This window comes from Rhagoletis zephyria, unplaced genomic scaffold (assembly GCF_001687245.7).
Source record: "Rhagoletis zephyria isolate East Lansing unplaced genomic scaffold, Rhagoletis_zephyria_1.1 Rzeph_scaffold_02379, whole genome shotgun sequence".
In the NCBI taxonomy this organism is placed as follows: Eukaryota; Metazoa; Arthropoda; class Insecta; order Diptera; family Tephritidae; genus Rhagoletis; species Rhagoletis zephyria.
In genome coordinates this window covers 1-72,089 of record NW_016159463.1, presented here as the reverse complement: position 1 = coordinate 72,089, position 72,089 = coordinate 1, and the positions used below count along the sequence as shown (strand labels likewise).

General features: G+C 34.9%; 5 protein-coding genes across 7 annotated transcripts in view; 1 reads left to right on the top strand and 4 right to left on the bottom strand.

The window, feature by feature from the left end:
- The window catches only part of Vps13D (vacuolar protein sorting 13D), a 38,510-nt gene extending 8,773 nt beyond the window's left edge, over positions 1–29,737 (bottom strand). Inside the window, exons 1-13 of the mRNA XM_017621146.1 lie at positions 29,530–29,737; positions 28,185–28,975; positions 26,997–28,115; positions 25,865–26,856; positions 25,650–25,789; positions 25,441–25,575; positions 24,509–25,136; positions 24,304–24,420; positions 23,830–24,217; positions 22,813–23,626; positions 20,868–21,120; positions 15,502–15,649; positions 8,603–12,073 (exon numbers count right to left, since the gene is read on the bottom strand). Of these exons, the coding sequence (XP_017476635.1) occupies positions 8,603–12,073; positions 15,502–15,649; positions 20,868–21,120; positions 22,813–23,626; positions 23,830–24,217; positions 24,304–24,420; positions 24,509–25,136; positions 25,441–25,575; positions 25,650–25,789; positions 25,865–26,856; positions 26,997–28,115; positions 28,185–28,975; positions 29,530–29,626 (9,093 nt within the window). The 5' untranslated portion in view covers positions 29,627–29,737. The remainder of the gene's footprint in view (positions 1–8,602; positions 12,074–15,501; positions 15,650–20,867; positions 21,121–22,812; positions 23,627–23,829; positions 24,218–24,303; positions 24,421–24,508; positions 25,137–25,440; positions 25,576–25,649; positions 25,790–25,864; positions 26,857–26,996; positions 28,116–28,184; positions 28,976–29,529) is intronic.
- Positions 29,738–37,701: 7,964 nt separating this feature from the next.
- LOC108366685 (armadillo repeat-containing protein 8-like) lies at positions 37,702–40,634 on the bottom strand. Its single transcript, XM_017621147.1, has 8 exons — positions 40,406–40,634; positions 39,784–39,993; positions 39,487–39,718; positions 39,187–39,424; positions 38,911–39,126; positions 38,753–38,824; positions 38,126–38,680; positions 37,702–38,059 (listed from the first exon to the last, which is right to left on the bottom strand). Exons 1-8 carry the CDS (start codon positions 40,632–40,634, stop codon positions 37,817–37,819), a joined length of 1,995 nt encoding a protein of 664 aa, XP_017476636.1. The 3' UTR covers positions 37,702–37,816.
- Positions 40,635–47,788: 7,154 nt separating this feature from the next.
- On the top strand, positions 47,789–54,756 carry Gabat (4-aminobutyrate aminotransferase). 3 transcript variants are annotated; one of them, XM_017621150.1, is made up of 6 exons: positions 47,789–47,912; positions 48,069–48,128; positions 48,295–48,413; positions 50,238–50,409; positions 52,301–52,463; positions 53,390–54,756. In XM_017621150.1, exons 2-6 carry the CDS (start codon positions 48,077–48,079, stop codon positions 54,357–54,359), a joined length of 1,476 nt encoding a protein of 491 aa, XP_017476639.1. In that variant the 5' UTR covers positions 47,789–47,912; positions 48,069–48,076; the 3' UTR covers positions 54,360–54,756. The 3 variants fall into 3 exon arrangements, with proteins under 3 accessions (XP_017476639.1, XP_017476638.1, XP_017476637.1); XM_017621149.1 differs by having other exon boundaries at positions 47,789–47,932; XM_017621148.1 differs by having other exon boundaries at positions 47,790–48,128.
- An 825-nt stretch (positions 54,757–55,581) lies between these two features.
- LOC108366689 (uncharacterized) lies at positions 55,582–62,229 on the bottom strand. Its single transcript, XM_017621153.1, has 6 exons — positions 62,127–62,229; positions 56,898–57,011; positions 56,641–56,777; positions 56,489–56,566; positions 56,143–56,396; positions 55,582–55,916 (listed from the first exon to the last, which is right to left on the bottom strand). The coding sequence occupies exons 2-6, from the start codon at positions 57,008–57,010 to the stop codon at positions 55,674–55,676; spliced, it is 825 nt and encodes a 274-aa protein (XP_017476642.1). The 5' UTR covers position 57,011; positions 62,127–62,229; the 3' UTR covers positions 55,582–55,673.
- An 8,425-nt stretch (positions 62,230–70,654) lies between these two features.
- fln (flightin) lies at positions 70,655–71,697 on the bottom strand. The gene is made up of 3 exons (XM_017621152.1): positions 71,410–71,697; positions 71,142–71,300; positions 70,655–70,980 (listed from the first exon to the last, which is right to left on the bottom strand). The coding sequence occupies exons 1-3, from the start codon at positions 71,667–71,669 to the stop codon at positions 70,845–70,847; spliced, it is 555 nt and encodes a 184-aa protein (XP_017476641.1). The 5' UTR covers positions 71,670–71,697; the 3' UTR covers positions 70,655–70,844.
- Positions 71,698–72,089: the final 392 nt, after the last annotated feature.

Sequence of the window (72,089 nt, the reverse complement as noted above, 5' to 3'; positions counted from 1 at the left end):
TATTTTGTAAATTTACTTCATTTGTATTAAATCACGATTACTTTAAAAAAAAAAAAAATCTAGCTACTAACGATGAAAATCGATGGATATTTAAATAAACTAGTTGTGTATCTTCAAATGAAAATAGGCAATAATAATACCTTTCATGAACATGAAATGGTATTATAACTACCAAAGGTCCGATATGTGTAAGTACCAGAATAAGAAGACATAGACCCATTAAAATGTATACTGAAATGAACAGAACGTCGAGCTGAGTCGATTTGGCCATGTCCTTCTGTTTGTATGCAATCAAATATCTCAGTTTTCGAGATATCCGGATGAAATTTGGTAGATGGGTGCATTTTTATAATGTATTAATCATTTGTCGGAACTGGAAGAATCGGACCACTATAACATATATGTAGCTCTCATACAACTGTTTGTTCAGATATAAGATTTTTCGTTATAACTCCTCTATTTATACAACTAGGAACATGAAATTTAACAATACTTCCACCTATTATCAACAGAATACTCGCTGTGAAAATTACAAAGATCGGATCACTACAACCTATAGCTCCTCTACCACTGATTGTTCAGATANTGTAGCTCTCATACAACTGTTTGTTCAGATATAAGATTTTTCGTTATAACTCCTCTATTTATACAACTAGGAACATGAAATTTAACAATACTTCCACCTATTATCAACAGATCGGATCACTACAACCTATAGCTCCTCTACCACTGATTGTTCAGATATGAGATTTTTTGTTATAACTTCTCCATTTATGAAGCTAAGAACATGAAATTTCGCACTGTTGTCACTCATTATTAACAGAATAATTACGATGAAAATAACAAAGAGCGAGTCACTATAACATATATCTTCCATACAACTGATTGTTCAGTTATGAGAATTTTCGTTACAATTCCTCCGTTTATACAGCTACTGTTTTCACTCATTATTAAAAAAATACCTACTGTGAAATTTACAAAGATTGGTTCACAATTACATAGCGCTCCCATACAACTGATTGTTCAGATATAGGGGGTTTACTGTAAAACTCATTTACTTGGGCAGCTAAAACCGATACATTTCGGAAGCTATTTTACAAAGTCTACTGAGAAAATCGTCAAAATCTATGCTGTATAAGCTTTATCTCCTATATCACTGATGATCGATTACCAGTTTTTGCGATATATCTCCTTTATGTAGGAAGCTAAACCCATTATATTGTGTTACCGGTTTACATACCGATCACACAGCAGTGAAAATCACTTAGATTGGTGCTATATAAGGTATATCCCCCATACCTCTGGTTGTTTAGATATGATTTTTTATATCTATCTATGTTTGTATGCTGTGAATATATACATTTTTTGAAATGCAGTAACTGTTAAAGTAAAATTTTTAGATGCTCATGAAACGCTGATTTTACTTGTTTTTTTATATGAAATAGGGGCAGGAAATAATGTAACTCATACGCCACGTCGTCCATGATAAAGTTTAAATTTTTTTCATTCGCAATGCAAACTTAAAATGAAAATATCTTGAGGAAATCACCTATCTAGAAAATTGGTGCACAGATCAGCAATCGACGACCCAAAATTAAGTTTACGTGTATCAACGTTTTTTTTTTTGTTTTTTTTGGCATATTAGCGTTACTACAGTGTTATTAAACGTGCGATATGTAGATTATTAATAACTAGTGCTCGGAATTTCATGCAATAAAAAATCGATAGTATGCGCATTTAATATGCGCTTCAAATTCAAAAATATGACCTATAAACAAGTAAAATATGCCATTAAAAATATTTTCTAATATTTTATTGCTGGTAGAAAAATAAATAGCACATATTTTATCAAGAGAACAACGAAAACAATTCACTTTAAAATACAATACATATATATGTATAAAATTAGTTTATAATCAAGCAGACTGTCTGCTGTAAACAGAAACATTCACAGTTTAATAGTAGTTCAGATGAATGTTTGGTTGCTTTAAGTGGGTTGTCCCACTGGTGACAAACAGTCAGCAAGTTTGCCATTTTGGTTCCACAACTTGTATAACCTACAGTCATTTGACGGCTTTAATGAATTTCAGTACATCATGCAGAGAGAGGCGAACTGGACTCTAAAGAGCGAAATACACCACACAAGCGGCTTGTCAAACATTCTTCAAACCTACTTTTCCCATTTCGCCATACACCATGCAAACATGACTCGTTCAAGCAAAGAATTTTAGTTTTCTTTCAGTTCGCAATGCTAAATATTATGGTTTTCTTTCATTTTCCTCTCTTACGTCCTTACTCGGTGAAAATTTCGTTGCGAATGAGGCGATTTTGCTATACACAACGCAAGCGGTTTGATCAAACATCAACATGGCGGCCAGAAAATCAAAAAATTTTGATTTTTGCTCAAATTTCCCTCAAGCGGTTTGTCAAACCTTCAAACACCCCCATACACAGCACAAATGGCTTGAAGCAAAGGGAAATTTCGCTTGGTTTGTCAAACCGCTTGTGTGGTGTATTTCGCTCTTAAAACATTCGGCAGTAATGGCTTGCCGAGTGTCTTAAGAGTCATCCTTGCGAGGTTTGGACACTCGCTCAGGAAATCTTCGACTGTTTCTTTTGAGCCAGGGTCCTCGCAACTGGGACTGAAACTGTTGAAGGGCAATTCAATCCTTTCGGCATGTACCCCAACGGGCCAGCACATTGTGCACACTGCAATAAGTTTGTAGGTATCTTCTTTGCTCCTTCCTAGGGCAGGTTTGGTTTTAAGTGAGTCGTAGAACGCCCATAACTGTCGGGAAATTCTCTACGATCCTGTACGGTCCCGCCTCTGCTTGGCCTTCAAGTGACACATTTCGGTAACTTTTGCGTGGGACACATTCAGTGCCGCACTTTACTAGTTCGTCCGCTGCCGCGTTTCCATAAATGTCTCTTTGCCTCGGCACCCATATTAGGGTAAATTCGTATTGATCAGAGATATAGACCAACTCTCTCCTACAGTCCTCCACAGAGGTACAAGAGAGTGCCTTAATGACCGTTTGGCTATCCGAGAAGATATTCGGATGAATAATAGGGAAAGATTATAGATAATTTTTTTGCCAAAAGAATTCGCACTAATATAATATGCAAAAGTATACACTAACGATTGAATGCCATTTTAAAGGAAATTTCACGATTCGTAAAGATAACTTAACCATTTCCATGTGAAAATGCCCAATAAAAAGATGTATTTGCATGAGATTCCGAGGCATATTAATAACTTTATTACGGCCATAATGTATTCCCAGCCAGCAAAAAATGCGTAAATTAATCCGGAAAAGGAAAAAAAGTGGATGATATGCAGATGTTTGTCCATTTACCGGTTCTATTTTCGGATATCTTGACGATTCGTTTTTGCACTAAACTGTGCGGCAGAAACGTATGTACCTACAGGCAAGCACTGAAAATTGTTGTTGTTTTTGGCTGTTTTTCGAAAATTTGTCTGATTGAGTTTTTCGTTGAATACGCTTTACATTTGCACTGCAGTTTCTTAAAAAAAAAAAAATAACGAAGCACCTGACGGAATTCGATCCCGGCACTTTCTGGAAGCTAACAAATAGTGGCATGCTCCTCTGCACGTTCGGCCACTGCCGACAACGTATACATGCTTACAAATGTTCAACTTGAACAAACAAAATACAATTATTGCTTTTAGATAACAGGTTTCACTGTCGTCAAAACTTGTGTGTGTTTTTTTTTTGCTGTCTGAGTTACTAGATCATTGCGATCGATGATGTGGTATTGTTTCACATTTATCGATATTGTTATTCATATCGTAATTTTTATCGATATATTTACTGTTACCGTTATCCCAATCGATATATCGGAGCCCTAACCGCCAAAAAGATGTAAGCGGCATTTGTTTTCAAAATTTTCTTTTTGATGCAGAAATGTTCCTAGAGCATCTAGATGCATTTCTGCAACAAAAATAAAGTTTTAAAAACAAAGTCGCTTATATACTTGTTTTTGTCGGTTAGAGCTCGAGCTAGATTTTTTTTTATCCATATGGGTGTTTAGTTCAGAATAAATTTATAATTTTATGTACTCGATATCGTGGTGACTTTTATATTATTTTCGAATTTTTAATCGTTACCTTCATTATCTCCGACAGTTTGAGGTATTGAACAACAGTAAACTCATCAATTTGTTTTATTGTTACATTTATCGATATACATATTTTATAATTCAATATCGATATGAATATTGGTATTATTATTATGAGATTTTTGTTTATATTGGCAGTGTTACCGCTATTATTCTCATCTTCGTTACTGAACTTTCTATAGATTTCACAACTCATGTCATAATTTTTATACATACCCTATAAACAATTTGGCGAACGTTCGAAAATGACATTGGATATCCAATATGCATATCGAACTGAGAACGAACTCATAACCCCAACCTTAGTTTTCCAATGCTCATGGTATGTGGGAAATACACTCGAGATAGGTTCGAAATAAATTAAAACCATAGTAACAAGAGAGGAAGTGAAATCCAGCTGGAAAAACACATTGGATAACGAATGTTCCGTTTTGCTGGAGAATGGCCTATTTCTCGAATCGAATATTAATCTATTCCAAATTAGTTAACGAAGGTGAGACTCGAAAAATAGATTGGTTTTCCAATCATTTTCGAATTGTTAACCAAGCCCAATATTTATTGGGTATGAATCAAGGCACATTAAACAGGTAGTATCAGTAGAGCAAAAACAACATTTGCGTGTATTTTGTTGTTGCTTCTGGTATCGAAAGTGTCAACAACTGTTCTGAATTTTTTCTTCTAAATCAAAGCGTGCCATGTGAAATACAAAAAAAATAAAAAAATTAAATTGGAAAAAATAAAAATTGTTGCAACTTTCTTTCCTAGTAAATTTGTTTGCTTCTCGAAGCATTGATCCATCCTTTACAAGGGCCAGTAATCAGCGGTTGTGCTGCTGAGTTTGGCGAACGTTCCAAAAGCTGCTATTCAATCGCTTGTTTTGTATGGAAAAAGGTTTCACATGCAAATGGATTTTAACAATTCAGAATTATTGTGAGAAAAAATTAAAAATATTTGACATTTTCGAGACCAAATAATTTGAAAATAAATCAAATCAGCTGCTCTACTGATACTACCTGTTCAATGTACCTTGGTATGAATGTATATTTTTATTGCTGGCATCCATAGTGTTGTAACAGCGTTAACGATAGTTATCGGTTTAGCTATTGATATTTTTTTTAAATGACACTGTGTTCGCTATTACTTTTTCAACGTTATTATGTTCTTTCTCTTTATTTATTAACATCTTATTTATTTATTTTTTTCATATCGATAGCGTTAGGCATATTGTTAATGCTTTCACTATATATATATTGTTATCGATTAAATACCGTTATTATAATTATTACTCTTTAGAAACACTATTGTAATCTTTATTATTTTGCCATCATTAAAATAATCGATTTACATACATATGTATGTATTAATATCTTTATCGTTGTTATATGTAATGCTATATTTTCAAATACTGGGATGTTAATCGATATCATTTTTATCACATTGGTTTTAACTATCTTTATTGATATCGATTTTGTTATCGACATATGCATATGTTATTATTTCGAAATCTTCGACTGTTTCTTTTGAGCCAGGGTCATCGCAACTGGGACTGAACCTGTTGAAGGGCAATTCAATCCTTTCGGTGTGTACCCCAACGGGCCAGCACATTGTGCACACTGCAATAAGTTTGTAGGTATCTTCTTTGCTCCTTCCTAGGGCAAGTTTGGTTTTAAGTGAGTCGTAGAACGCCCATAACTGCCGGGAAATTCTCTACGATCCTGTACGGTTCCGCCTCTGCTTGGCCTTCAAGGGATACTTTTGCGTGGGACACATTCAGTTCCGCACTTTGCTAGTTCGTCCGCTGCCTCGTTTCCATAAATGTCTATTTGCCTCGGGACCCATATTAGGGTAAATTCGTATTGATCAGAGATATAGACCAACTCTCTCCTACAGTCCTCCACAGAGGTACAAGAGAGTGCCTTAATGACCGTTTGGCTATCCGAGAAGATATTCGGATGAATAATAGGGAAAGATTATAGGTAATTTTTTTGCCAAAAGATTTCGCACTAAATTTTAATGGGTGTAAATCAAAAAAAGAAAAAATATGCGAAAAACATATGCATTTATTGTAAAATATATTAAAATATGCGCAATAAATATGCAAAAACATATATTTTCGCAAAATATGAAAAATCATGAATTTACTGCGAAATATGCAAAAGTATACACTAACGACTGAATGCCATTTTAAAGGAAATTTCACGATTCGTAAAGATAACTTAACCATTTCCATGTGAAAATGCCGAATAAAAACATTGTATTTGCATGAGAGATTCCGAGCCATATTAATAACTTTATTACGGCCATAATGTATTTCCAGCCAGCAAAAAATCCGTAAATTATTCCGAAAAAGGAAAAAAAGTGGATGAAATGCGGATTTTTGTCCATTTACCGATTCCATTTTCGGATATCTTGACGATCCGTTTTTCCACTAAACTGTGCGGCAGAAACGTATGTACCTACAGGCAAGCACTGATAATTGTTGTTGTTTTTGGCTGTTTTTCGAAAATTTGTCTGATTGAGTTTTTCGTTGAATACGCTTTACATTGGCACTGCAGTTTCTTAAAAAAAACAAAAATAACGAAGCACCTGACGGAATTCGATCCCGGCACTTTCTGGAAGCTAACAAATAGTGGCATGCTCCTCTGCACGTTCGGCCACTGCCGACAACGTATACATGCTTACAAATGTTCAACTTGAACAAACAAAATACAATTATTGCTTTTAGATAACAGGTTTCACTGTCGTCAAAACTTGTGTGTGTTTTTTTTTTTGCTGTCTGAGTTACTAGATCATTGCGATCGATGATGTGGTATTGTTTCACATTTATCGATATTGTTATTCATATCGTAATTTTTATCGATATATTTACTGTTACCGTTATCCCAATCGATATATCGGAGCCCTAACCGCCAAAAAGATGTAAGCGGCATTTGTTTTCAAAATTTTCTTTTTGATGCAGAAATGTTCCTAGAGCATCTAGATGCATTTCTGCAACAAAAATAAAGTTTTAAAAACAAAGTCGCTTGTATACATATTTTTATCGGTTAGAGCTCCAGCTCGATTTTTTTTTATCCATGTGGGTGTTTAGTTCAGAATAAATTTATAATTTTATGTACTCGATATCGTGGTGACTTTTATATTATTTTCGAATTTTTAATCGTTAGCTTCATTATCTCCGACAGTTTGAGGTATTGAACAACAGTAAACTTATCAATTTGTTTTATTGCTACCTTTATCGATATACATATTTTATAATTCAATATCGATATGAATATTGGTATTATTATTATGAGATTTTTGTTGATATTGGCACTGTTACCGCTATTATTCTCATCTTCGTTACTGAACTTTTTATAGATTTCACAACTCATGTCATAATTTTTATACATACCCTATAAACAATTTGGCGAACGTTCGAAAATGACATTGGATATCCAATATGCATATCGAACTGAGAACGAACTCATAATTCAAACCTTAGTTTTCCAATGCTCATGGTATGTGGGAAATACACTCGAGATAGGTTCGAAAAAAAATTAAAACCATAGTAACAAGAGAGGAAGTGAAATCCAGCTCATTCTCGAAAGGAAATATAAGACAATCACTCTCCTTCATTAAAATTTCAATTTCGATAATGGGCTGGATTTCGAATTCATAAAGATGGAAAAACACATTGGATAACGAAGGTTCCGTTTTGTTGGAGAATGGCCAATTTCTCGAATCGAATATTAATTAATCTATTCCAAATTAGATAACGAAGGTGAGACTCGAAAAATAGATTGGTTTTCCGATCATTTTCGAATTGTTAACCAAGCCCGATATTTATTGGGTATGAATGTATATTTTTATTGCTGGCATCCATAGTGTTGTAACAGCGTTAACGATAGTTAGCGGTTTAGCTATTGATATTTTTTTTAAATGACACTGTGTCCGTTATCACTTTTTCATCGTTATTATGTTCTTTCTCTTCATTTATTAACATCTTATTTTTTTTTTCATATCGATAGCGTTAGGCATATTGTTAATGCTTTCACTATATATGTATTGTTATCGATTAAATACCGTTATTATAATTATAACTCTTTAGAAACACTATTGTAATCTTTATTATTTTGCCATCATTAAAATAATCGATTTACATACATATGTCTGTATTAATATCTATCGTTGTTATATGTAATGCTATATTTTCAAATACTGGCATGTTAATCGATATCATTTTTATCACATTGGTTTTAACTATCTTTATTGATATCGATTTTGTTATCGACATATGCATATGTTATTATTTCGATATCGATAATTATATATATAAATATCTTTATCGAAGTCCTTATTATTATTGATAACATTACTAATGGCTTTCTCTTACCGAATTTTTATTACAAAAAATATTATAAATAGGTATCATTTTTGAAATCGCTATTATATATAAATATAAATTATTATTATTTTTTCTTACCGGATTATTATTCCCAAAACTACTGCCTAGTCGTATCTCCAGCGACGGCGAGCCTTCCTGATCGGAGAAGGAGAAAAGCAACGGTGATACAATACGCGCCTGTTCGTGCTCGTCAAACTGCCCGGAACCCAAGCGATTTGTGCCCTCTTGTCTATACACCAATGGCAGTCCGGTACGGTTGATAATCCAAATGGGCGCACTAATAAATATCTCCATGCCTTTGCCTTGAAATGATTGTATTGAGACGCGCAAGTAGAGCTCGCGATTTAAAATATCGATCAATTTCAATTTCGGCTCCACAATACCAGTATGACCCATTGGTATTTTCAGCTGCCCTGACAACTTGTAGTTATCCAACGTGATGCTTAGTACAAAGGAATCGCAGGCATTTATGGTGTGTATATTCACAACCTCTGAAGGATTAATTCTCCCCTGTATATGACCGGAAATTTTGAAAAGCAAATCACAGGAAAGCATATTTTTCAGCTTCAAAGGTGGCAAGAGTGTAATTATGTGGCCCGGCGTATTAACATCCCTGTTCGGATACTTGACTTTCCGTATTTCGACGAGCGTATAAAAGACAGCATTACTCTTGCCATAGCATGAGAAGAGTTCATCTACCGAATCTTTTGTGCAGGTGGTCCACGTTATGCCGCAGGTACTGTATTCAAGTTCATCGCAACGATTAGTGCGCATAAGAGAATTTTTCCTCACGAAAACTGTTTTGCCCTCGGTAGCGCTCTCCACCAGCGCATCCGGGGGCTTTGTAGGTGAATACGGTCTAAAATAGATGAGCGCATCTACCAAACGTAGGGGCACACTTAGCTGCTCGGTGGGTTCGAGTAACGACAACGCAACGCTCTCCTCATGCTTGCCCTCCATTTTGAGTAGTACACGCTCATTCAGCCGATTGACGACCGTCAATGCCGAGCGTATTGTTATTAGTTTCTGTGCTGAACCGAACATCGATATGTCGAATACTATGCGTGTGCGCTTCTTATATTGCATATCCAGCGTGGAGTAACGAAAAAATATGCCCACTTTATCAATGGATATGGGCCCAATCAAGGTCCAGCCTTGAATTTGTACCAATATCTGATGTGTATTCAATTTGTGCGAGTTCATGTGCCTCAGCTTGGTTTGTGGGCCAAAGTCGAATGGTAGAATTTCGTTGGGCTGCACGGCCAACCAATTGCACATGATGTCCGTCTGATTGACCTCGGTACGTGTAATGCCGCCGGGCGAGGAGTAGAGTGTCTTAAAGAGCAACGGCTCGCCGGTGAGATTCTTAAGCGCGAATGGAACAAACGGCGAACGGCGCCGAAAACCTGTTAGCGAATCAGCGCTACTGCCACTACTGCTGCTATTTCCTTGCGCATAATAATCTTTAATCCAATTGTTGCGCACAATATCGCAGAGTTCTATGAGCGTCGATGTGACATTCAATTTGAGCAGCTGCTTGCTACTTACTTGCATCACCAACATTTTCGGCACCATCAAGGTTGTGCGCGAATATTGCCAATGGGCTGAGCACTCCCACGGTTCAACTACCGGCTCCCAGCCGCTCAGCCGTCGATTATAGTAGTCACTAGCGAATATCGTTTCCAGACGGCCCTCCTGGTACAACGGTGTGCTGCGTCCTCCTTCCACTGGCGTCTTGCCACTGCCCAGGCGCTGCGCCAACGTCAGCTGTGATAGTGCAACCTCCAGCAGCGGCACATCCGCATCCATGCAGTCATCAATAACACAAATAGAAATGCAGTTGGCGCTTATGAGCAGATCGTGCACTTCCAGGCAGCCTTTGTCGGTGCTTTTCAAGTGCTTTTGCTGTGACAGCCAGAGCGCGGCTTCGTTCAAATTATAATTGTTGACTTCCATGGCCTCCCAGCAATCCTTTTGCTTGAAACCCAAAGCAATTAGCGGTGCGATCATTTCAAAGTTTGCGTAATTGCTGCGGCTCAGTTGCTTTTGTGATGTCTTCGTTTGATTGGGTATTGATTGAAGCATTTTCGAAAATAATTTTACATCGTTGTAGGAGAGGCGTATGGAGAGTTGTTTGTGTATGAATACGTGGAAGCAGTTGCTTTTCAATTCCATATTCAATGAGAATGGATCGATAATGGAGAGCGCGCTTGCCTCTTCGGCGCCCAGTATGCAGGAGAATACCTCTAAATGATTGACGTCAATCGAAATGGGGCAGACGGTGTTGTTGGGCCTGTATTGCAACACCGTGGTGTTTTTCAAAATGATTGCATTCGTATCGGTCAGTTCCACATTCTCAACAAAAATCAATTCGGAGTCAGTGATATTCAAAATGATTTCAGAATCTGTTTTTACATCAGCTTCGTGCGTGGTTGAAGTTTGTTTCATCAATTTATTGCGCCACGATGGTGTCACTGACGTTGATATTGTGGGTTCCTCTTCGAGAAACTTTTTTATGCTCTCCAGACAGTCCAATATGGCCATGATGCGCATATTATTTAATAAAATTTTATACTTTGATGAGTTGCCACGTTTGCGGCTATGAATTTCCGCTTGTACGACGGTTTTCGAGAGATTATCACGCTTGGGTTTCAAAATATGACGGAATACATTTCGCGATACATGTTCGGGGCGTGAGTCGAGCACTAGCACCTCGCTGGACACTAAATCAATATCTTGCGAACCATCGCTGAATGAGTCAATTTGCAAGAACGATTTTATGAAATTTACACAGGCTAATGGTTTGGTTTCATTATCGTAGCTCTGTTGCTCTACCAGGGAAACAGAAACATTTTCCAACTGTAAATTGATGGACATTGTATTCCATACATGCACATCTAATGTCTCTGCTGAGTTGCAAGACTCGCTAGCAGAATTCAATTTATCGGCAGATTCATAGAAATTCTTCGAATAATTAAAGTACACATCATCAATCATTTCACCCAAATTGTAGCTGAGAAAGCCACGTAACAATTTGTGCTGTTGCAAATTCACAATGCCATTTAATTTTGAGAGTACACCCTTCACCGTTATATCCGAACAATTGTGACTCACAGCCGCATCTATGTTACGTTCTACTTGCAATTTGAGGTGACACGTCTCCTTGAAGAGATTATTGCCCAATTTGAGTATGGTGAAGTTGCCAATATTCACACATTCACATGGATTGTAGTTGAGCGTTTTATTTGTTTTCCAAATTCGTTCGCCGGAGAATAAATTCATATTGACCAAATCGATATGCATAACGTCGAGTATCTCATCCATGCCTCGTTCATCTTGCCGTTTGCTTACAACGCTCGAATCACTTGCAAAGTGAAATGCGTTTTTCAATGTAAACTCGCCAAGATCGGCAACTATAACCTGTGTACTATTATAGCTGAGTGGCAGCAGTACTATGGGCGAGGCGGCATGAATGCGAAGGCCAATCTTGATTGGCTTGGAGTTTATATCGGCTTGGCTTTCGGTCATTTTAATGCGCCTAATGACGGGCTGTAAGGCAGGAGGAAAATAGAAAATATTACATGCAGTTGGTCTCTATAGGTTAAAATTGTAATTGGTCTATTTAGCGTTAATGAATAATAAAGAAAAGCTACAACATTCAGAAAACCAATCAAAAAAGATCAGAAATAAACTCCATTGAATTTTCTTGTGAGTACACTTAATCAATTGACTTAAGATGGCAGATAAAAAAATATCCTTAATTACTAAGCATGTAGTTATTAGAGCTGGGACTATCCGTATATTTGGATATTCGTGTATACGGATAAAATCCGGATATCCAGTTAGTATCCGTTCATTATGTTATCCGTATATTCGGATGTACGGTTAATAACCGTAATTCGTAAAATAAGTTCTTTCCGAAACTACTAACTATAGAGTTGCAAAGTTATTAACACAGAAACAAATACTATTTTATTGTTATTTTTTAGATTCGAATATCCGGATATATATACTCTTCTTAACCTGGATTAAACCAAATGGTAGCAATGAGACGATTAATCGACTTCCGAGTTAGTCGATTCAAAATCGACATCGACGGTTTGCTTCAATCGTCGAATACTTAAAAATACAAAAACATAATACAAATTTTTTCCTATACTAATAATGTGACCAACTATTTCATAGCTCAAAGAAGTATAGGTTAGGTTGGGTTAAGTTAACGCCGGGAGTCGATTACGAAATTCGAATTTAGAATGCGGCTAATTTCGAGCTCACTGTTTGTTCAGAAGTACGAGCCAAAATGCTACCATCTTAGCCTCGCGAAAGTTGGACAGTCTAAAAAAGTGTGGAGATGATTCCACTTCATATTCCTGTTGACAGCTGATACAAAAAGATCAGTCGAAATTCCTAGTCCCCTGCATGAACACCAATCGTAAAATGGCCTATCAGAACCCCCATCACTAACCCTTGAAAGATAACGTGTTTTAAAGCCAACCGACACTTTTCCTACCGTTTCCTAAATGCTAGGCTTCAACGACAGCCGCCTAGTTCAGGTAACATTGAGCCAGATTAAAAAGGGTGTATAGAAACCGTCCCATAACCAAAAGTTCCACATCATCGAGATAGGCGATCACTTGGCAGCCCACTTTTTCCAGTTCCTCTAGAAGGTTGTTTACAACCGCAATCAAGAGCAAGGGAGAGAAAAAACCATTTTGTGGAGTGCTCATATTGACTCTGTCCTGAGTGCAGATACCCTCCCACTCCGCCGAGACGGTTCTGTCACGAAATAAGCTTATTAGGTTGGTTTCTACTTCAAGACTATAAATATACTTGACTATTGCCTCTCGAGTAACATTGTTAAAGGCCTCCTCGATATCGAAGAAGGCTCCTACTGCATAATCTTCATGCGTGAAGGCTTCCTCTGACCACTTTACGAATGTGTACAGGGCGGTATTCACCGACCTTTTCTTGCAATAAGCATATTGAGCTCTTGAAATACAGTCACGAGGAATGGCGTTTCTTATGTACAGGTCTATCAGCCTTTCTAGCGTTTTTAGTAAAAGCGTTTTTATCAAAAACGAAGAGGCTAATAGGCCTAAAATCCCTAGGGGAAACATGAGAACCTTTTCCGGCCTTCGGGATGAACGCAACACTGACTACCCCCAAGCCATGGGGATGTACCCGGTCCTTACGCAGTTCGCATAAATAGGATCCAACCAATTATAGCAATAGTACGGGCCGTGATTCTAACTGATTTTTTCCTAAGCGAATTAGTTGATATCGCTGAATTTCCCTTCGGGTATTTATCATTATAAAGAAAGGCAACATGTATCAAGAACGTTGCATATTTTTAGGCCTACAACAATTCCGACAATCGCTACACTAAATTTTCGTCGCCGAAATTCTCTAAATGAAAATCAGTGGGACCTAAAAGAATACAACATGGAAAAGTACAGATGCAGCGCATAATCTGCCAAATGTTGGAATCCGAATGCTGCAGCTCCACACCAGATCTCTCAGGCATTGCGGCTAGGCCTGCTAACTTGGCTCAAGCTGTGGCATTTTTGGCCCTGTTTTTCTTCTAACGGCACCAAATCTTTCAAATTGACACAAGAAGTTGGCACTTTTGAAAAATATTTATATTTTATTAAATTACGTTGAAATCCTTCACGTGTTCTACTTTTTCATCAACTAAAATTTTCTAGTTTCTAAAGTTTATACAACTGATTTAGTTAATTTTAGTATTGCCATTTTTGTTTTAGATGTGTGGTTCTTATTCTATTGCTAAATGGAAAGGAAATACACAATCTTTTTCGATAAAAAACAATAGCACCTTATTTGACACTTTTATTTTTTATGAAAACTCATAGCGAATGATAGTTGGCAGCCCTGGTTGCGACTTTTCACGTTTTCAGCGTGTATCAGCGCTTTAATTTATAGATCATTGCAAAGTAGTTATTTTTTCATTTTTATTTTTTTGATCAAGAATAATCGTTAACTTTGGATTTCTATTTTATCGGACAAATGTAATCGTTATTTTGTGCTTTTTTTATTTTTTCGATCAAAACTAATCGTCATTTTGGATTTTTTTCCGATTTAAATCTTTTATGATAGTAAAAAATATAATCTGAAAATAACGGTTACAATATGATTAAAAACCGTTAAAAAATTGATAAAAAAAAAAAATAGAAATAAAAAAATATCGATTACACAGCCCCACATAAACAATGCCTGTGTACGGCTGTCCTCTGTCCATACAAAAAAGTGATGTCTTTTGACAGGAGGACCTCACCCGCATGTATTTTCATGCGCTAAGCACGAATCGGAAGTCCGTTTTACTTAAGTCAGGATTTTTGTCTAACCTCAAAAAAGTGTTGACAGGAGGACCTCACCCGCATGTATTTTCATGCGCTAAGCACGAATCGGAAGTCCGTTTTACTTAAGTCAGGATTTTTGTCTAACCTCAAAAAAGTGCTTGTTACATAATATCCGCCATGTTTTTTTTTTGGCTTAGGAAAAAAGCCTGACTTGATGAAGTAAAAAGGACTTCCGATTCGTGTTCAGCGCATCAAAATACATAAGGAAAGGGTATTCCTTTCAAAAGTATATGACGCCTTTTTTACAGAAAAAATAATAAAATAACGATTACATTTGACCGGACAAATTTAAATCCAATTGTATAGGTTGAATTATGATTTTCATTATTATTAAGATCACAACCGTTATGGTCCCACCCTGAAGCACCGGGTGTGGAGTCCTACTCTTAAGCTGCATTTAAAAAATATCAAAGCTCTTGCACGCTGCACGAATTGTACTGTTTGCAAAGCTGTACCATAGGAAAACCTGTTTTTACCGTGCAATCCGTGCACCGTGCCAGGTCTTGTAAGACTCCGAGAATACCTCTATGGGGATGGTGAGCCGAATTTGCCAACTAGAGCCTTACTATATTTTGATAATAAACAATTTAAAACGCTTACCGACTGCAACTCCAACAAATCTTTCAAAAATAAATGAATCTCCATAATAAATCTTTTGGTGTGTATATATCGCACAGATGACATTTGTATGCGCAATTTTGCATCCATATCCAGGGAACGTTCATTGGATTTTGTTTCCGGATTAAGTCTGAAAATAAATTTAGGTTAAGAATTAGTTTAGATTACTTTTGAAAGGATTGGAGAATAAGTAAAAAATTATATATTTCGTAAATATTGTTTCGTCCTTGATGAGAGATTGAGCAGCAAGTTTTGGCTCTTTTACTTCATAAAAAAATATTGAATAGAAGCGGCGATAAGGTTGACAACAAGTAAGGTATCGATAAGAATATACACAGATCACGCCCGATAACGATTTCGGTACCAAATCAAATTATAACTAGTGAACCCGCTTGGCGTTAAAACGCCCAAAATTTAATTTCAAAAACTTTAATAATATTTCACATGTTAGTAAGAGTTGCAGCCGTTCATCAAATTTCGAATCACCCTATACAGTTGAAAAAAGTACTTAATCAAAAAAAAAATATATATAAAACTTTATCACACATCTACAGGCTGAGGTCTTTAATTTGAGATCTAATTTTTGGAATTCCTTTTCAAAAGTATTCTCAAACTAAAATCTTCTTAAATCTTTTTCCTCTGATATTGTGATACACATGTATTTCAATAAACTGGTGAACTAATTTGAATTTGAATGTTCGAACAAATGGCAACCCTCATAAATAATGGTTAGAAATAAAGCGTTTTTAAACCCATTTCGACTTATTCCCATCTTTTGATAATTCATCCAACTTATTGAATAATTTGAATGTAACTTTTTAAACACTTAGCAACCCTCTTCAAGCATTCCAAAAGTTAAAACTAAAGATTTCTGAACATACTTTTGTTTGACTATTTTATTTTTTTTCATATAATTTTTTTATCAGTTAATTGACTTAGTGATTAGTTTAAAAAACGGGTGGCAGCCCCCTTCAAGCTTAATCCTTGTTAGCTCACCTTCGACATTGCGATACGTATTTTAATTAACTTATTAACTAGTGGAATTTGATTTTTCAAACATGTGGCAACTTGTTAAATAATTTGAATTTAACTTTTTAACATGTGGTAATCTTCTTCCAACACCTCAAAAATATTCATAGCGGTCAAACTAACGATTTCTTGTAACTCCTTCGTTTGACATTCATATTTCAATATTTCATAAAACTTGTCTATAAGTAAACTAAATTCGACAATTCAAGCATGTGGCTGTGACTCTTTGAAATATTTTCAAACTACTACTTTTTGAAACCCCTTTTGTTTGGCACCCATATGGTGATACATATTTCCCTTACCTAATTCACTTAATTCGAATTGAATTTGATTTTTTAAATAGGTGGCAACCCCCCTATAGTTCAGCTAAGAAACAAAGCTTTTTAAAGCCATTTCGATTGATAACAATTTTTTAATAATTGATTTAATTGTTAAATAATTTGAACTTAATTTTTTAAAAGGTGGCAATTCTTTTCGAAAAAGTTAAAGCTTATAGCATATCTACAGCCCAAGCTCTTTAATTTGACACCCCACTTTTGAAAATCGAATGAACGGTACGGATTTGATGGTATTGATTATTGAAAATTTTGATTCTAATTGGTCAACAGGTGGCAACTCTTTTCGAAAAAATAAAACAAGTTTGCACATCAACAGACCAAGCGCTTTAATTTGACATCCAACTTTTAAAAATCGAACGAACGGTGCAGATCTTTTATGCGGAACAAAAAATGCCTTCGCGTTATATATAGATGCCGATAAAGATAACTTTTAAAATAATGATATCGAGACCGATACCTTAGAAAAAAAAAAAGTAAGTGCGCCTGGGCCACACTGGAGAAGTGAAACTTACGTTACATACATATCTACTTTGTCTCATAACCAACATAATGTAAAACAGGTGTATTGTACTAAAAGTGGTCCGAATGGAATCATAAGGTATAAGTTTTGATCTAAAACTGGTTACAATGTCATGCAGTAGCGGACAACGGGTACAATTAACGACTTGCTGATATGTAGACTAAGTGGTCAACAAATTTTCATGTGCACATTGGCATGCCGAGAGAGTATCCGCTTAGAACTGAGAACCCCGGTGCAAATCGCAGCTGGGGCAAGTTTTTTTTCTGTTTTTTTCCCCCAAAATTGGTTACAATGTAACGCAGAAGCGGACAATTGGTCCGAGCCTAGGACACTTAATGTTAAATGTAAATAGAATTTTACATATTGTTGGACCAAACTTTGGACTAGTTACAATCACTTGCAGTCTAGTTTGTGGGGTGCTCTAAGTCTATTCCGAGATCCTACAGGGTACATCTGCTGTTGCTTAGGGTTATATTTTTTGCCTTTTTCTATCTAGATCAGTGGTGCACAGCGTCGACTGAGCTACCACTACCAGCGCAACATTTTTGTCTTAGGGCCGGTTTCTCTATCTCCGGTTAACACTAATCCCCCGGTAAACATCGTTACCGACCTTATCGACTCCCTGTTATATGCATGGAGTTAGAACGTCGATAACAATGTTTAACCGTACGCAACATAATTCGCTGCTAGCGTCGCAACAGTTCGCTAGCTGCGCACACACGACTTGTATGTGACAGCCGAGTAGCTCCCGGAGACTCCCGTGTGCATCACTGATCTAGATACCTACCTCTGCCCCTGTTCGTTCTAATTACATTTATGTTATTCTGTTTTCCTTTATGTTAATTTTTATCTTTATACAAAATCGGTAACAAAATCGATAAATATATCTATAACAAAATCGATAGAAGTATCGATAAATATCGAGATAACAAAATTTGGTAAAATATAGACAACAAAATCGATAACTGAATCAATAAATATCGATACCAAAATCGATAAAAATATCGATAGCAAAATCGATAAAAATATCGATTAAAAAATATCGATAGCAAAATCGATAAAAAATATCGATAGCAAAATCGATAAAAAAATATCGCTAACAAAATAGTTAAAAATATCGATTACAAAATCGAAAACAAATCGATAAAAATAGCAATAACAAAATCGACAAAAATATCGATTATCATATCGATAAGTCCCGAAAATATCGATAGCAAAAATTGATAAAAATATCGATACAAAATTTCGATAACAAAACCGCTAGAAATATCGATTATTTTATCGATAAGTACCGAAAATCTCTAAAATCCCAAAATAGTTCCCAGATTGAGTCTCTGTGTCTCTCTCTATATCCTTTTCTCTTAAATTACATTTATTTTAATCTTTCTTCCCCTATCTTCATCTTTACTTTTATCGGTATCCTCATCCTCATCTTTGTTTTCACTTTTATGTTTATCATTTTCTTCATCTACATATTCCCCTTCACCTTTGCCCTTATTTATATAAGTGTTTAAATTTGCCTTGGTCTTCATTTTTGCCTTTATCTTTACGCATCTTTTAAAATATCAAATATAGAAAACTTGCGTTTTTAGTTTTTCACTCTGACGTCAGTAATTCAAAAATGATTTAAAAAATTCAGAGAAATGTGCTTAGAGAAGAAGTATGGGTATAAAATTAATGAGGAAATCCTGTAGAATTTAAACAGATTGAAGTTTTTGGTGCAGAAGGGCTGGTAAATATTGAAAATGTAATTTTAAAAAATTATATCCTTTAAATTTCGCAATATTTGGTTTTGAAAAAAATATTATTATATAAACTCGACAACATCCTTGAATTTCGTTCTTCTAACTATTTCAGCTTAAAAATTACTTATTCGTCCTTGTGAATCCAAAAAACTAAATTTTTTTTAATTCTGAAGAAATTTCTTATTGCACATATTTTTATTCTACATTGCATTGAATTTTTTTTTTTAAATTTTGGAATTAATCATATCTTTCAAATTACAAAGTCCTTCAAAATAACTCCCGCGGTCAGAGAGAGAAAATAAAAACGCCACTTTAAATAAAAAGGTAGGTTTCAAACCCATTTATTTATTATTTATTTCATGGTAGGAGAGCTTCTCAAACAATATAAAAGCAATTTTTTCGACTCCAGTTGTTGAAAAGTAATGAATATCTAAATCCCGGGATCCCGGGATTGTGACCCTATAATAACAATTGGGGTATTCCCAGCATTACATTTATTTGAATTTGCGTTGTTTCTCTCATGATAAAAAGATAGTAAGGTAGAACCGCTGAGAGTTACTTTTAAAATTNCTCCAGTTGTTGAAAAGTAATGAATATCTAAATCCCGGGATCCCGGGATTGTGACCCTATAATAACAATTGGGGTATTCCCAGCATTACATTTATTTGAATTTGCGTTGTTTCTCTCATGATAAAAAGATAGTAAGGTAGAACCGCTGAGAGTTACTTTTAAAATTCTTGACGTTTCCAAACATTTTAATTTTTAAATTTACTCACAAACTCACACACACATTTTCATTTTCAATCTCAAGCAACAACAATCTCGAACAATTTCAATTTTTTATTTTCAATTTTATATGATTTTAAAATGCTGGAAAACTTCAAAAAAAAATAAAAATCATGGCCGACAAATTGAGAGAATCCAAGTATAATGTAGTTCTCTAACTTCGTCGTCGACTCGAGAACGATTAGAGAATTATCCTATTTATCTAATGTAGAAATCCAAATTTCTTTAACGTTAGAGACTGTGTTTGCTCATGTCGTTATCGATTGCGATAACAAAACTAATAATGGTATCTATAGCAAATGTTAATGAATAAACTGCATTACTTTGTTTGATCTGTTCAACATATAGATGGCAAATTCTGCACACCGCAAATAACCGTTAAATATTAAGATTTTACAAGCTTTTTTTCAACTTGCTATGTACGTACGTATGTATGTATGCTTGTTTGGGTCAAATCTTGGAATAAATTTTTAACTAACTTCCCGATAAGCTAGAGACTTGAAACTTTAAACCTAGCTCCGAACTCGATGACAATACAAAATGGAAGATGACTAAACCGGCTATGTGGCACAGTAGTCGAGATATTTGCGAAACCCGTGTTTATGGTCCAATTTAGTTCATATTTAGAAAGTTTAATATGGAGTATTATGTGACTGGAAAATTTAAAACTTAAATAAAAAATAACGATCAAAAATTTATCGAAAAATTAAAAATTCCAAAAAAAAGGGACTTAATCGTAAAACTAAAAATCATAAAATATTGGTTACATTTTATCGGAACAATAGAAATCCAATTTTAACGGTTAAATTATGATTTTTAATATAAAGACCATAACCGTTACAGTCCCTAGTTTAATATCAAAGCGCCTTGAATGCTTAGCAGACCGATATCGTCGAAATCAATGAAAAAATTATGAACGTATGTACTTACTTTTTATATGAAAAACTCATTGCTTCCGGTCCAGCAGTGGAAAATTTTTCACGATACAAATCGCCAAAATGCGTCAGATCATACAACGAAATAGATTTGAGGCGTCCCTCCACTGATTTCAGATCTTTATTACTGGTGATTTTGAAATGCGCATGTGATATGTTAGCCTTGGAAAGCTCAACTTCATTTCGTACCAATATCAAATTTAATGAACGCACTGACACCTTCAATTCGCCCAGTGAAATTGGTTCGTCTGTGAAAGGAGAAGTGGAACAAACACAGGAACGTCGTAATAGAAAGTGTTAAGATGAGCGCAAGTGTAACTACTTTTTTTTTTTAAGGCTTTGTGGATCTAATGTGTGCAAGTGCAAAGTATAACTACTTATTGTAGTTAGATAACACGGTTTAACTCAATTGGGTCGTATTTTATCTCAAAAACGGGGCCGACCTCATCTTATAGATTTTTTGATGCTGATTTAAGTGCGTTTACAAAATTTTTTTAGCACGTCCAGTTTTTGAGAAAAAAAAACTGTTGAAGTGTCGAACAATGGCAAATTTCAAAACTTTGATCATAAAATTTCGACGAATGTAGTTTTTCCGACGAAAAAAAAACACGTAATAATAATTAGAAATGAGTGAAAAATTAAAAAAAAAAAAACTCAGTTCTTCAATAATACGCACTTGTTTTCTCACAGATACGAAAATCTCAATCTATGAATTTATTTTAAAAACAAAGTGATTTCATGAACAAATCTACATTAAAAAATCAATGAGACAGGTTCTACAATTCACTTCCGAGTGAATTTCAACCCCTTTCAATATGAATTCAAAGTGGCTTCGGTTGGAATTCACTCGGAAGTGAATTACAGAACCGGCCTGAATATCCCAGAGTCATCATTAGCCAGTCTTTTGTCTCTTAACACTTTCCGCGTTCTGGATTGAAATCCTCAAACATTTTTTTTTGTGGATCGCATTATCATCGCTTTTCAAGGTCCAGCAATAGTCAGCAAGCATGTCGTATACGATCTTTAAAAGTGCCACAACTCAAAATTTGCCATTTTTGAAATAATGCGCTTATTTAAAGAATATTTATTTTAAATCAGTTTTTATTAACAAAAATTATTTAATTTTTATGTTGCTAGCAAGACGAGAAAGGTTTGAATAGTAATGAAAATGAAATGATTGACGAACCACAAAAATCACTTAAATCTAAAATTTCCAAAATTACGAAGATGAAATGAACACAGTCCAATAAAAGGTAATAACACAGGGCGTTCATTTACCTTTCAGTAAAGGCTGGATCAAAATTTAGTTAAAATTTGTTGAAAAAATTTAAGGTAAAGTCTCGCTTGGCCATATGATTAGCAAGCGCTACGAAATATTTTTTTTCGCATTTTCTAACGAACGTGTAATTTTGAGTTGTGTCACTTTTGCAGATCGTGTGCGATATGGAGGTTTGATTTCCTATCATAACACTTCCCCATAGGAGCTATGTCCGGTGGTCGTTTTTTCTTCGGAAAAACTACGTCCAAATTCAATTTTTAAATTTGCCATTTCTCCACACTCCAACAGTTTTTTCTCAAAAAATGGGCGCGCTAGAAAAATTTTGTAAATGCATTTCAAATCAGCATTAAAAAGTCTGTAAGATGAGATCGGCCTCGTTTTTGAGATAAAATACGACCAAATTTTATTGAACCGCGTAATTTATCAATGCCCAATGAATTGGAAATATACATAACGCGAAAACTTAAAACTTATTTTTCGTGAGAGGCGTTTAAAGTTTTCAATTTGCTCCCAAATGTAGGGAGATATATATTAAACATAATGTGAAGCAGCAACCTTTAAAATGTAGTTCTGCATCATCTGCTCAAAAATTTCGTGTTTGGAGTTATGACAGTATTTTAGTAATATATAAATATATATAAATATAGCACCTTACACTTACCCTCACTGTGTTCACTTCTCGTAGGTACCGTACTCTTTACTTCGTATGACGATACCATGCCAAAGAAATCGAAAATCGTAAACCATCTGCATACCGAAACCGTTAAATTAAGGCAATTGAAATCGATAGAACTCTTAGTTTCGCTAACAGGTTTACCATTCGCTTCCGTCACTATTTGTGTCCGTGACTTGTAGATTACTAACTTATCATCGGCGGCAGCTCTCGTTGTATTGCCACTGCTTAGAGCCTTCTTCACCGGCGTCTGTGCAGCGGACAAGAAGGATGGATGGTTCAGTTTACATGGCATGGAATGGGATAATTCATTTTGTTGTAAATGTATGTTTGTGAGATTTGGACACGATAAACATTTTTCAGTCTTGTAAATTATCTCCTTTTCAGTGGATGTTGAATCAACCATATTACGAAAACGTGAATCCATAGCACACTTCAAATCCTCCATAACGATAGAACGCAACAATACTTCTAAATTAGTAATATCATTCAGCTGATTGTATTGCAAACTAAAATCACGAAATGTAACATCGATCAATGAGTTATTGAGTTTATTTTTCAAGTGTATTTGAAATATCGGTACGGAAAATGTTAAATTTGTTTCAAAAGTTTCTTCGAAACCCACGAATTCGTTGATTTTGTCTTTAGGTGCACTATCTGGCTGATCGACAGATATTGCGGCGTTTGAATCGGGATAACCATTGCTGCGCCATTTGGAATAGGAGTTCAAGGTGTCGAGTACTTGTTCGTATTGACTACGCGACAATGAAACTTGCAAGCACTGTGTAATGCTGCCTTCCACCTATGGGTATGTGTAAAGGGGAGAAAGTATATTAATTATTTTTCTTAAAGTGAATCTTCTTTTGCGGGATTAAATCAGAAGCAATGCACAAATGACTGCCATATGAAAAGAACGAGCAATGAATCGAGCAAAGTTCCACATTCGTAGTGTAGCCGGCCACACTCATTATTCTTTGGATTTTTTCCAACTTTTCATCTACTTACATTTAATTTATTACGCAGCGTCCAGTAAATTTCCTTTTTGGTTTTTGTAATATACTTAGTCAACTTGAATAGCATTGCTGTATCGTGTAATATAGGCACAGCATCAGTATTACAAGCATACAATTCGTTTACCTTCGGCAATGCTGCCGAAAAGCCCAACTCTTTTCGCTTCGATGTATTCAATGAGAACAAATTTATGTTACGTATATCAATGAAGTAATTATCTTTGGCCCACATATTAAGATTCTCCGTCGACTTCGAAATTGATATCTCATTCTCTTCATGAGTATTGTAAGCGGTAATTTTGCCTAAATTAGCAACGAGTACATCTAAGCTATCTCCAGAACGTGGCAATACCAAAACGGGTGTGTTCAATACAATATCAATGCTGCAATGCGAAGAAATGCGCATCTTAATGGAAATTCTAAAATGTCGTAGCTAAAAAGGAAGGTAGTAGTCGCAAACATAACTTACGATATTCGACCGGCAGTGCGCAAGTTTTCAGTCTCTGTTTCAGTAGTTTTTTGTATGTGTTGCACAAGTTCCTTCGCCATGTCGCTTGCTTTGTTTCGTATAGAAGTGGCAAAATTTCTAAAAACCAAAAAAAAAATAAAAAAATTAGGTAGTCCCTTATAATATATATTATATGGTTTTAAAATTACAAAACGAAGCGACATACTTTAGGTAATGCTTAAATTGCGATATGCACATATTTATCTCCTGTATGAAACGTGGACAGTGCACATACCACACCGAAGCCATGCGTATTTTCAAATTCGGCGTTGAATCTTTTTGACAGTAAATTTGGAAAGACAAAGCATTCAATTGTGCATCACCATAGTTGTCATTGTACAGCTCATTGGTGAGCGTATTGAGTAGTTCATGTTTGTAAAACTCAGGCGTATCGTTGGTGAGTGGATCTTTGCCAACGGAGAAAATGCGCTGATGATTAATGCCCTCCGGCGTGATGTCGATAATTTGTACGCCACCCAATGAACCTATGACGCTTATATCTTCCCCGAATGTTGCGTGTATTTTAGCTTCGCTCATAGTTAGCGTACCAACTTTACGTCCCACAGAAAATTCTCCTTTATTTATGCTACGCAAAACTAAAATATTTAAACGATGAAAGTCAAAGCATATTTCTGTGCGTAAATTAGTTGAGGCGCTGGCACGCCTTTTGTTAGCGGTGTGCGTATTTGTGTCGGTAGCTGCAAGATTGTGTTGATTACGGCGAAATATCGCTTCGTGGGTATTGTGTAGGCGCTTTGCAAAGCCTAGTAGCTCTACAATCGTTTCTTGATTGGCTGCATAGAAGGAGAAAATTTTAGTTACAATAAAATCAAAGAGAATTGAAATATAGAAATTTAATTAACTCATTAACACTCAATATCGAAATATATGGAGGTGTATTATTTTGTGCTCTTTCAGTTTGGGTTATGATAAAAATATTTACGACGAATCGATTATTAGCTATTTTAAGGCAAATCTCCCCCTTTGCAGGGGAGTACTTACAAACTATTTACTTTTGATCTAGTGTTCATATTTGTACGGGGTAGAATGAACAGTAAGTTTTAATAGGAAGGGTTTTTTTTGTCAGTCATAACTCACCAATAATATCTAAATTGTTGAATGCGATATTTGCAATTTGTAGTGAATCATTTTGATCGTTAGAGTCAATTAAATTTAAGTCAATATTTATGAGTGCTTGCGTTTCATCATAATCCATATCAAAGTATTTTCGACCTGGAAATCAAATAAATAGAAAACGGTCAAATACTTAACTAAAAATTCAATATAGTCAAATGGACTTCACTCACCACTTTCCAGCGCACTGAGTGCTCTGTTTATCGTAAGCGGACTTGTGCAACGTTCCGCGCCCAACATAGGATCCGGCGAAGATGGTGATGTAGGCGAGCAGGGCTTACTCTGCTTCAAACTACCCGAAATGCTATCCATGCTGTGAAAAGCGAATTATTTATTGTATTTCATAGAATTATCTCTCTGTTTTGTAACATTTATTTGCCATACTCACCCCACGTGCCGATGACTTGCCACCAGTAGCTCAAAATCTGGGCCGAAAGACTGTATAGCATCAACCAATAGTAAACCATGTACAGACATACTAATGTGGGTATCCTCCGAACGCTTCGTAATACCTGCGCGCGCACCAACTACTTGCAACTCAGCTATGCTACGCTCCAAGGATTGCACTTCGAGTGTCATTTGTCCAATTACAAATTGTACTACCATCAGATTGGTATTGAGGAAATTAGGTGGCGCCTCTGGAACATGTCCATTTACAAACAAATTTTCTTCTTCTACACCTAAGCCACCGACCACTCCTATACCGACTGTTTCAACGTAGTTGTTTCCATTAACGTTTTCATTCATCGCAAAGCCAACTGTTATGATAGGATAAAGTATCTTAAAGAATTCATTTAATTTTTGTTCATTAAGATGTGCCACTATCTTGGGTAGCGTGCCATACAGCGTTAGTGAGGGATAATCAGGATCGATAGTGTAAATCACGCGACGCTCCAACTCCAAGCAAATGCTGAACCTTTCTAGCAAATGAAAATTTGATGTATGCTTTGTGCAAGCGTGATTTCGTTCACGATTTTTACAAACGATCACTTGCATATCAGTTAGGTTTATAGAGTATTTATCATAGATTTTCCTATGGAAGGCACTTTCTAGACCAGTATCCGCATTAACAATTGAGGTGGAATTTTGACACAGCGTAGGCGACTCAATCAAACTAATTTCCGATCCTGGTGGCGTCGAGCAAGGTGTCATGAAATCCTCATCTTCACTATCCAACTTTTCTAGTTTTGAAGTTATTTCACTTACAGCTGCACTATCGCGCCCAACTACAGTCTCTTTCTTGCGACATTCATTTTTGAGCATTTGAAAACGTCCAAAATCGACTACTACCACGCCAGTGTTTTTTTCCAAATGATTTTGAGCAAAAATTATACGTGGCGCAGAAATGTCGATTTCAAGTGACCAAGTCGAACGAAAATCCTAGGAAAGTATTAAAAAAATTTATATTTGTGTTTTTAAGCCACAACAAATATACTTAAGTGACAAAACAATTAGCGGGAGAAATAAGCTACTATGCCTTTATCTTTATATGCATACCTCTTTCGAGTCATAACACTCACCTCATTACCTACTAAATACTGCTGCCAGTTTTGTAGGAACTTCAGTCTATTGCGCTGACCCTTAGCCAACTTATGCTGCAAGTAAACTTCATTCACCGGCTTTACAAAGAATGACTTTAAGCAGTCAAATGCATTCTTATTGTATACAATATCTAAACTACGAGATTTGATAACCAACCGCATATCGGACTGTACATCCGGCGGCCCTTTTTCATAGCGTAGTTGAAACCAAGGCTCAGGTGCCGAGTCAACTTGTTGCTCCTTTGTAAAGAATCGTTTGAAATCTATAAGTTGGTAGCCTGTACTGGGCGGCGTTGGCTTGCTCGGCAGCTCATCGAATTGTGGTTTTACCAAAAATGGAAATTCGGTATTTTTAGTAAGCGTATCTTTAAGACAAACTGAGCCCAATGATATACCAATGGCATACGAGCTGAACTTCGGCTTCATTTCAAAAAATGATATAAGTTTTTGAAAATCCATTTCGAAATTAACTATTGTCTCTCTAGTAACCGCATCTACTGTGCTAACTATTAATTGTCCATCGACTAATATAAAGCTAAAGTAGCCAAAAATCGCATCCCTCCTTGAGAAGGGATCATTTTCCATTGTATCTTCCAGCGCGTTGAGTATATCATTTTCAATCTTCTTGTAGGCCTCATCCTGCGCTGGCACGACACTAGCTTCAGTATTGCCATACCAGCCCCACCAATTAGGAAACCAATGAAATAACATACTTTTTCCATGATCTATATTGCTCGCTTTTAAGTGCACATCATTTGTGAATATATTCGTTCGGCAAACAGTTCGTAACGTATGTAATTCATGTAGCTCTCGTGACTTTTCCATATGCGCCTTAAACTCTTTTTCCTCAACTGTGATATTTTCATTTGGATTGATTAATAGCCGCTTATAAATTCGCATATAACGGAGATTTTCTCTCAATTTCAGCCATTTACTTTCAGTACATTGGTGTTCGAAGCCATGGCATTTGGCAGCATATTTCCACCAGAGCACAGCATTTTCAAATACGGTACAACATGGACGCATTAGTTTGTACGTGCGCTTGCGATTAAGTTGTCGCAAGCCGTATACACAGTCCACAATTTGTTTATATTGAAGCTGTAAAGTAAACCAAATTATAATTACTTAAAAAATACCTGAACATGTTTAAAATATATATGTACATACATCACTAACAGCCACTTTCACCTCTTGCACCAAAAATTCGCAATTCAAACGTGGTTTCGATTTGGAGCGTAACGCTTGCTTGCAACACTCACGCTTGAAGTGTGCCCGCGCGCTTATTGGATGTAGTATATAATTATGCTTACTCGCGTCGCACACCTGATTCATGCGCTCCAACAGCTCCTTCGATAACAATTGTGAACACTTGTTATCCTTCGTCATGCGATCCCAATACAATGACAAATCTTTCAATTCAATTAATTTATATGAAACATTTTGATCATTAGGTGTGCTCGAACGCGCTTGCCAATTGGCGTCACAGCTTTGTGCGGTGAGTGAATTAATTTTAATGCCAGCGGCAAATTGCACTCCAGAAACAGTTAATGCATCTTCATATCGTATATGTACATCGTTGATTTTCAATTCAAGATTCTCTAAAATATTCGTGGCCAAGGTGGTCCCGTAATTCAGCCAACTTGTGTAGGATTTCGAGTAATAGCTATCGATTTGATAGCCATTCTCCACGCGCCACTTTGCTTCTTTGGCATCAAGTTCAGCAACTTTAAATTCATACTCGGCAAATTTCTCTTTATCATCATCCCAGTCATCGATGTCTTTTGGGCCGAATACGCCATAAACTCGTTCGATGATTATGCACCATGGCGCAGTGCGGAATTGACGCACTGGTATCTGTAATTTTATTTTGCCAATATTGCCCGAGTGGGCTTGCAGTGGAATACCGAATGAGCGTAGTGCATCTTTACGAATTGGTACATTTTCTAATTCGACTTCGCCTGGAAATGTAAATAAATAAAAGGTTAAATGACATGTACCTATAGAAGCCAATGAGTTTTCTTACTATTTCTTATCCTAATAAATGGGTATAAAACAGGATGACATAAATGCAACATAAACAATTCGATTTTGTTGTGAAAAGTATGGCAATCAGCACACACAAAATGATCTATTGATCATATGAAGAAACATGCAGGATGTATTGCATGCAACCCCTCAAAGAGGGTCAGATGACTAATTGTTTTTAATTGCTACAAAAAGGAAGGTACCGGCATGCAATGAATAAATTAAAAACGCAATTAATACCAAAGAACTGAAATGAATATTTATGTATATACATATGTAGATACAAGTGATGTTTTTCAATATGCACTAAATATAAATTTGGATCTTTTTTTTTAGTCTTGCAATCACAACTGCCCCACCTCCAACCATACCGTTTTTTGCACTTAATATGCACAATTTTGCGCGTTAAAATTTTATCAAGGAAAAACAACTGCACACCATCCAATTTTAACTGAGACAGAACTCACAAACCTTTTTATAAACTCACCTGAGAGCAGTGCCACCGACAATTGTTGTGGATTGAAATCTTCCAAATATTTGCCAAGATATGTATTTAATACCCAAGATATTAATTCGTTCAACATTGTTTGTCTTTTTTTGCACTATTATTAGAAATCCTAGTAAGCAAAAGCGAAACGCTTTGTTTACCAGAGATCACGATTTCATAATGAAAATGACAGCATTGACCAAGAATTAGGGATGGGCAAATCGTTGCCTTGAAAATCGTATAAAATATTAAAAACACGAAAACGACCGTCTTGTTTAACAAACCAATGGTGATTTTTGAGTCGATTTGTAGCACATTTATTGTGCAAGGAAATATTGGCTTTGATTATTGGAAAACATAAGTAATCACTGGTATAAAATAAATTTTGGTTCGCTTAATTGTGTAAACCATATTTTAAATTATTACGCGCTGTAATGTCTGCAGCAAGGCGTATTTAACAAGGTGGTGTTGGCTGTATATAAGTAAAAAATTACACTAACAAATTATACGCTGATGTCCATACTGTCATTGGTATCACTTACAACAAACACATCATTTTGACGTAATGGCCTCCACGTCGAAAAACCCAGCTGTCGCCCCAACACCACCTAGTTTAATACACCTTGGTGTGCAGCATTCATAAATTCCAAGGCGAATTTATACAAGGTGGTGTTAATGGCGAATTTAGATTTTCGCCGAGGTACATACGTCTTAATGTCAAATCGATGTGTTTGTTGTAAAATGAATTCGCCTTGTTTACAACAAACACATCATTTTGACATTCAGAACCACCACGGCGAAAATTTAATTCGCCATCAACACCACCTTGTATAAATTCGCCTTGATAAATTCTGATTAATCCCATTCATACCGTTCCAAAAAAGCGAAATACACCACACAAGCGGCTGCTCCAAGACGAATTTATACATACTTCAAACCAAGGCGAATTTATACATACTTCAAACCAAGGCGAATTTATACAAGGTGGTGTTACTGGCGAATTTAGATTTTCGCCGAGGTACTTATTAATGTCAAAATAGTGTCTTTGTTGTAATATGAATTCGCCCTGTTTACAACAAACACATCATTTTGACATTAACAAGTACCGCGGTGAAAATCTAAATTCGCCAGTAACACCACCTTGTATAAATTCACCTTGCCACCTTGTATAAATTCGCCTTGCTTCAAACCTACTTTTCCCATTTCGCCATACACCATGCAAACATGACTCGTCGAACCAAAGAATGCTAAAAATTATTCCTCCTTATCATAAGTTTCATTTTTCCCCAACCGGTTCACTTTTCACTCTTGGTTTCCATGGTTTTACAATGGACGGATGACAAATTCTCGGGTAAACTTTTTTTCAGGCAAAACACAGGATAAGGCAGATTATTTTCTTCCATTTTCCTTTCTTACGTCCTCACACGGTGAAAATTCCATTGCAAAAATGCATACACAACACAAATAGATTGAAGCAAAGAGATATTTCGCTTGGTTTGTAAACCCGCTTGTGTTGTGTAATTCGTTCTTTACAGCTATAAAATAAATATCGATTATTTAGTCGAATTATATTCATGCGCTGCTACACAAACATCTCGAATTGTTTTGCTTTCTGTTCTTCTATAAACAGATGTTTTCTGTTTTGTTTTGTTTATGGTTTCTTTTTTTTTTTTTTTTGTTAGAGATGCCACATGCATCAAAAAGAATAGCAAGATTTCTTTTAGAATCTTACAAACGCCAGGTTATACTTTCTGAATTGTTGGTCTTGTCGTATATTTTTGTGAGCGGTGGAACCAGGACTCGAACTCCAGGTAAACTGATCCCTCGAAGCACAAGTTGGTGGCTCACATAATTATTGAGTTAAATATTTACATAGTACAAATAAAAAACCAGCAAAAAAGTGAAAATTATCCAATTCATTTTATGAGGACCCATATTGAGAGGACCTCTTCTTATACCTATATACTATATACCTAGTCTACAATATAAACATAGAAAAATTATTTTTAATAATGACAATAAGAACCAAATTGTGCTATGAACTTTGTAGTTTTACAACTATGTCATTGAATTGGTAACATTTTTGTAAAATGCACACATGTACTATACATGTTAAAGCCTTTGTATATCTGTATGTGTTTGTGAATAGATATTATTTATAAAATGAATTACCAGAAATTCAGTCTCATAAGCTTTAATTTGTACCCTAATTGACAAAAATGTCAAGACATATAAATAAATTTAGTTTCAGTATCTTTCAATTAAAAGTAAAATACAACATCTTTCTTCTCAATTGTTATAAATACAATGTTTTCTTTTTTTTCCTTCCACATATTTTTAAAATATTATTATTATTATTATTATTATTATTTTTTTTTTTTTTTTTTTTTTTTTTTTTTCCCCACCTTTATTTTGTTTTTATTTTGTATTTCTTTTCCTTTTTTATTTTTTAATGTTTTGATTTTTTTTTTTTTTTTTTCCATTTAATTTTATTATAATATTTTATTTCCCCCTTTATTTTTATAACCTACAGGACTTTGTCCAACTTGACCTTGTGCAGAAATAGAATCAACTCTCTTAGAACACCAAAATTTGACGAGGCAAAAAGTTGTTTTAGATTATTAAATTTCTGAAAAATTTTGAAGGTAAGTCTGGCAGCTGAAAATTTAGGACAGTCAAAAATTAAGTGATCATTTGTTTCCTTGTTGTTTATGGTTTCGTTTCCCTGTCGCTATTTCCTTGTTGTTGCTTCAGTGTTGCATCTTTTTTAATTATGTCTTTATTATCACATGTTAGCAAATTTTAAAATTATATTGCTAGCAAGCGTCAGACTGCCTCAATGATTTTACATTGTAATGTTCTTATCATGGTCCACTACGGTTTGAGGTTTATAATACCAGCCCACGTAGTTATGGCTGTTGAGTTGGTTATCCTGATAACCCGTATTAGCTACAAACATGCGCTCAAAAATTGCTTTAATATTTTTCTTTATGCTTCGTCTTCATATTCTTTGTTTACTTTTGGTTCATTTCAAAGAAAATAACATGGCGCCGAAATTACAAACGCCAGCCGGAAAATTACTTTGTTCTTTGTAGTTGGATCATGATTAGGAATGTTCGATATCGTATCGATTATTCGGAATATCGATATTTTATGTTACGATAACTTATAATTATTGGCCCGTAGTCATAGTCAAAATAAAGTCGACTTTAAAGTTAGTTGCAGCTTTTTTGACAGATATCCCATTGAAAATTATGTCAAAAAGCTGCAATTAACTTTAAAGTCGCCTTTATTTTGACTATGACTACGGGCCATTGTTTATTTATTTATATTTAATTATTATTTATAAACTTTCAAAAGTATCCCTCTTCGGATGAACTTAGAAAACTGCTTTAGGTCGTGTCGACTTTCAATGTTATGTTACAAATTTATAAGGCTCTTCTTTATCCAAATGTTCAGGTAATAATAAAAAAGATTAAATTTAAATGTTACATTTAATAGTTTTATTTTCTTTAATTTCATCATAAATTATTTCAAATCAATTGAAATATACATACATACATTCATATGAACATACATGCATACATATGTATTATATATTCTTCCTTTTTTTGTGATTAAATATTCGTCCATTCTCAGAAAACTGCTCAATTCACACACGGCATGGATATTAAGTTGTTTGACCTTCAACGTAGCAGTTACAATTACCAATTTTCAATTACCCACTTTTTTTAAACAGTTGTAAATCGATACTATCGATAGTTTTCCAGTTCTAGTGTCGACTGCTTTCGGATTAAGGGTGGGTAACTCAGCAAATTTATTGCAGTTGACTCAATGCCTCCAACTCACTTTAAGAAGTCACTCATTCCACTAGCTCATTTGACTCTTTGCATGTTACACTCATTCGTATCGTAGACTCGTTTTGAGGCATAAATGCGGTATAGCGGCCGTTGAGATAAACCAAAACTTAAAAGTGGGCGTGGTCAGCTCCTTTCTACAGATTTGAAAGGTGTAAATTTTTTTTTTGTGAAAATTAATTGGGGCGGTGCTAGAGGGAGGGGAAAGGTGGAATTTTCAATATTTTCAAAATCTTATATTTCGAAAACTATTGTACCGAATTTCAAGATGTGGATATGGTTGGAAAGGCAATTGATTTGACATGCACATCTTTATATATCTTATATACATACATATTTCGAGAAAAAACTAAAAAAAAACGAAATTATAAGAATTTTTGAGATTTAACAAAACACCCGCAATACAAAATATATGTTGTTGTTGTTGTATTCTTGCCATTACCTTGTATAAATTCACTTCGTGCAAAAACAAAATGCAAGACTTTGTCATGCTAAACACTGTGGCGAAGTGAGCGAGTTATATGGACAAATATGAGCCACTATGATCATCATGTGAGCCCTAGGGCATCAACTGAGTTACTGAGTTACATTTTTTTTGGACAGGAGTCTGAGTTACCGATTCACTTATGATCAACTCAATAACTCAAGTCTGAGTTGAGTTATACCCACCTCTATTTTGGATTACGAATACTGCTTTTTCAGCCGAGTACCTTTCAAATGTTTTGAATTAATCAAATTAATTGAATAAACCAATATTAACATACTTCTTTCATCAGTAAACCGCAACAATATCGTTCAGTTGTAAATTTAACGAACTTTTTGATTCAAATTAATGTTGACAGAAATGCAACCGGGTGCCACAATCCTTGCTGGTAAAAATTGTCCCAGCATGAATTTGCAACTGCCCTCCAAATGAAATGTTAAAATTGTGCTCTATCTTTGCAAGTTTTACTGGGTTTTTGGTCAAACAAACACGATTTGGTAGCAATTGGTACCAAACTGTATAAAATTTTTGCATAGCGAACACTCTCATTGAATCATGATAACAAAATATAAAAGTTCATCGTTTTCCCGCGAAGACTATCAAGAAGGGTGAGCGAGATACATCTGTGTGTCGGAACCCATTTTGATTAAATTGCGGTTCTTTCAAACTTCACTAGAATTAATTTTTTGTTTGTTTTAGTTTTGCCGGTTTTGGTACATGTTTCAAAGAGGCTTTGTTTTCTGATTGTCCGTTTAATTTAAAATGCCGTGCGCTTCGGCATCGGAGGGGAGCGGTGACCCGGGTGGCTTTGAGGATCTTCACGGAGGATCTTTTGGATTCGAATACGTCCTTCGACGAGCTCATTGTGAAACGAAAACGACGTAGACAGAAAAGGGTAAATCGGCAACAAATATGCAAAAAATGGTGCTTTTCTGTGGAATAAGATTAAAAATTTCGGCATTGAAGACCTAAAAGAGATACGAGCCGTAGGCAGAACGCTTTACAAGATAGTGTTTTTATCAGTAAAATTTGCAAATGAATGCTTGAGAATGTGAATTAGATAAAACCCAACATGAGAGCCTTCATCCTATATCGTTTGTCAAAACGTGCGGCGTAATTCGGTACATACCCAGACAATAAAGTTGAGTTTTGAAAGAAATTAATTGCCTGGAAATATGCAATTTTGTTACACAAATTTTGAAGTTTTGCGTTATTTTCCAGCTGTTAAGAAATGTTATGATTGCGGCAGACTAGCACACGGCAGGTTGGGGTGTAGGTCCAAGACCCGTTGTATTCTCTGTGGTACTGAGGGCAGATGTAATGAAAAGAATGTATTACTGCGTTTATGCGACAGAATTCATGAATTCTTCATTTCATGAATTCAAAAGAGGTCCCGTTTGTGCATAGTTCGCAAATTCATGAAATAAAGAGCTTTGGAAAAGTGGCAACGCACTAGCGAAATACTAAACAGTAGGGTTGTGGCATTTTTGGCCTCCTTTTCAATTTATAAAACCTGTTGGTACCAGGAAATTAACCATATTATATTTAAATTGGTTTTAATATATTTTAATTTTAATCTATTTGATATTTGAACAATTCTACGTAACTTTTCCAGTGTTGTAAATCCTGTTTATGCCACTCATGCTTTTTAATCGAAAAATATCATAACCCTAACAGGCTAACCTAACATTCACGCACGCCGCCAATTTATTGTCAAAAATTTCTCATGCACATGCAACTTGTATGAGATCAACCGAAATTGAACGGCGTGCGTATGAAGCTAACTCAATTTCCAATTTTTGTTCTGCGTGACATTTTGATTTGACGTTTCGCTCAATGAAATCAAATGCAAACGCATGCAAGTCAATTTCGGGTGACGCAAAAAAACAAATTCGACGGCATGCGTACCAAAACGCAAGCCGCGAATATTAGGTTAGCCTGTAATAAACAGCTGTTTGTGGAACGTGGCGTTGCCGGAAGAAGTGCAAGTTTCAAGCGGCTAAAAAATTCCGTTGATTTTTGGCAATTTTTTTGCTGGCATGTCCTACATATAAAAGAAAATTGTCGACATACTTTGTATGGAAAAAACGTAAAACACCTTTAACCAAAAAAATTCTCAAAAATCAACGGAATTTTTTAGCCGCTTGAAACTTGCACTTCTTCAGACAATAATTGAGTGTGCTACAAAACTGCATACCAGAATTTTTTCTAAAGATTCTGATTAAAAAGTTTGAAATTTGGGTGAAAAATTTTAATTAATTAATTTTTATACAAAGCTTAAAATCTGAATATATATGGTGTTTGTTGTATAGCCAGCTAGGCTTTTATAAAAAAATAATAAACATTAAATAAACAAAAGACAAATAGCCAAAACTGGTCAAAATATCGCACTCCTATTATTTTGTGGACAACTGTATGTATGCCTTTTGCTCGCGGCGTTTGAAGAGTGGCAATGGCCCGAGTGGTCGAAGCATTAAGCTGCCGCTCGGGAGATCCGGCTTCGAGTTCTCATCGCGCGCAGGAATTTTTTGTTTGGTTTTTTTTTTTCTTTTTTTGAGTAGTTCTATTTTTTTCCTTTTTTTGAGTAGTTTTATTTTTTTTACACAATCCTTAAGTTTTAATGTAAAAAAAACAATCGTTTTTTCAATGAATTTTCATCATAGTAAAGCATTTTGGTTTATTTCCTAATGAAATTGTTGTTGATGAAATATGTCTTCGTTTCATTTTCGCGTTTTTTAAATGAAACATTTTTCTCTTTCTGACCAGCTCAGAGCCATCTGACAAATTAGTGACTTTTTTGAGACTATAGGCGTGAGACAGCTTATTGAATACCAAATAGTCTCACCACGAAAAGTCACTATTAGTGACTAGAGACCGCTGACTGAATCCCAGGGTAAGTATTTCCCTTCAAATGTTCCAAAATTCTAATTATTGGGGTCAGTGTTAATGCCAAAAACAGCTATATATTGATTTTCCAGTATTTTTGAATTTTTATAAGATTTTGTTTATAGTCTCGGAGAACCCTAACTCCTTGCAAAGTTTGTGTACTACATACATATACACAAAATACATATGTATGTATTTCCCCGTGCGACCGTAAATTTTACACACAAAAATTAATATATTCGCGAAAATATGGGCAAAATATAGTAAAAGTATTTTAAAGGACTATGAAATTTCACAAATATTATTTCAGGAAATTTTTAAAAAATTTCATCCTAATGTAGAATTACATAGTGGGTATCAGATAAAAGAGAAAATCCTGTAGAATTAAAAAAATATTAAATTTGGGTATGGAAAATTTCCTTTAAAATTTTATCCTTGAATATCCTTATATATGAAGGACTAATATACACACGGGGCCTATTCGAGGCACGTAATAAAAGCGGCATTACTGCCGTACTGATGAAAAATGGAACATTGTTGCAACAGCCCAACTGAAAATACTTTGCTATAAATTCACACAGAACGTGATACTTTAATTATTCACGCAACACTGCGGTTGTGATTGAAACTCGAACAAGCCCACGACTACATCTTCGAATTTCGTCCTCTTAACAACTTAAAAAAATAAAATTTAAAAACTTTAATTTAATAATTAATTTTCTCTTTCATTTGGTACCCATATTGTTATTGTAAATTCTACTGATTCTTTTAAGTAATTTTTCGAATTAGTCATATTATTAAAATTTAAGTCCTTTAAAAAATCCTGACTTCAGAGTGAAAAACTAAAAACACAGTTTTAGTATATCCGGCCCATTGTTTCGTGTTTTGATTTTTTTTTGTCTACGGTGTTTTCTTTTGCGTTTTTAATTATCAAAACAACTTACGTTCAAAACGCTACAGTATATTTCAACAACAAAAACTGTATGAAAACAGAAAACTATCGTTGTAATAATACAATTAATCATATGTACATTATAGTGTATATATTTTTTTTTAGTATTTACTGCAAAATCTCCGGGTAGAAATGTTTACATTGTATAACAATTTGCTTTAAAGTTCTGCTTATATAGTCTTGACATTGTGGTTCCTCCCGTATAGTTTTCTTATTTAATGCATAAATATGTTTAATGATATTCAATTCACTTAGACGAGAATACTTTTCCATTGACCACAAGTCCTTTCGGTGCACAAGATTATAGATAGCAAAGAGCGCGCCCGCTTGAAGTTTTCTATCGAGATAGAACTGTAATTCGTATAGATTTAAATGTTTAGTTTTTTTTTTTAACTTGGCTCAAAATTAATACCATACCCAAAATCCAGCCAAGTGTCCCATTATTTTCTTATCCATTATAATATAATCTCCATTCTCAGCTTCAGCGGCTATATTGCCAATAATACAGAACACTTGCTCTTTGACCTCCGCCGAATGTTTGGATTCTAGTAACTTATTTAAAGCTTCGAGCACTTGAGACGAGTGTGTACCCATAATAACTTCAACATGGTGAGTTTTACTCAATAGATTTCTTAACAGCCCTAATGATTTCATCACAATCCTAGTGTCAGGATCATTCAACAACTCCAAAATTCGCTTTGTTCCAAGAGTATTGATAATATCGGTTTTAACATACAGCTCAGACTGAAACGACATATTCATTAAAGCCCATATGCTATTTAATCTTAGGGAGGGATCTTCATGCATAGTGTATTGGCACAATCGGTCAATAATTCCAGCATTAATAATGGGCTCCTTGGATGGCGAAAATTCTAATAGTAGATTGCAAATGGTAGAAGTTACAGCAACCAGATATTCAAGAGACGTTTCGGTTGCAAATATGTCCATCAGTGGTTCCCAAATTGTGTAATCCTAGAAAATTGTTTAAACGCATAAATATTACACAAATACGGGATTTTAATAAAATATCTTCTATTTTCATACTTGAAATGTGGTACGCAGCTGTTGAACAGATCTTGAAAGCGAATGTAGACATCTAATCGCTGCTAGTTTGACCTATAACGCAAGAAATATGATAAGTTTTTTGGGTATGTGCATGATAAATGTGGCAAAGAAATGTTCGGTTACGCAAAACCGCTCACCTGTGAGTTGTCATCCTTCAAACCATTCAATATAGCATTGATCAGCCCGAAAGTATCCATTAGCCGCTTTCGGATCGCCTCATCATTTGCACCTAATGACGCAAAACAACAGAGCGCAGCTTGTTTAACTGAGGGGTCTTGACTTTGCAGTAAATCAGATAGTGACTTCAGCAAATGATTTGTTATGGCCGCTGTTCGTTGCAGGTCGGAGTCAATCTAAATTAGAGAAAAAAATGTTATGCATTATTTTTTACTTTTTACAAGTTGTAATACCACCTCTATGAGATATGCAAGCGTTTCCGAAGCAGAGGCTCGAATTGAATGATCAAAACTTTCGGCACATAAGCGGGCTAAGGTGGGAAGCGCTTTTTGAGATATTCTGTTGTCTGTGGATGGCAACGTCCCCGACCTGTAAACATATGTTAAGCATCTAGCCGCAGACAATTGTATTTCTGGGCAAAATAGTCTCGACATAAGCGAATTCAGGATATCGGGTAATGATCTGCCTTGAAAACTAGGGAAGTAAACAAGATTATATATAGTACAAATATGTATGTTTGTTGAGCGATATTTTACCTAATAACACAAATATTGTCCGCTACCGATCGATTCGAATAGCACATGCAGGATAAGCAGCGCAGCGCTGGTATTTGTATATCTTCATTGTCATAACAAATCATTCGAGATAGTATATGCAAAGTTCCAGCTTGTAGCAATCGCAGTTGATCCTCATTTGTCTGACATGCGGATACAAGTATGCTTGTTATGCATATTTGTGTTTTTAATGAACTGTTGGCTGAAGCTAATCCTAAAAGATTTGAGTTATAAAAATAGTTTACCATTTAAAATAAAAACTTGTAAAGCCTAACTCACGCAAAAACTGCTTCAACACGTCCGTATCAGCAAGGAAGTTTTCCTTTGGAGCGCAAGGATGCTCAAATATTGACCGCAACGTGCTCAGACATATTTCAACACATTTTTTACTATTATTCTTGGAAACAATTTCCTTCAGCAAATATGGTACGACATTATATTGTTTGACCAGCATTTCAACTTGCTCCTCTGATCCTTTCGCCAACGAACCTGCGTGGAGGATGCAAATAAACTTATAATAAATATAAATGCAAGCGTGTTATTTTATAGAAAATATAATGGACGATAAAAAAAATCAAATTCAAAATCTTAGCCGGCTTATTTACAAATATATTATGCTACTCAAAACTACCGGCTCTCAATGATACGATCATCTCTTAGGGATCTATGTGCATCATATGTATGTATGCATATTCACGCGAAATTCCAGCCAATATTGCCCAAGGAAGTATATAGCATGACTCAGCAGCGGCTTCATCCCGTATTATTGTTATAGACGCGCATATATATAATTTGCGACAGCGCTATTGCACATACAAACTTACGTTCAAAAGCATGTACACATCCGCTGGCAGAATTTCTTGGGCGTTTGCGGCGTTTATTCCAGTAGTGTAAGGCTCACCTAAGATTACGAGTGCATCCATTTTCCGGTCTGGGCTTTGATCTTGATCAATACAAGTGTTGAGTATGACAGGAACCAGTTCGTGCGAGAGGAGTGCACCCTTCTGTTTGTTACTACCAATGACGGCATCTTTGATTTGTATCAAGGCATCTCGACAATCAACACCATCACCATTCGAGATAATACATTTTAATTCGTCCCAATTTGTTTCCTGAGAAATTGCCCACATTTTTTTGTACTATTTAACAAAAAATAGATATCCCAAATACCATCCCGAAATGTGTGACATGAAACTATTTAGTATGTCAATGCTGCTTCTTTTGCAACGTCTATTTACAATAATCGCTACAAGATTTGCAAGATTTGCAAAACAGCAAAGCGACCAAGGCGAATTTATACAAGGTGGTGTTAATGGCGTATAAATTCGCCTTGAAAGCGACGGTCAACGCGGCAAGCAACACAATTAATCCGTTAACGCTCCCGTTAGGACGCATGAACCAATTAGAACAGCTCTGACCCATGAACCAAAAATACAAGATCACCTAATCAAAGAAGCAAGAAAAAAGTATAGCTCTGATCCAGTACACGAACTTGCAGGAAGTTGCAAGAAGCAGGAAAAATGTTCCCGTACTCCAAAATCCTGTAAATTAGAGCGACTTTTGGAGAGTTGTGTAGAGAATGAAGTTGCAAGATTTTACTCGAATTTTTTCTTCTGGTAAAATCATGAAAAGTGTCAAGCAATCACTGGTTGACGTTTTTACAGGAAAAATGGTTTTCATGTTCTCGTACTTTTTGTTGTTACTCACTTTTTACTCTCACTTCAGAGAGTAATTTTGCTGTTTGACAGTTTTACAGGATTTTTCACGAAAGGTATGGATCAGAGCTTATATTTCTGAGCGTTTTTGACATCTGCCTAAGAATGAAAACAAACAAAGAAAACGAAAAAGGCGCGGTGATTGAGTGCGATTAAATTGGTATTAATTATAAAGTATACAAAGTGAAACTTGATGAAAATTAGCTGTCGTTCCCACGACAGTCGGGTCTACGTAACCGGAACGACCCAGATTTATATCTGGCCAAGGACTGTCACTCCAGCAACACTCCCCAAAAAGTCTTTGGGGAGTTTGTATGCTGTTACAACAACAACAACAACAACAATTAGCAAAAAGAGTTCATAAAATATGGTTTTCATGATTGAAAGTGTTTTACAATCGCATATCATTACCACGGATCGATTTTTCAATGCCACCGTTCTGGCTACAAACGTACACCCACTTTTCACGCAAATTTACACCTTTTGGCAAACCAAAAATATGCACAAACTTGTTCCAATCACACAGCACTTCATTTTTAACCGACTTCCAAAAAAGGAGGAGGTTATCAGTTCGTCGGAATATTTTTTTTTTTTTTTATGTATGTTACCGCATAACTTTGGACCACGTAAACCGATTTCGATAATTCTTTTTGAATCGGAAAGGTAGGGTCTCAGAGGTGGTCCCATACTAACCTGGTTGAGATCCGATCAGTGGATCATGAGATATATATATATATATATATATATATTTTATATGGGAGTTGAAGTCGGTTTTTTTTTTGCTAAAAATTACTTGTATATCATAAATATGTAATAAACCAAAATTTACAATTAAAATCGTTGCAGAAAACACATTCAATCGCTAAAAAATCACTACGAAGAGGTAGAAGACGGTGTAAAGAGAACCGAAAAACGTCAAAAACGCTACGAAAACTTTTTTCTGAAAATCCATTACAAATGCAACGATGGCTGATTAGGTTGTTGTTGTTGTTGTTGTTGTAGCGGCTACTAAGCCCCGCTCGGGTCGGTTCATCCGTCAACGTTGTCGTCTATTTCAGTTAGGGGGAAGCCCAGGAAGTGTGCGACTTCCACAGGGTTTGTCCATAGGGACAGGGGCGTCAGCTGAGTGAGGTTCTCAGGGCATGTGAAGAGGTGCCGGGAGTCATGTGGCGACTCTCCACATGGCGGACATTGGTTGGGCTCATCCTCATTGATTCTGCTTAGGCAAGAGTTTAGCCTGCTGCAGTAGCCAGAGCGAAGTTGGGCTATTCTAGTGCGGGTCTCTCGAGGCAGACAAAGTTCTGTCCCGTCCACGTCCGTTGGTTGTGTGCCTGGAACGGCATTCACAGGGCGGGAGTCTACATAACTCGAGACTGATTCCCTATGAATGCCGTTCAGGTTCTGTCGGTAGGTTGACGGGTCCAGGGGTTGTTTAATAAACCTCTGGACTTCGTCCGTCAGTTCGTAAAGAAGCCTCCTGATGTGCCTTGGCAGGGCTCTTCCACAAGCAGCTGTCCGCTGGGATGGCCACGTCTGTGGCTCCCCGCAAGGACCTGCTCGCAGAGCATTATGTTATGCTCCTTGACTGGGAGCATCTGGGCCTCGTCATGTAGGTGGTGTTGGGGCGTCATCAGGAGGCAGGTCGCTCTTCGTAATGCCGTATTTTGGCAGGTCTGTAGCTTCATCCACTGCGTCCTGCTAGTCCCCGGCGACCACACGGGCGCTGCATAGTTTAGAACCGACCGGCCAATTGCCTTGTATGTTGCCAACAATGTTTCTTTATCTTTGTTCCAAGTGCTGCCGGCCAGCGACTTGAGGACATTGTTGCGGCTCTGTACATTATTGACAATTGCGGTTGCATGCGCCGAGAAGGAGAGGATTTTCGGGTTATTCACCGTCGGTATTGTTGTTGTGAATACCCAGTTGCAGTCTGCCCTCTTTCGTTCAGGTGGTGAATAGGGTTGCCGAGGATTTGCAGGGGATAGGGCAAGGCTAATTGCAGTGAAGAAGCGAGAAAGTTCGGCGAAATAACCGTTTACTTTCGAGCACAAGTCATCAATTCCATTGCCAGACGCTATGATCGAACAATCGTCAGCATAGGAGACAATATTAACCCCCTCTGGTGGTTGAGGAAGCTTTGAAATGTAATAATTAAACAGTAGCGGGGACAGGACACCACCCTGTGGTACCCCCTGTTTGATTTTACGTGGCTTACTAGTTTTGTCTCTGAAAATTACTGACGAGTGTCGACCACTCAGGTAATTCGCCGATCACCTTTTGAGTCCCTGTGGGAGTGAGGAGGCCTCTATACCTTCTAGAAGCGTTGAATGACTGACAGTGTCGAATGCCTTGGACAGGTCCAACGCTACTAGAATAGTTCTCTCACAGGGGCAGTTTCGGTTAAGGCCACGAGTTATCTGAGTATTTCTGGCGTTAAGTGCTGTTGTTGTGCTATGCACTTTACAAAACCCATGCTGATGCTTCGCTGGGATCGGGTGGTTCGTAAAATACGGGAGCAGCAGGACCTCGAGTATCTTCGCTACCGGGGAAAGGAGGGTTATCGGGCGTTAAGACTCTCCTTTGTTGGCTGCCGGGCAGCAGGTGACAGAGGGTATGGTATGTATACGTTAAATATTTCGAGCTCAACATCGCCGGACCGGATAGCAATACCCTTACTTTCTAGGATGGTATCCCTGCGGTCGATGTCTGCTTCAATAAGACGATACTGCACGGTGTGGTGCGTGATGAACGCTAAACCTCCACCATTATCTCGCTCGCGATCTCGACGGTGCACGTTGTATCCGGCGCGATTCAACAGGGTTGAATTTCCGTGCAACTTCGCCTCTTGGACCGCAGCTATTAATATTCCATGCCTTCCCATAAAGACAAATTGGGAAAAATTATATTTGTTTTACTTTATAACTTTGGAAATATTTGTTCACATGAAATTCGTGATTCGTGGTAAAATTCGTGAAAATTTACTTTTAAATTTCTCATAAAATTTTGCAAAAAAATAGGCTTTGTGGTTAGCGTATCACCATTAACTTCAACAAATTTCGAATTTAAAATTGCCAATGTAAGCAAAAAACTTGAATTCGGCTCGCGCAGACCGCCCTCCGATAAGCAATTAGCATATGTATAATTTTGATCACTTTCTTCATCCGTTCGTCAACCCCCTTTTTGAGATTATGCATTAATTTTCAGGTTCATCATATTCAACATCTTTGAGTGGACTGATGAAATCTTCTGCTTAAAAAAAAAATATTACTGCTCGTGATCAGGTAGCATGAATTTAATGAAATGTCATAATTTTATTAAAAGTCAAATGGTTAACAACAACGAATGTAATTAAATGAAACTACCTTCTATTTGTATCATGGTAGGTTCTTTCCCTAACAATCCGGGTCGGATCCGGTAATTAGAGAATAAGCGAAAAGTTTGCTCTCAAAAATGGAACATAATCCAGAAGTACGGGAACGCAAAAAACCGCATTTCGTGCCCAGAATTTGAGAAACAGCTTATTCGCGGTGTGTTTGTTTTTGTCACTTAAATGCAAACTCTTGGAAATTGAATTTTTGTTTCACAAATTTGATTTTAAGAATATAAAGATTGAAAATACATTCACTATTCCTTAAAAGCACCAAGTAAATGCAGGCAACATGTAAACACAACACAGCTGATATGCACTTTGACGCTTTATCCATTTTTAGCCGGAGAAAAAGTCCTGGCTGTTTCGGGCAGGAAGAAGAAGACACTTACGATCCAATACGTTTCAATTTTCGCTCTTTATTACCCATTTTGTTGAGTACGGGAATGATTTCTGGGCTATTTTAGGCACCCGCGGGATCCCGCGTTGCGTACGGTAAAGAACTTAGTAAAATTGCTCGATTTCAAATATTTTGAGGAAAATTATGGATTCTGATGCATTTGCAGTTATAGCAGCGGAGTAAGAACGCGCCATGGCAATAGACTCACAAAGGTATGCGGAGCTGCCGGGCATAGTAACCATGGGCGCATCTATGCCAGGTTCTGGTTGAATTGTTGAACCACAAGCCAGAGGTCTTCCGAGAGAAAAATTATTCAATGGACCCATGAACCACCCTATTAAGTACTAGGCAGTTTTTAAGTATAACTTTATGCATACATACATACATACATATGTATATACGTTTGTATGTGTATGTTTGTCATTCATTAAATAAACCTTATAGTTTATGTTTGCTATGCACTTGATACGATTTTTTATGTTTTATTTTTACTTTGCTATTTGGAGCACGACATGTGGCGCACTCACTCACCAATTCTTCCAAAATTTCCCCTTGTTTAAATTTATATATACATACATATATATGTACATTAGGCTGGTACTTTAAGAAACAAATGAACGATTTTTTTCAGTCTCACCCCCTCAGTCGGTAATACAACACAGATATTACATATAAATTTTGATTTCGAGTGGAGACGGTTAAGGCGTGCCGCACAGGGGGGCAAAGTTCAGAATCCTCTATAGAGACTCAAAAAATTAAAATTATTATTTTTTCATCTAATACCCAAAATCGATTCTACCATAGTCGAAGATACCACATATAAATTTTGGGCCGATTGGAGTCGGTTAAGGCATGTCGCAATAGGTTCAAAGGCCAGAACCTCAAAAAATTTAAAATATTTTTTTCATTTAATACACAAAATCGATAGTACTAAAGTGGAAGATATGACAAATGAATTTCGGTCCCGATTGCAGTCGGTTAAGACATTTTCATAGAGTAATCTGAACTTTGACCCCTGTGCGACACGCCTTAACCGATTTCAATTGGGGCCAAAATTTATATGTGATATCTTCGACTATAGTAGCATCGACGTAGGGATGGAGGCTTAGGAAATCTGATGTAAAAATTTACTTCCTACATTTAACGGCCACCCTATCGTATATACAGTGACTCACAGAAAAATATTGAATTTTTTTAGGGTTTTCCAAATGTTTTTCATGGTAAATTTTTTCATACTTTTTTCACAAAAAAACCATGTAAATCGAGATTTCAAACTTTGAAGAAAATTAAGGAAAATTTAGTGAATTTTCAAACGTTTTAATAAGAATTTTTAAAAAACATTCGAGTATTGCATTTCTTTATACTATAATTGAATGGGTTATAAAACTGCATATTCGAACTTTTTGTGAAACCTCGCATTAAAAAGTTAGAAATTTGATGAACAGTTTGAAATTTTTATATACATACATATCTGGTTTTTATTGTACATATTTTTGTGAGTCACTATATGTAAGTAAATACATATATTCGTACATATGTATGTATGTATGTACTTATATACCCTGCAAACCAAAGTTCCCGAAATCTAAACGAAATCTTTGGGAGTTTCTCATTTTTGTAACGATTTTTTTACGAATCTTCAACGAAAATTATATGAACTTTTGTGTACGAAAAATAAAGAAAATTCTGGAAAAGTTCTGCAGAAATTTTTGACATAGCAGAATTATTTTGATTTCTTTACCGAATTTCTTACGAAGTTTCGTAAAAGAATCGAAGTGTCTAAAATTTACTTCATTTTAGAGAATTCTGTAAAATTTCTCCATAATTCAGAATGCTCTGAAAAAATGGTTTGCAGGGTATGCACTGAACCAAAAATCCATCTCTGGATCAAAGAAAAACTTTCCATACTTTAAGGTCGAAAATTCTTCCGAATGAATAAAAAATTCGCCCGAATGAGTAAGTTTTCTTTGGAATGTGTAAAAACGTACACGAAAATATGGAACCGTGGATGTAATCTATCATTTTGAAGAAATGTTGTGCATGAAAAGAGGATAAAACTTCTTTAGTGCTATTTCGTTCCCATTCTTCTTCATTTTTATTGCTGTTTTTCTTCAATTAAGAGAAGTTTTTTTTTTGAGTGTGTATGTACATATCGTCGATTAAAGTACAAAACCGCGTATCAACAAAATGGAAAACCGCGTATCAAGATAATAAAAAACCGCGCATGTGAATTTTCATAAATTATTTTCTAGAGCGTAAAAATACTCAAAATGGTTCTCTTTTTTATGAAGCAATCGCATTTCTGGCTGGTATATTTCAGGACGAATCTATAAGGATTGAGCCAAGAGCTTGTGTGAGCAAATCCAATTTTTGGCAGCAAATGTCGGTTACGCGGTTTTGCAGAATGAAGATACGCGGTTTTGTACTTTAAACGACGAGATTTATGTATACATTTAGTGGATAAATATGTACTCAGTTTTAAATTTATGAATTCTCACAGAAGTTTCTACTTTTTGTTGATAATAAACTTACAAACAACAAACAGGTTGTTCGCTCTGGAAGGTACATGCTCCATATGTATGCAGTCGTATCGCCGCGGTATCGTCAATTTCGCTAACTATCGCTTGTATACTTAAATAAGTATACTATATACATACATACATATGTATGTTCTTACATCAATATGTACACCCCTACATACTTACATATGTACATACATACATACATACATACATACATATGTCGAGCGTTAACTTTTAGTCGTGTACCCCCTAATGATAACCAATTTTAGGGAGCGTAAAATTTCCGCATTGACATTGTGCGCACAATCCAGTACACCAGCCAGGCAGGCAGACAGTACCAGACCGCAATCGAGCAATCGACCATTCGCTGCCCTGGATGCTGCTGCTCTTTCATAAATAGTAGTGTTTAACGTTGATTCCGAAAGTGAGACGGTAGCAACGGTTGGCTGGCTATACAAAACCAACCAAACACAGTCATATTGACTTCACACAATAGCTACGATAATTTATTAATTCTTTTATTTTCTTTGTTTGGTGTCTTGATTTAATAAATAAAATAGTAATAAACATGCGTTTCCTGCAAGCAACGGTAGTGTCGAGACATTGTGCCATTTTAAAAGGTAAATTTCGTGAAAATGAAAAAGGAAAAAAAAACAGAGACATCTCTAAAAATCGATTAAGTTCATTTGGTGTTGCCTAATCGCCTAATATTGTACGTATCCTTTTGTGTTATTTTTTTTGGAATCTTTTCGCTCTGCATTTGCCATGTCCTCGTGTCCTTCTAAGGCTTGGCATATCCTAGAAATTATGCCACTGTGGCGGAGCCAGCGGCGCCTGCTGTCAAAACAAAAACCATACCAGGCCCAAAATCGTTGGAATTGAAGGAGAAATTAAGCGCAATACAAGTAAGTAGTAAACAATTAAGTACATATGTATAGCATTTTCTTAAAAAATTGTCTGGCTCAAGTTGCCACTCAATTGTCTATTATAACAGTGATTTAGTTGTTTGTGCATTTATATGTATAAACGAATATTTGTTTGTGTGTATTTAATAGTTTATTAATTGAAGTGAGACGACACTTCATTAAGGTATCATTCAAAGGCTTAGGTACGCGCGCACTAGACTTAAATACCATAAAAGTACATAGCGTTTACCTTAATTCACAAAGGCCCTAACCAACAAATTTTTTAATTTTACAGGAAAAGCAAAAAAAATATATTTATAAAGAGGTACAGGCAAGGCGAATTTATATAAGGTGGTGTTACTAGCTCAGCTGATTTTGTGTATGTGTTTCGTCGCACGGCTTCTGATATCAGATTGAAAAATTTTGTTTGAATTTCTACACACACTCTTACAGATTTTGACAGTTTATGCCGCCAAAGCAAAAACAAAATACATGTAAATTTTTGTTTTTGTACTCCTGCTATCACCTTATATTAATTCGCCTTGGGTACAGGTAGCGATTTTAAAAAGTGGCATGTAACTCCGTTGTTTTTGGTACTTAGACTATAATATTTTTTTATTAAAGGTGTTTTTAAATATATCCCACCAAAATTTGTGAAAAACGCAGTTTCGAAAAAAGTGTTGGTAGGTATCGATATGTAAGTATAAATTACATTCGGGGTCACGGACTAGACGTTTAAACAAAAATTAAAATTAATTTACGTATATGTGTATGTATATTTATACGCGGATATGTAAACACAGCAAAACAGGCGATAATTTGACACAAGCGTGCTCATAAGAATAATCATGGCTTCTATCGCTATCACCTGTAGTTGATACGCCTTTATCAAATACGTACCGTTCTTTCGATTTTACAAAATGAGGTATCAAATGAAAGGGCTTGGCCTGCGGATGTGTAATAACTTCTTATTTTTTCAAAAAGAGTTTCTACCTGATAAACAAATTTAATTCAAATTATTTTTAAGTTAAATCAATTATTACACTATGAGTATCGATCGAAAAGGCTTTATTTTTTAATTATATGTAGTACAGTTGCCACCTGTTTCAAAAAGCAAGTTCGACATAAATAAAGGCAGAAAATTGAAATGTTTATCCTGATATGGATGTCAGACGAGCATTAGGTTAAATAAAGTACTTCAAAAAGAATATATGTAAATCAAAATTGCCTTGAAGAAACTTTATTTCTAAACTGCATGTAGGAGGGTTCCCACCTGATTTTATAATTAAATTCATTTGAATTAAGAGTATAAGATAATTTAATTATGTATCACAATACACAAGTGTCAGACGAAGTTTTGGTTTAAAAATTATTTGAACAGGATTGCCATCTGTTTGAAAACTCGAATTAAATTAAGTTATATGGAATATTGCAATTTTGGCGTCAAGCAAGGTAGTATTAAGAAATATTTAGTTTGGGAATTTATAACATTAAAGAGGGTTTCCACCCGTGTATTAAATATAATTTGATACTGATCGTCTTTCTACAAGCAAACAAAAAAAAAAAGTTCGCCCGACATCTTCGAACAGCAGCAGATGAAAGATATATATGTATGAACGAAATAAAGTTAATTCATAGCCAATTTATTTATTTTAAAATTAATATATAATAGATCTAAAAAGTCAGTGTAAATAAAAGATAAACTAATATAATTCCAGATAAACAGAAGTGGCTTCATGTTTTAATATTACTTTAGGTGTTGTTGTTTTTGGAATATATGTCTGTATATACAAATATGGTAATTAATGCATTCAACTTTTTCAGAACTCTGAACCAGTTCAACTTTTCGCTGACTATGAGAAGTCAATTGGAAATTATTTGGTTGATGTCGATGGTAATGTGTTACTTGACGTCTATACACAAATTTCCTCAATACCATTGGGCTATAATCATCCCCGTCTCTTGAATGTCTTCCAAAATGAAAAGAACTTGAAAAGTGAGTAAAAAATATAAAGTTTATTTAACAACAATTCGATTTTAAGCAAAACTTGTTTAGTCGCAATTGGAAACTGCTTATGTATACCATAAAAAAAAAACCAACAACATGTATCTTATCGCTTTATTCGTTTAATCAGAGAAAGTTTATTACGCTTGCGACTGCTCCGCAATTATTTATTACAAAAAAAAAAAAAAAAACCAATTTGAGTGCACTTATCTCACTACAGATTTTATTATTTTTATAAAGCCCTAGCAGCTAGAAGTTTCTGGATAAATGCATACGTAGACTGTTCTATGCCGATAAAATATAACCCTGTTTTTTATTTTGAAATCAAGAAATATTAAGAGGTCGCTCAAAGCCCTTAAAATTTTCAATGCATTTCACATGAAAAAAAACATTTTACGTAGAAATGATATAGTACTCTTAAAAATCAATATTTTTCGAACGGAATACTCTGTTTCCTTTCAGGAGACTTCCAATAATAATCCCCAATTGTTTAATAAAAATTTTATTAATGTTAAAAAAAATCCATGGGTTAAATAAAAATGGTAAAATAAACAATTGGATATTATTTTTGAAAGTCTCCTGAAGAGAAGCAGAGTTTTCCGATCAAAAATATTGATTTTCAAGAATTCTATATTATTCCCACGAAAAATTGTTTTTTTTTCATATAAAATACATGGAAACTTTATAAATATATTTGATTTAGAATAATCCTAGGGGGGCTAGAACATTAAGATTCGGACTTTGCCTTTTCACTTGCATTTTTATACCGCCCTAATATATGTACATAAGCACTTGAAAATAGAATATTTTCACACTTCAGATATCTAATGATTTTACACTTGAAAAGAGATTAAATATAAATGTGTAATTGAAGAAAGATTTTTAAGTAAGCAACTGTTTATTTTCTTTAATTTAATTTCCATTTTTTAGCTTAAATGTGGGACAGTTAATTTTACACACAAAAAAAAATCATTAACTCATTTTAAATTTTCTTTAAATATGTTTAGTTTCATGATCCTGATGATTTATGTAATTTTATATTTTTATCAGAAATTCACTAGGTCGAGTGAGAACTCATCAGTCTCACCTCAAATAAATGTCTCCCTGTTTAAAGATAAATAAATAAAAGCTTGTAAAAATGCGAAAATCAAGGAGCCACATGACTAAATAGTTTGATTGTTTCGATTTTGTTACTGTGCAGAATTGTCCCTAATTGTGTTGATATCCTTTTTGATGTCATTGTTGTTGAATCCAAGGAGTGGGCTGGGTCCAACAAATTGGGTGTTTGCCCATTGTTTAGCTTGGAAGTCCGTATTTTCATTACCATCGTAGCTCTCATGACCACATTACGGAGTCTTTATTTTGGGTGGGGTGATCATTGAGTGTTCTGTGACACTCTACGAGAGTTTTCTAAGAGTATGGGTAGCTATCTAGAGCTTTGAGAACAGATTTACTGTCCGAAAATATGGAGATATTTGGTCTGACATATTATCTATATAATAAGGCATGTACAGCGATTTTATGAAATCTAAGATCTTATCATAAAGTGCGCTCGTAATCGAGGGCCCTAGAGACTATCTCAGAATGCTCTAAAGTCTTACTCTGCTTTGGATGTGTCCTCAACTGTATGACCTACATGCGCAGGCTAAATGAGACTTTCCTGGTAACAAGCGGTGGCTGTATAATTCCCTTTCGATTTTGATGATAAAATTAAATAGTACTAAAAAAGCTTTAATTTTTAATAGGCTAGTCTGGGGAAAAGATGTACGTTGCAAATAAGAGATTTGACCCAAAATGCAAATAGGATTTCAAGTCTACTCCCTATATTTTTAAAATTTTTTATGGAAATACATATTTTCACACGTATTATTCTTCATTTTAGCATTAATCAACCGTCCTGCCCTGGGTGTTTTTCCTGCAAAGGAATGGCCGGACTATTTGAACTCAATTCTTAGTAAAATTGCACCCAAAGGCCTTAATAACCTGACAACAATGATGTGCGGTTCCTGCTCAAATGAGAACGCATACAAAAATATTTTTCTTTGGTAAGATTTAAGTGTATTTTTTTCATAAAATTTATCTTTATTAAAAAAAGAGCGGGGCTAGAGGGTAACGCAGAAAAAGCGGTATGTATAAATTCCCAGTGTGGAGATCCCGAGGCTGGATAGTATTGAACTGATGAGGGATGACACAAGCTAATGAAACCTAGCCGCAGATCCCTAAACATTTTCAAGGATGGCTCTAAAATGTAAAGGGACTGAACTGAACGTCAGTTGGGTAGTAAGGTTACCTGAAACGGGAATCAACTCAAAATAAACTTATACGTAGAGTCAGGCGGAGTTACCTCATATAGTATTCCATTTAAAAACGTCCTCCGCAATCGGGCATAGGCTAGCCGCAAATATTTAGAAGGATGCAGATGCCAACAGTCTGACTCTCGAACAAGAAAATGCGATACATTCACAGACCACTACAAAACTTGTATATTGAAATAAAAGACAGTATTATAAGGCAGTTCAGAATCAGATGGAATAAGTTAACCATCTGGACTATCAAGGAAGAATTGCAGTTCATGCACAAAGAATAGGAATCAATAACGTGGACTGGTTCAGGTAATATAATGATCCAAAGTCCAGGGAAAGCTTAGAGCACATTCTACTGCCGATGTTCCACACAGTCAAAAAAACGACTAAAATGCTTAGGAACCTACGAATTCGAGAAGTTAGAAGACATCGCAAAAGTAGAGCTGAAATTATTACTGAAATTCGCATTAACCGTTGACATTCTTTGAAATGCCTACATTATCGCCTAAAACCGATCTTCAACTGGCAACGCTAAGAACCTACTAGTCTATGTGTAGCTCAACGCCGGCTAGATTAACCTAACCTTACTTGAAAGAAACGTATTTAAAAAAAAATTTAACTCTTCATTTTACAAAGACTTAACAAATTTCTATTACATCTCTATTTAGGTACCGTCGCAATCAGCGTGGTGAAAACGTTGACTTCACAGATGCTGAAATGCAATCGTGCATGATTAACCAACCACCCGGTGCACCCCAACTGAGCTTACTCTCGTTTAAGGGAGCATTCCATGGACGCACTTTGGGCGCACTCGCCACCACACATTCCAAGTATATACACAAAATCGATGTGCCTTCATTCGATTGGCCAATTGCCACATTCCCACAATATCAATATCCGCTCGCTGAAAACGAACGCTACAATAAAGAGCAGGATCAACGTTGCTTGGCTGAGGTTGAGGATCTGATTGAAAAGTACAACAAAAGAGGCATACCAGTAGCGGGTATTATTGTTGAGCCCATACAGAGTGAGGGTGGTGATAATGAGGCTTCACCGGAATTCTTTCAGGGTTTGCAAAAAATTGGCAAACGTCGTGGTGTGGCACTGCTGATCGATGAGGTGCAAACCGGCGGTGGTTGCACTGGTAAAATATGGTGTCACGAACACTTCGACTTGGATGGACCACCCGATGTGGTAACATTCAGCAAGAAAATGCAGTTGGGCGGTTACTTCCACAAGGAAGAATTTAAGCCGCGTCAAGGTTATCGCGTCTTCAACACATGGATGGGGGATCCCGGCAAGTTGTTGCTGCTGCAAGAAGTCATTAATGTTATACAGGAAGATAATCTATTGAAGAATGTGAACACTGCTGGAAAGGTGTTGAAAGATGGCCTGCTGGCTTTGGAAAAAGAATACTCACATATCCTGAATTCGACAAGAGGGCGCGGCACATTCTTGGCGGTCAACTGTCAGAATAGTAAAGCGCGCGATGATATCGTAACTAGGCTAAAATTGAAGGGCATACAAACTGGTGGCTGTGGTGAGCTTTCCATACGTTTCAGACCCGCTTTAACATTCCAAGAAAAGCATGCACACATTGTTTTAGATGGCTTTAGAAGCCTTTTGAAAGAATTGTAATTAGTTAGCGAGACTAAGGAGCTTTAAGCTGCTGCCGCACTTGCATTTAGTATCTGTTGATCAACGGAAAGCTTTTGTCCGAATTGCAGCGAGCTATCGAAAATTGCACAAAAGTATTTGAAAATAAATGCAAATGATTTGTTTATCATTTTGATAGTCTAGTACCTACTTATGTATGTATGTATGTAAAATTTATCATATCGATTTTATATGAAGAGTTTATGAAAGCTCACGCAGTAAATTAAAATATGTAGAAGATAGACCTTCGAGCGTGAGAGTGAAAGGTTAAATATGGATTATATTGTATAAAGAAAATACAACACAAGGATTGTGCTCTGAAACTTTGCTTCCAATAAATTATGAATATTAATTATTTACCAAAAAATAATACAAAATACTTTTCATTAAAAAGCTCAAAGAGCTTGAAACTTTTGCTTAACTGTACAAATTTTTGTGTATTATTTCCACATTAGTCGTTTAACAAAGTGTCTCAAATGATGTTATTTTTTCCCCCCGTATTCTCTTAAAACAGAAAAACCTAAGCTGATTCTTTTGAAGACGTCAGATTCTGATCTTCCTCTTCGAAAAAATCATGATAAAAACATAACAAGGTAAAACCATTAAGAGGCAGTCTGACGTTTGCCAACAATATAATTTTAAAATCAAAACTCAAACTCACACACACATTCTCACTTTCAATCTCAAACAACAACAATTGTGAACAATTTAATTTTTTTATTTTCAATTTTATATGATTTTAAAATGTTGGCAAACGTCAGAAAAAAATCATGGCCGACGAAATGAGAGAATGAATTTACCTTGTAATGTTTTTATCATGGAAAAAATTATCACTCTACTTCAACAGAAACGCCTAATTTTTTTCTTGCATGTCAAGTGCCTATGTTGTGTCCCTTTCAACCAAACTTAATGTCCAATTGTAATTTTTAGAATTACGACGCGTGGTTATTAAGTAACGAAACTAGCACTGCTACAGAAGAAGTATGCTGCGTACTAAAGAAGCTGACTGAAGAAGACGATACATATATCTATGATTGCCAAAGGGTACCAAGTATGGTAAACCGAAGAATCGAATTGGACGACGGGAGTAATGGGGCAGATGTACTAAGACTAATATTCCAGATAAAAACAATAAAAAATAATAACTTCGTACATATGTGCCATCTTCTAACTATCTTTTCGACACCCCAAACTGTTGTATTTCGTTAACATTTACTTAAATATTTTATTTTTCACATTTTGTTTTTTTTTTTTTGTTTAAGTACATACTCATCATATAACACAACATTACAACAATTACAATTCTATAGCCTTAAAGGTATCAGCTTCACTTTCATTTAGTAATTTTCTTAAATTATGTTTACGCTTTTCTCGTTCGCTTTGCTTATCATTTATCGAGGACATTTCCGCATCGAGGTCAGCGAGGCGAGCTTTAGTAGCTTTCATGCGTGAGGAAGTTTCAGTTGTAGTACTGCTATCACCCATAATAACATTTTCGCTTCTAATCTTGATACGTCTGGAGGAAAATGTGCTAGCCTCCTGCAAGTGTAAGATTAATGAAATGCTTATTTAAATACACTAGATTAACGGTGTGGTCGATTAACAATTATCGTGTAAAATACGGTGAAAGCTGTTAAAACCAGTTTTCACGAGCATATCATCGAGCTTTGGCTGGTACAATAAAATATTTATATTAATTTTTGGTGGATAAATATAGATAGGTATTTATTATAAAATTCGTATCTCTTAATATTAGATAACATACCTGCTGATCATCTAAGTCATTCAAGATTGACCTCGCTCTGCCGGGTCTTTCGATTGCTTTTAAAGCTCTACTTTTTATACTCTCGCCGAATGCGGACTCATCTGCACCATTCAATTTAAGCGATTTGAAAGATGATTCAAATGGTTCCGCAGATGCTCTATACTTCAGTGATGCTTTCAGCGAAGATTCAACGCCAGATTCGTCTATGCCCTTGAATTTTAGTGGCTTATAGGCAGAGCCTAAGATATCCTCATCTGTATGTAACAAAAAGTTGTATTAGTTATTGCAAGCACAGAAAAATATATCAAGTTCACAATCAAAGTACAAATGTATGTATAGCTAATACCTTCATCTTCGAGGAATTTGTTCCGCTCCGCAAGTCTCAGCTTCGATTTCTTAAGTGTGGCACCAAAAAGATCATCACCTATTTAAAACAAAAATTATTTAACTTGTGTAACTAATGTATAGCAGCTATTTCTTCGTTTGTTGTAATATTACCCTCATCATCCAATTGTAGTTTGGCTCTGAGTGAGGCTCTATATTTCTCGCGATCAAAATCATCCTCATCTTGTGAGAATGTCACTTTTGGCGGCAAGCTAGTTTCTCGCGTCAGCGGAACGTGTGAGTCTATGCTCCTGGCGAGAAAGAAAATAAATATACATACATATGCACAGTTTAGAGAGTCCTTATAGGATTTGAAAAAAGTGGATAATAAGTAGGTATGTACATATACATATGTATGTAAATATTTGTACCTGCCAACTCCCCTTTTATTATCTATGCTTTCCAGCAGTTTTTTATATGAGCTTTCGCCGATATCATAGTTGGCACCATAAATGCGAGTTCGTCGTGGGCGATAACTGGACATTCTGAAAGATGTTTAAGAATGACAAAACAAGTTATAATTTTTTCCCCAATATTCGAACGAAATAGAACTTTTAAGCCACTGGGTATGCAAAAGTAAGTAATTGGCTTTTTGAGTTTTTTTTATTATTTTTGAAGGTTAAGTACTACGGAAAGGATCTATTTTCCTTCCGTTGCTTTGAGAATACAGCTTCTCATCTGCTTTCTATTGTCAGAGGAATTATCTAATTCAGCTTGCCAAGAAAATGACTTATTGAAAATTACTAGCTAGAGGCATTTTTTTTGAAGCAGGGACCGAAAATAACAGTTATTTTTTTTTTTTGAATCAGCTTGGCCATTTTTTTTTAAGTTTGAAATCAAAATCATTTCCTGATAATAAACGAACCGCTTATCCAAATTAAACAAGTTTGGTAAAAAAGAGAAGCGTTTGCCCACCGTTGGTAGAATAGAACAATTCTAGGTGATGAGAGCATACAAATTCCGACTTTCCGTTTTCAGAAGCATTTTTGGACCACGTTTTATGTACATATCGCACACCGTCTTCAAAAGAGTCACAACTCAAAGTAGTACCTTCGTCAGAAAATGCGAAAAGCTATGTCGTAGCACATGCTAATCATATGGGGAAGGGCGACTTAACCTTAGGTTTTTTTTTTTTAACAAACTATAATAGCTTTTGCTGAAAGGTAAATAAAAGCTCTGTTTACATTTTTAGCGCATAATTTCAAAAATGCCAAATTTTGAGTTGTGACTCTTTTGACGACAGTGAGCGATATGTATAAGGAAGTACTCATTAATCATCACAAATATGCAGGCCCGAAGAGAGGTGTTTACCCTCTGGCCGGGAGTTTATATTATTGCAAAAAAGCACCATTTCAGAACACCCGTTTCGTACATACATACATACATATGTATAAATGTATGTACTTGTGCAATATGTTTGCTACGCATCACACTTGGCATATTTAGCTAGTACAGGTGCCTAGTTGCTAAAGGTTTACAATGTGGACACATTTGCTATGTGTAGCCTCACACATTATTGTCGCTTATGAAAAGGGCGTAAAAATAGAAATCACTGTTGGTTGCGTTTCACAAAACAGATCTCAATTTACACAAAAATACTAGATATCCTATTGTACAATACATACTATCTATGCAAAATGTGTTTATTTATTCACATTCATTTATGAGTGAGTAATGAATTTCGCATATTTATTTGCATTACCTATGTACATTCATATAATGTTGGTATATACATACTACTAATCTTACTAAATTTAGCTAACGGTTTATTTAGAACCAATGACAACATGCCGCCGCCGCCGCATTTAGACTATTGTTCTGCAAATGCACATACATACATACATACTTCGAATGCAGACAAATTGGCAGACATGATTTATTACTAATTTATTTTCTTGCATTTGCACACATTTAGTGACCTCATAGCTCATGTTAATTCACAAACAATATGGCGTATAGGTTTGCAAAACTATCTACATACATCCGAACCGTGCAGTTTCGTAAGAGTCGAAAAAGGAAAACTTAAATTTTCTATGTGTAATTTTTTTTTTATGTATTTAAGTACGAAGGTTAGCAAAAACCGTTGACATCCAAAATTATGTCTACTACAAGACAAACTAAGGTTTCGATCTCCATTTTGGTATCGCTAGGAACCGAAAGGTCTACGCGTACGAGGGTAGACCATTAAGTCCATGACATTTTGAATTTCCCGCAGGTAACATTGATCCGATCAACTACTACTATTTGTCGATAGACTACCAAAAAAATACGACATTGAACCAGCTGTAGCGTTTCGTCTATTAAAGTCGTTGAAAGCAAAAAAAAACTCGTGAAATTTTGCGAAAATTAAAAAAAAAAATAGACCGTACAAGCAAACAAACAAAAGTTCGTACACCCCCGAGTCTAAAATGTTTTTGCAATGCAATTTCGAAAAAAAAATTTGTGGACCGCCCTTTTGTATGAATGTACGATTTCTGTATGTATGATTTCTAAACTATAGCTGAAAGAAATGTCAAACATGCGCAACCACGGTTGATAGCCAAATTGTTACTTTGTTGCGTAAACAAAACATTTCCATCAATTATAGTTTAAAAATAAAAGAGACTGATGCTTTGGCTTGATGCATTTCTGAACGCACCCTACATAAGCTGTAGATATGCACATGGGTATAGCACATACATACTTGCATATCATTGATTGTATTGCAGATCATTTTAAATCAACTTATCATTTTTTAACGCTAAAGCTCAAAATTATTGAATTGTAATGCAATATTTATGTAGATTATAAATCAAAGCTGAGGATTATTAATTAATTCATCTCAATAAATGTCATATCACTGTATGTATATACAGTTGTCCACAAAATAATAGGAGTGCGATATTTTGACCAGTTTTGGCTGTTTGTCTTTTTTTTATTTAATGTTTATTATTTTTTTTTATAAAAGCCTAGCTGGCTATACAACAAACACCATATAAATTCAGATTTTAAACTTATTATAAAAATTATAAAAATTTTGCAATTTTTCACCCAAATTTCAAACGTTTTAATCAGAATCTTTCAAAAAAATTCTGGTATGCAGTTTTGTAGCACATTCAATTCTAGTCTGAAGAAGTGCAAGTTTCAAGCGGCTAAAAAATTCCGTTGATTTTTGGCAATTTTTTTGCTGGCAGTGTCCTCCATATAAAAGAAAATTGTCGACATACTTTGTATGGAAAAAACGTGAAACACCTTTAACCAAAAAAATTCTCAAAAATCAACGGAATTTTTTAGCCGCTTGAAACTTGCACTTCTTCAGACTAGAATTGAATGTGCTACAAAACTGCATACCAGAATTTTTTCTAAAGATTCTGATTAAAAAGTTTGAAATTTGGGTGAAAAATTGCAAAATTTTTATAATTTTTATAATAAGTTTAAAATCTGAATTTATATGGTGTTTGTTGTATAGCCAGCTAGGCTTTTATAAAAAAAAATAATAAACATTAAATAAAAAAAAGACAAACAGCCAAAACTGGTCAAAATATCGCACTCCTATTATTTTGTGGACAACTGTATATACATTAGGGTAACTCATAAAAAAAAAACTTGCGCGTTTTCCCACGAAATTATAAAATTTGTTATCAGGGTACACAATTATAAAATTTATTATCAGGGTATACATATAAACGCGTAAATGCCTCGTAAGCGTGTAAACTTCGTAAATAAACAAGTTTTCCATACAAGGTTAAGTAAGTTTACGAAGTTTACGTGGTTATGAGGCATTTACGCGTTTAGATGAGTTACTTATACATACATTCAAAGACTTCCGCCAATATTAAGATTCCGTTGATAAAATTTTTAAACATTTTTATGCATTTTAACTTTACACTCATCTATCATCTGAGGTATTTTTAAGAAAAATATTTTTTAAAAATAATTTTATTTATAAATAACTATATATTTTTAGTTGTTTTCAAATATATACAACTCACGTAAATCTTATTATTTTCTGAAACACTTTAACAGAAGTCTTAAAAGCAATAAAACTTATATAGAAGACTTTTTTATGAGGGTGATGCATTCTAATTTACATACATATGTGTACACACTATATTACAAAGCTGAATACATGTTAGTTTTTGTTAGATAATTGCAAGATTTATAAAATTAAAAATTGTTTGTTGTTTTTTTTAATAAAAATATGGTAGTACAGTTTTATAGCCTGTTACATTTTAGAATAATAAAGTGCAAGTTTTAAGCAACTGAAAAATCGCTTTGATTTTGCAAATTACAAAAACTGGCGTTGAACGGTCTTGCGCGTTCTTCCATAAGCAATTCATGTTTATTTGGAAAAAAGTGCGAAAAGTTGTCACCAAAAAAATTTATTAAAAATCAACGCTAGTTTTAATAATTTGCACTTGTTGCATGAAAAAACCCGCAGAAACCTGCACTTTATTGTACTAAAACTTAACAGGTTTGCTGAATACCCGAAAAGTTTTAAAAATTCACATTAAAAAATTCAAAAAATTTTATGAAAATTTATTTATTGAATTTTTCTTAGCTCTGTTTGTCTTATATGGTTTTGGTTAAAGCGTGAACCATATTTTTATGAAATAAATAAAAAAAGAATTTAAATTTTATAAACCTTGCAAATATTTCACAAAACCCACCCGGTATTCAGTTTTGCACATAGTGTATGTACATATTAATGTCGCTTTATAAAAAAAAAAATCAGTTGCCAAACTAAGACATATTTTTATCAAAAAAAAATGTGAAAAGTGTATTTCCTTATGTATGTAAATATGTATATATACATACATATGTATACACATATAAATATTACACATTTTCAGCACTCTTTACGTGGAAAACCCCGGAATGAATGAAATTAGTTTTGTCACCAATGGAGAAAAGCTGAAAATGTGTCATTTATTTTCTCGTCGATTTAGTGCTCCCCTCTTTGCAATATTTATAAATGTCTTGCATGTCTAATGAGAGTTCAAAACTGTATGTAAGCCCTTACGCTGGTTAAATTTATTGTATTTTTAACCAGAATTAAGTTCAGCCGCACAGTATACGAAAGAAGTCCATATACCGAGTAATTAAAATAAACATGTATACAGTCATACATACATATATACATACATATGCACGTCACTGTATTTTTAGAAATATAATTTCATTTTTCACAGATTAAAATTTTCGTTTAGGATATGTAGATTAAGCAATGTCATGTCCAAATAGCTTTTCACGGCGTTTTATTTGTCAATTCACTCCAACTTTAAACCTAAAAAAATTTATAAATTTCTTCTAAATAAAAAAAAAAAACACACTATAAATATTGTATCTAATCATTTTGAACACTTTTACCGCTTACGCACTTATCTTAAAATTTATAATTTCTCCTCTTCAGTATTATATAATAAAATTTTACAGGTACACCCTGCAGGGCACCTTCACCTTTTAAAGACTAGAAAAAATTTCAAAATTTTCACTTCAAAACCCTATAAGCAGCACTTTAAATTATTATAATTTTTCCACCTTCAAGTGATGTGCTTTCTTCTTGCGTTTCGTTTTTTTTTTTGATTCACTAATTCAACTTGCATTGCCTGAGAACTTACTTGAAAAATATATTTGCACCTCACAGTTCTTCTGTTACTTATCACACACTAATTTTAAAAATACAATACAATATGTTTCGAAAAGCTGAGAAGAACTTTCAAAAATAGATCACAACGTACTCTTATTAATCACACATTTCACATCTTATATATTTGTATATATATATATTTCAATATACATTATGTATGTACATACTCACCTACAAGTATAAGTATAAGTACATAAGCATAGGTATAGATTTATGTATGTATTTACAGAAATGTATACATTCATATGTAGATATGTAATAGAATTTCGCACGTATTAAAGCGTAACACACAAAATTTCACTATTCGTTATTCTTCTTCTATTCATTAATGAGTATAAATAAACCAGAAATGGTTGGTGTGCGTGAATTATTAAGATACCCTAAACAAGTGCCTAAGAGAAGATAAGTACTCATAGATTTTGGAAAATATCTACATAATTAACAAGAATAAGAATAAGAAGTCTAAAATCAAATAAAAGACTATTAAAGCAAATTTCATTTAAGTTTTGTTATAATCAGTATGGCTAGGTTCAGCTAAGGAATATAAAATTACGCTGGATGAGCACAAAACAATCTGGTACGATATGTTTAAGTTGGCTACCGTTTTAAGCTTATTTGGTTTCACAATTCTTAGTCGATTTGGTCCCGAACCAAAACAAAAAAACTTTTATTTTGCTTCTTCGCTTTGAGAAGTTCCGCCAATTGTTCATATCAAGAAAACAAACAGGCCATTGAGCAGTTGATTTATGATTCTATTGTCTTCATGGGCATGCCTGCTTTCATTACCCCTCATAGATCCAAGTTTGACTATGACTATGAAAGCTCGTACAATTATTACGTATTATTATTGTAGGGGACAAAGTACTGCGATCTTAAGATCTATTGTGCCCCTTTCATGGATTTGTGTAGTGCGCTTATTAACCCAGTATCCGAGAGAATCTTTAGTATTGGGCTTAAATGTCTAGATTTCACTATGCCCTCTGTTATTAAATGTTCATCCAAGTGTCTAATCATTTTGCGCTTGTGCATGAGTGTAGACATCTTTCCAATATGTGTCGTGCAGTCTCGATATCCGTCCTGCAAAATCTCGCTTCCTTCAATATCAATATGTGCCGGAATCCAGAAAATGCACAGCCCACTTTTCAAGGCACTCTATCACCAGTTTAGATATTACCTGATGAGTTCTGATGTTCTGATTTCAGTACTTTCGCTTGATATTAAAGTGTGCGCATCTTTCTATAGCGTACGTTTCAGTTTGGAAAATAGATATATGTTTTCCCATAGGTTCAGGGAGGCTCAATCTTGGTAAATTTTACGTAATCCGGGTATATCAGACTTTTCCATTGTGATAGTGCCTACATGACTCGCAACTAAGATCATCTATTGGATGATATGCACTGCTGATTTCGGTGAACTCCACACGAGTTAAATACCGCATCTTGTTCATGGTTTGTCTACGTTGCTCAGAGTACACAAACGAGGACGTATGTACATAAGTGTCGGTATTGCGCTGACATTACGCTTTGAAATAATGTGACTAGGCATAAGAATATTCCTGTGTCTTATAAGAACACCCAGAAATACTACATACATGTAAGTAGTAGTGACTTTTTTGATAAATTTTAGAATACACTTCTGTTATTCCTTATAAAATTTGATTTGAAGACAACCCAGTTTTTGGATTGCAGTAATAAATAAATCACACTCTAAGGTGAGTAGTTGACTCTGTATATATAGAAAGTTAACCAGTAAATTATAGTGCATCTGTAAAATCACTGATCGAAAGTAATGCTTATGAACTTTAATACAACAGCAACATCCTTAAGTGCTTACAGAAATATGTAATCCCCGTTTTACTCTACCAAATATTGTTGCTTCGGAGTTCCCACTTTGTTCAGTTTTTTAGAGCTTAATTACTCGTAAGATTTGTTAGAGCTGTATGAGGTTGGGCAAAGGATATGCCATTTCAGCTCTTGAGTTATCATGGGAGGCCTACTCAGAAATTTTCCTGCTCAAGCTAAAACCTCTATAGATGGGATTCGTCCCTGCTTCGAAAAATTGCTAATTGTTATGTGACACCAAAACTTTCAGACGAGTTCAAGAACAGTTACACATCGTATGCCCTCTTTAAATAAAGAACAAAAAAAAAAATGCCGTTTCCTAGAAATTCTTATAACTAGGGAGTACATAGTTTTAGTATTGTTTTTTGTAGCATTCAAAAAGTTTCGCATAAACTGCCATATGTACATACATACATACATACTCGTATGCATGCAGCGTGTACACATTGTACTATAATTAGCTAATTCACCTTAAGCCTACCTACTTAACGCTCAATAGAAAAGCTAATTTTCCACATATTTCTCATACTTCGTATGCAAAAAATTAAGAAAAGTTGAAATTGGTTCTTGAAATTGGTATTGTACGAGTACTACATATGTATTTGGTTATTTGAAATTTTCTCTTCTCAGAGTAAGTTGATTTCGAATACGCTGAGTGTAGTTTGCCGGCGATTTCGATTTCACGCAAATAGGAGCATGCTATTGCATAAACAAATGTTAATATATAGTACATAACTATGTATGTATATATGTATCTATATGTATACATTTATGTACTTACTTACGTACATACATATCTATATGCATCATTGTACATACATATTATATATTAGCGTGGGCCGAAAATCCGCTTTTTTAGAATTTTGTTTGGTAATTGCTAAGATATGGATATAGTGTGAAATGTGAAAACTTTTCGTCAATATACTAGGCACGCCCAAGTCCATCAAAGTGCAAGTACTAAAAAAAAAAATTTCTTAGCTTACTTCGATTCTCTACAAAAAAAGGTCCATATACCAAATTATGTAGACTAATACTTTCGAAGATTATTGCAAATTTTAGTAAAAGAATATATTAATTAATTTATTTATTAATTTTTATTTTTTGCGCATATTGAACTTTGATGGGCTTGGGTGAGCCTAGGATATTGGCCACAAAATTCCAAATTTCACACAGATTTTTTTAAAGCATAATGAACCATATTTTTGCTATTACCAATCAAAATTCTAAAAAAGCGGATTTTCGGCCCACGCTAATATATATGTATATGTATATAAATATAGGTTGTAAATATACGCCTCTGCATGTCGTTGTACTTTGTTTACTGCAGATTCGTATAAACAAAAGAGCAATTTGTGTTAATATTCTCCAGGTTCCAATGTTAACAGCGACAAAATAATACTTGTAAAATAGAGCAAGTGTATTTACATATATACAAATCTATATACTACATATATACATATACTTGTGTACATATGGCGACTACATTTTTTACGTCCACATTTCCACTAAAAATGTGAAAGTATACAAAAATCTGTTTACCCACACGCTCTGCTGCATACAATTGTATTTGTATGCATATGCATTAGGGTGGTAAAAAAAAAAAAAAATTTTAAATGCTAAGCTCTCACCCCTGAGGATGTTTCTAAATGGAAAAAAGTATACCAGTTCTTTTGCTAAAAAAATTACATTTAGAACTGCCTCAAAGCCCATGAAGTTGTCCATGTATTTTTTATGGGAATCGCTTATTTTACCATTTTTTAATACCGACAATTTTTTATGGGACCCTATTACATTTTTTGGGGTTTTTAGGCGGATCTATAAAAAATAGTTAATGAATGGTTAAATAAACAATTGGGTATTGTTATTGGAAGTAACCTAAAGAGAAGCAGAAATTTCCGATCGAAAATAAGATACTTGAAAAACTTCATGGACCTTGAGGCAGTACTAAATATCTTTTTTGTTATAAAAAACGGGTATTATTGTTTTCCATTTGGAAAAATTCTAGGGGTGACCGCTTAACATTTTAAACTTTTTCCCTGCATGTATTTTTGGACCACCCTAAGTTACGGACAAAAATCGATGAAACCAATTTTCAGTAATAAAAAAATAAAACAACTAATTTTGAAGAAAAACGACCGATTTCAATTCTCTTATACAAACCTAGACGTACCCTTTAATGTTTTCATGCTCCGACTTCAATTCTAGTATAACAAATTTAAAAGTACCGTTAATTTTTTCAATAATCGGAACTAATCCAAATTAGTATAGGACCACCATTGAAGTACCACATTTACGATTAAAAATAATTATCGAAAATCATGTGGTCCAAAGTTAACCGGTAACATAATAATAATAAAAATAGATTGGCGCTTACACATATGTTAGTGTTTGGCCGAGCTTCTAACCGGTAACATACATATGTATGTAAAATAAAAACCAATTAACTGATAACATTCCTCCTTTTCTTTAAAGTCGATTAAAAGTTTAGAAGTACCGTTATTTTTTCATGATGCAATGCTCGGAACTAAACCAAATTAGTATGTGACCGCCCTTGACGTACCACATTCCCGATAAAAATAGTTATCGAAAACGGTTCAAGTGGTGCAAAGTTATCCGGTAACATACAAACTTAAATAAAAATATATTCCGAAAAATCGATAACCTGCTCCTTTTTTTAAGCCTACGGTGTTCAAAATAGTTGGTTTTACAAGCAATTTTAGAGGCGATTAGTTGAACCATAAATTCGCTTCCCCCAACTTCATTGGAAGCGATAAGTTGAAAGGCCGTTCACACCAGGCGATTTTTGTTTTCAACAAAAAGTTGCCTCTAAAATCGCCTCATATAAACACCGTAAACCCACACTTAAAATAGGTTTGGCTAGTAGTGATAACTGGCGGAAGTGCGAAATGGAAAATGAAACGGTGGAGCACATGGTGTACCATTTTCCAGCGCTGGTAAATTTACGTCTGAACTGCTTTGGTGTGGCGTTTCTCACTAACCTAGAGCAAGCAATAAAGGCGCGCTCTTTAAAATCCTCAAATTCGCTAAGAAGGTGTCGATGGATTCTTGATATAATGCCTACCTACTCATCATTATGGACGAAAATATCTGTCTATGTGAGCCTTTTACTACCAAAATAAAAAAATGTTGTTTTTAATTTTATTAAAGAACGTAAATTCTTAATTTAATTTTTACTAGTTCTTTTATTTGAAAATTTGGAAGGTTTCGACATCCTCACAAGTAAATTACTGGCCAATTAAAACGAAAATTAGATTCCCATTTTGTGAAATCCAAATCCAAGTCATTACCTGTTCTGCGCGAAAGTTTAAAACGTTTAGCTAAATTAGCAGAATTTGAATGAAAAATATTTTCAAACCTCGAGTTTCACATTTTAAAAGAATCACCTAAATAAAATAGATATATACTATACATATGTATATACATGCATAAATATCATATTTAATAATAAGAAATACCAAAGAAAAATATCAAATTAAAGAAAACAATTTCTGGTCGAGGTGCATAAAATAAAGAGACCGTGTACCCTCATGCTATTGAGATTTTTTTGAACAAATTAATGGCGAAATTTGTAAGCTCTTTGCTACGAAAGCTTTTTTCAAATAAATAAATATGCACATACTTAAAGGTAAAAGCAATGCAATATTTCGTTAAAGTGTAAACTTCTCGTTATTGTCGGCTAGTCAAAAGAAATACATACGCACAATTGAATCAAATTTTTTTTAATTTCTAATTTTTGATGTTGCCGATAATTATAAAAATTTTTTTTTTAGTTTAGGGATTTAGAAATCCGAGGATCCTAGATTCGAAGATTGCTACCTAAAATGTGTAGGTATTGTTCTATCATTTTGCTGTACTAGATACTTAGTACTATTTTAAACAGCAACATTTAAAACATATTTTCAGGCTTTAAGTTGCCGCCAAATATGCACAATTTGATTACACCTGAGGTCGAGCAAAATATATTTTTTTTAGACTAGTATTTTACAATAATAGAAAAGTTACGTATACGCATGGGGGACCTCTGAATCTGAAGTTCGAATTGAGGTTATTTTACGCAATTAAACATTCAAAGATCTAAAACTGCGAAACATACTTTGCTGGCATAGAGAATTAATTTAATTAAACTAAAAGAATTTAACAATTAAGAAAGCTAATATTTACTATTAATCAGGTTTTAATTGAGTAACTGAGTTTAGGATAAGTCAATACCCTGCAGTCAAACCTCAAACTAGTCAGGAAAAATACTAGTTAACAACTAGAATTTCCACACTGAAACCGAACTAGTTCGAAAATGACCAGACTTGTACCAGGTGCAAAACGATTTATGCAAAATATTATAAATTTTATTTGGGTATATTGTAAACCGATAAAGCGAGTACGTATTCGCAATTATACCATACCTGTTAAATAATGATTAATATTCATAATGATTATTAATTAAAGCATTTTTTTTTTAATAACCGTTTAATGATTAAATACCGATATTAGCAGCTTTTAGTGATTAATAATTAATTACTTAAATCAATTTTTTTAATTAATTCGTTAATTATAACTACATCGTTATTTTGTTATTTTTGATAATTTTCAATTATTTTTGACTTTTTTTAATTACAAAATTAATATAATTATTTGATTAATTTTAATCACCAATCAACAAGCCAAAGTATACAAAAAAGATTAAGAGCATTTAATAACTGCTTGAATTATTTATTTATTTTATTCTTATCCAAATCTCAAATTTTAAACATTAATTATTACTTTTTAAAAATTTAAAAAAGAAAGGACTGAAATGTGCAATGTTAATGAATTAAATTTATTTGAATGAAAACTTTTATTTTTATTTTAGTTTACTCAAAAATGAACTAATGAAATTCGTTTTATTTTTAACTAAAATGTTTTCTTTTCCATATTCAATGTGATTAAAAAATATGAAAATATAGTATCTATTGCTAAATAAAAAAGTATAGTGTATTAAAGTGTACGTAATCAAAAGTTTTGTATTGTATATTCATGAATTCATTTTATTTTTTTACTTCCAAAGTATTGTTTAGATATACATATATATGGTATATTTCTAACCAAACTCTTATAATTGCCATCCCGTAGGCCATCCCCATGTTAAAAATACCAGTTGATTGCATGGCAAAAAGATAGTTGGCTGACTAGTTGGGCATGCGGTTCATACTAGTTGTGAGGTATTTCACAACTAGTACATTTGACTACAGGGTATACATGTATGCTCGCGCTGTAGTGGATAAAGTCAGATACACGTTAATACCATGTTCTGACCGACAACGAAAACACTTTGAAAACGAGTTTTGGGATTGTGGGCTGAATGCTGTTCACACCGTTCGTTGACATTTCTTACATCCTTTGTTTACCGTTTTGCTACACAAAAACAAAACCAGAATACTTTTCCTTCATTTTTTTTCATTAACAACCTTTTACTTCCATTCTAATTTTACTATGGCCAGCCAATTAAGAATAAATCCGAAATGGCGTATTAAATCTGATAAAATATAACTTCCACTTCGATAAATAATGGAAAAAAACTAGTGCACAAACCGATTGCAATGAGTGCANTTGGCCAGCCAATTAAGAATAAATCCGAAATGGCGTATTAAATCTGATAAAATATAACTTCCACTGCGATAAATAATGGAAAAAAACTAGTGCACAAACCGATTGCAATGAGTGCAATGTAAGTTTTCAAGTGGTTTTCAGCGAAAACTGGTTTTCGTTTGACAGATTTTACATGAACGAAAACACAAGTTTTAGGTCGAAAACCAGTTTTAGCAACGAAAACATGTTTTCGATGTCGGTCAGAACATAGTATAAGACAGCTAATTTATTTGTTTGCAAGGCGATTTAGAAATTTTTTTAGCTACGCCTAGTGGTACTCTTTTTAAATTTTTCGGTTGCATTCGGCAATAAAACGATTTTTTTTTAACATTTCTACTGGAATAATGGAAATATTTCCTGAGCAAAAGTTTAATAATTTTTCATGTGCTTTAATTAGCTGACACTAGGGTGGTACATAAGGCTTCTAAGAACTGAGATATGATGGGTAAGTACTAAAGCTACGAACTTCGGTTCAATGCATTTCAGAACAAAAAACATTTTATCCATTTTATTCTCTAGACAAGAACCTCGATATATCATAAATACCTTAAAATCTGACTGTAAATGCCGAAGATGCGGCGAAAAATGTAAAAAAAACGAACTCCTACATACATTGGGAAAAAAAAAAAATTGAATTACCTTCCTACGACCCCTACAACTGCCTTTGGAATGTACTACTGCCATCGCCTATCGGCACGAAATGACGCCGAGCGAACTTCGAATTTCGCTTTGGCTGGGTTCGATTTCGTATGTTTGCGAGGCTCAATTTAGACAGCGAATTGGAATTACAACCTCATAGCGATCGCTTGGAAGGCATATCGATAAGCAAATCGATGAATATACCGATAAATGCATATATCGATGACTTAATCGATAATAAAGTTGCAAACGCGGTCTATTTCAAAACAAAGTCTCTTGCTTTTACTGATAAAAATTTCTATATTACACCTCTGAAGGATCAGTACCTTACAAAATTTCCCAACTAAGTGAAATAAAAAGATTTTCAATATATCAAAAGAGTATTATAGCGACAAGCTCCCACTTTATTCGTAACGTAAATAGGTAAACATCTCCTTATAAATAAATTGTACTACAATTTTAACTAACTTTTTAGTTGTTATTCATATTTATGTACGTATGTATGTATGTATGTATGTTTATGTACATATGTATTTAGATAGGTACTTTAATTTATTTTGTTTCATTTATAGAACATGTGCATATTTCTGGTTAATATAAGCTTTAGTGTGATAATTATGTGTGCGAATCGAGGCAGCCAAAGTTTGAACAAGATGCTTATCCCTTTTGCCTGAAGATGTGTACGAATCAAGGTCGCGTCCACTGAAATCGCAGGCAATATACAAAAAGAAACATTAGTAACTTTGAAAATATTGAAAAGTTAAAATACATATGTTTTTTGCCAAACGCATGCAAATGCAAATTTTTATTGATTATCTATAAAAAACCCAAAGACAGATTTGTAATCGAAAATGCATACTAACTACCCAGTGTTGCTTGATCGGAGCACACGTTCAGCCCAGGTTTGTGCTCTTGGTATTTCTCTTGGTACGCCAACTTGCTTCTTATCCAAGTAATCAATAACGTCATCATAGTAATTTGTTCTGTAGTTGTACATGTATTTATACTGCAAGAATTGTGGTCTACAAAAACAAAAACGGAAAGTTTAAAGTTGAAATTCGATCAATGCATTTGCGTATAAAAATCTTCTGCTTAAAATATTTACTAGAGTAGAGGTCCGGCCACACTTACCTCACCCAGTGACGATATAATTGCACTGGCTTCCGGTAGCCATCATCTTCTGGCGGCGGTGGTGGTGGTGCTGCCTCCTCTTCGGCGGCTGCTGGTCCAGCTTCGCCTTCAACTGGTGCACTCTCAGCGCCACCCTCCGCAGGGGCCGGCGTACCACCTGCAGCGGCAGGGGCAGGAGAAGCGGCAGCAGCAGGGGCAGCGGCAGCGGCTGGCTCGCTATCACCTTCATCGAAACCCCATGGATCTTCCTCATCGGCCATTATACGAGTTTACTTTTCGAAGAGATGTAACAAACACAAAGGAAGAAACTATTTTTTTTTTTTAATTTGGAGAGTTACAGTGTTAGTCGAAAATTTTAGTTCGTGAAGCAACTTGAAAAGTTAATACGCAATTTCATACACAATGTTATTCTACTTGATGAAGGTAATAAAAATAACTGCTTTATATTTAGTCACTTTGGGCGACTAAAATTTCGAAGCTGTAAAGTTGCCTAGGATCAGCCTGAATATTAAATGAAGTTTACCTGTTTCCAACTACTACCTGTGGCATCTGTAGGCTATTGAAAAGCAAAGCCCTCTTCCTAACGATCTGAAATCACACGCTACAAAACTCGTATAATGTCTGTGCTTATAATATGTGTGGCGCAGTAATGTGAAAAATATCAAACAAAGTGGGAAAGG

What these genes read in the sequence shown, in the direction of transcription:
- LOC108366685 (XM_017621147.1), bottom strand. Translation starts at nt 40,634, where the DNA reads ATGTGGGCAATTTCTCAGGAAACAAATTGGGACGAATTAAAATGTATT. An exon ending in CGTGTTGAAGCAGTTTTTGC is followed by an intron (nt 39,719 to 39,783) that starts GTGAGTTAGGCT and finishes CAAATCTTTTAG; the next exon opens with GATTAGCTTCAGCCAACAGT. An exon ending in GACACTTGGCTGGATTTTGG is followed by an intron (nt 38,060 to 38,125) that starts GTATGGTATTAA and finishes TACGAATTACAG; the next exon opens with TTCTATCTCGATAGAAAACT.
- Gabat (XM_017621150.1), top strand. Translation starts at nt 48,077, where the DNA reads ATGCGTTTCCTGCAAGCAACGGTAGTGTCGAGACATTGTGCCATTTTA. An exon ending in ACATTGTGCCATTTTAAAAG is followed by an intron (nt 48,129 to 48,294) that starts GTAAATTTCGTG and finishes TGTCCTTCTAAG; the next exon opens with GCTTGGCATATCCTAGAAAT. An exon ending in AGAAATTAAGCGCAATACAA is followed by an intron (nt 48,414 to 50,237) that starts GTAAGTAGTAAA and finishes CAACTTTTTCAG; the next exon opens with AACTCTGAACCAGTTCAACT.
- LOC108366689 (XM_017621153.1), bottom strand. Translation starts at nt 57,010, where the DNA reads ATGTCCAGTTATCGCCCACGACGAACTCGCATTTATGGTGCCAACTAT. An exon ending in ACTACAATTGGATGATGAGG is followed by an intron (nt 56,567 to 56,640) that starts GTAATATTACAA and finishes TGTTTTAAATAG; the next exon opens with GTGATGATCTTTTTGGTGCC. An exon ending in CAAATTCCTCGAAGATGAAG is followed by an intron (nt 56,397 to 56,488) that starts GTATTAGCTATA and finishes TGTTACATACAG; the next exon opens with ATGAGGATATCTTAGGCTCT.
- fln (XM_017621152.1), bottom strand. Translation starts at nt 71,669, where the DNA reads ATGGCCGATGAGGAAGATCCATGGGGTTTCGATGAAGGTGATAGCGAG. An exon ending in TTATATCGTCACTGGGTGAG is followed by an intron (nt 71,301 to 71,409) that starts GTAAGTGTGGCC and finishes TTGTTTTTGTAG; the next exon opens with ACCACAATTCTTGCAGTATA. An exon ending in CGATCAAGCAACACTGGGTA is followed by an intron (nt 70,981 to 71,141) that starts GTTAGTATGCAT and finishes CTGCGATTTCAG; the next exon opens with TGGACGCGACCTTGATTCGT.